At 45.1% G+C, this 72,089-nt stretch overlaps 2 protein-coding genes across 2 annotated transcripts; both read right to left on the bottom strand.

Annotated features, from left to right (window-relative positions):
- Window positions 1-9,245: 9,245 nt before the first annotated feature.
- Window positions 9,246-10,139, bottom strand: LOC123395482 (molybdopterin synthase catalytic subunit-like). The gene has a single exon (XM_045090486.1). The coding sequence runs from the start codon at window positions 10,091-10,093 to the stop codon at window positions 9,371-9,373; it is 723 nt and encodes a 240-aa protein (XP_044946421.1). The 5' UTR covers window positions 10,094-10,139; the 3' UTR covers window positions 9,246-9,370.
- Window positions 10,140-41,981: 31,842 nt separating this feature from the next.
- On the bottom strand, window positions 41,982-43,116 carry LOC123397564 (heavy metal-associated isoprenylated plant protein 23-like). The gene is made up of 2 exons (XM_045092097.1): window positions 42,668-43,116; window positions 41,982-42,498 (listed from the first exon to the last, which is right to left on the bottom strand). The coding sequence occupies exons 1-2, from the start codon at window positions 42,837-42,839 to the stop codon at window positions 42,185-42,187; spliced, it is 486 nt and encodes a 161-aa protein (XP_044948032.1). The 5' UTR covers window positions 42,840-43,116; the 3' UTR covers window positions 41,982-42,184.
- Between the last annotated feature and the right edge of the window lie 28,973 nt (window positions 43,117-72,089).

Here is a 72,089-nt window from a genome sequence, read left to right as displayed (position 1 = left end):
ACCCAGTGACAGAAGGGGTAGCGAGGCACGCATCATGTTATTGCCATCAAGGGTAAAAAGATGGGGTTTTCATCATTGGTTTGAGATTATCCCTCTACATCATGTCATCTTGCTTAAGGCGTTACTCTGTTCGTCATGAACTCAATACAATAGATGCATGTTGGATAGCGGTCGATGTGTGGGGTAATAGTAGTAGATGCAGAAAGTATCAGTCTACTTGTCTCGGACGTGATGCCTATATGTATGATCATTGCCTTAGATATCGTCATGACTTTGCACGGTTCTATCAATTGCTCGACAATAATTTGTTCACCCACCGTGATATTTGCTATTTTGAGAGAAGCCTTTAGTGAACACTATGGCCCCCAGGGTCTACTCCACACCATATTTTCAGCCTTACACTTTTTACTTCGTTGCACTTTCCGCCTTCAGATCTCACTTTGCAAACAATCTTGAAGGGATTGACAACCCCTTCGAAGTGTTGGGTGCAAGCTTGTTTGTGTTTGCGCAGGTACTCTGGACTTGACGAGACCCTCCTTCTGGATCGATACCTTGGTTCTCAAACTGAGGGAAATACTTACTGCTCCTGTGTGCATCACCCTTTTCTCTTCAAGGGAAAAACCAACGCAAGCCCAGTCTCCGTCAACATGTCAATTGCTGGCGTTGTTGTTTGACAAGTAGTAGTATGTGACTCCTCCATTGGTCCAATTAGTTTTTGCTCTAGTGCCTTATACTTCGCGTATTTTTGCTGCCTTGGTGACCATGTTCTTGAGCTTTGCATGCTAATTTTAGCTGGTCCCAAGTAGTTTTGATGCGTAATATGGCCTCTAGGCACTTGTGGGAGTAGTTGCTACGAGTTTCGTTGGGCCTTGTTCACTTTTCCTTAGAGTCACTGAAATTTTCAGAAAAGGAAGATGTTTAGGAGAAACTATCATGGTGGTTCCTCAAGCAAGAGAGGTCCCTGTCTTGCGATTCGGGAGCCCGACCCTTACCAACCAAGGAACGCACAGGTACAACCATGTGAATGGCCTTCTGATGAATTCATGACTGAGGCAGGTTTCAAAGACGAGTTTGATACACTTGTTCACAACGTCGGACTCGAAGAATTCATCTCCGATAAATGTGAACAGTATGTTACTCTCAATGCATCTTTTGTTCGTAGATTCAAATTTTAGTTGGCCGTGATACATCTGTACTGTTTGATCTCTATGACAAATCGTATACCATGGATTTTAGAGGATTTCAATAGAATTTGCAAGATACCTACTTGGGGTAGCCTCAATGATCCTCCTAAATCTTCGGTTAGAGATTTTTGCTCTGGTATTACTGTTGGAGAAACTAGAGACATTACGCAAGCTACCATGGGGAGCATTCATTTTCCTCCCTTGCATTACTTTGCCCTCTTCATAAGCAGATGCATTAATGGCAAGATTGAGCATTGTCACCTCTGCGCACCCGACCTTAGTATTCTTAAGAGCGCAGTAACGGGTGATAAAAGTTTCAACATGGGAGCTACAATAGCAAGGAGGCTGAATAATAATGCTAATGAAGGGGATTTCTTTGGTGGGATCTTTGCCACTCGCATAGCAAATTTTCTTGGAGTACCCATCCGCGAAGGAGATCCCCCGCTCCATACAGCTTTCCTTGATCGCACTGCTTTGACACGCTATCAGTTCCTTGAGAGGGATGATGAATCCCTCCTATGCCGTTTGATATTTAACCGGCAGCGTGTTTTCCATATTACCCGTCCTGCTCCTGACTTCTTTGACTTTCAGGTAAAACGGAGATATTACATAACCAGAGGAGAGGCAGAGAAGTATGAGAGGGAGGCAAAGGTTGCTCGTCTCCGTGATGCAGCTATTCAGGCAGTGGCTGCAGCGCTCCCGTATAACCCCCATTATGATTTTGGGTATTGCCCGGACCATCCATGGGAGGAGACCAACTTAGGCCAAAAGCCTAAGCTTGGGGGAGTATGTGTTTCTCACCGACTTTACATTATTGCTTATGCTTTCAGTTTGTTCGTCGGTGTTCACACTTTGCCACTGTATCATCGATGCTAGTTTATTTTCTTTTTCTCGTTTTCTTTTCGTGTGTCTGTCTAGTTTGAGAAAACCCAAAAAGATTTTCTTGTTCTTCTTTTGCTTGTTGGGAGCTTTCCCGTGTAAATAGTTTTCTTTTTCTTTGGGTCAAGGTAGAAGACCATGGTTACAATGTTTAGTGTCTCTCGCATGCATACCTTTTTACCTGTTAAAGAGCCATATTACTTTGTCTTCTCCTTTGTGTTTGCCTGCAGATTCCAGCTTAGTCCAATGCACGAGCACGCTTATTATTGTTCACATCATTCGGTCGTGCAAGTGAAAGGCAATAATGACGATATATGATGAAGTGACTGAGCCTGGAAAAGATGGTACGAACTCGATCTATTTTGTTTTTGTAATTATGACTAGCTCATCGTTCCTGATTCAGCTTTGTTGTGAGAGAAACATGTTTGCAATGTCAACTTAGAGATCATAGTTTCTGATGCCATGCTTAATTAGCTAGGAGCTTATAATGGTTTGCCTTGGATGTCAACATGAATTTTGAGATGACTGTGATGTAGTATGATAGGATGGTATCCTCCTTTGAATGATTCAAGTGGCTTGACTTGGCGCATGTTCACGGATGTAGTTGAAACAAAATCAACATAGCCTCTATGATATTCATGTTCATGGTGATTTATGTCCTACTCATGCTTGCACTCAATGTTGGTTAATCTCAATGCATTTTGATGACTGTTGTCGCTCTCTAGTTGGTCGCTTCCCAGTCTTTTGCTAGCCTTCACTTGTACTAAGCAGGAATACTGCTTGTACATCCACTTCCATAAACCCAAAGTTGTTCCATATGAGTCCACCATACCTACCTATATGCGGCATCTACCTGCCATTCCAAGTAAATTTGCATGTGCCACTCTCTAAATCTTCAAGAAATAATTTTTTTTGTATGCCCGAACTGCTCATGTGGTGACAAGGGGCGGTTAGTATCTTCCATGCTAGGCGTGTTATCCTCGATACGTGTTTATTCACTATCACTCACGAGAAAGGGGCTGGTAATTGGAATGCCCAGTTCCATGCTCAAATCGAAAAGATAATTGCAAACAAAACTCCCCCAGGATTAATGTTGGTATGGACGGCACCCGAGTATTCGGCTAGTCGTGGAGTGTGATTGATTGGTGGTGGGGGAGTCAAAACTTTACTTTTCTGTTTGGGAACCGCCTATAGCATGTGTAGCGTGGAAGATGGTGAAAACTCTTAGTCATTGCGCTGACAATGAAAGCATGCCACCCAAAATTATTATCTCTGTTTACAAAGCTTGAGCTCTGGCACATCTGCAAATCAATGCTTCCCTCTGCGAAGGGTCTCTCTATTTTTGTTCCTGTTGAGTCATCCTCCTCTTATAAAAGCACCAATTAGAGAGCACCTCTGTCATTTTTATGCTTTGCTTTTAACTGTGATTGAGTATGACTGTGACTGTATCTTCTTTGCCATGAATTACAATGTTTAGTCAACCCTTGGTCTTTGAAGGTGCTCTGCATTTATGTTTTGCGGTCTCAGAAAGAGCTAGCGGGATACCATCTGTTCGTATTGCTTCATGATTGTTTTGATTGAAGTGTTGACGTTTGAGACTTATTATTATTTGCTCGCTAGTTGATTTTGCCATTGATATGAGTTTACCGTGAGACCTAGATGTCACTTGCTTATGTGGTTTGCTTGTGATCTTGCTGAAATTCTGGATATGAGTTAGACATAGTTGCAACAACAAGATCAAACAGAGTTCGTAAAAGTTTTTCTTTTGTCTCTTTCAGTTTGTCAGCTGAATTGCTTGAGGACAAGCAAGGCTTTAAGCTTGGGGAGTTGATACGTCTCCGTCGTATCTACTTTTCTGAACTCTTTTGCCCTTGTTTTGGACTCTAATTTGCATGATTTGAATGGAACTAACCCAGACTAATGTTGTTTTCAGCAGAATTGCCATGGTGTTGTTTTTGCGTAGAAATAAAAGTTCTCGGAATGACCTGAAAATTTACGGAGAATTTTTCTGGAATATATAAAAAATACTGGCACAAGAATCAACCGGAGGGGTGGAGCGTGGAGCCCACAAGCCCACCAGGCGCCCCCCTGGCCGCGCCTGGCAGGCTTGTGGGGCCCACAAAACTCCACCGACTCCAATCTCAGCTCTATTTAGTCCGTCTCGCCCGGAAAAAATCAAGAAGAAGAGTTCATCGCATTTTACGATATGGAGGCGCCGCCACCTCCTGTTCTTCATCTGGAGGGCACATCTGGAGTCCGTTCTGGCCTCCGGAGAGGGGAAATCGTCGCCATCGTCATCATCAACCTTCTTTTATCACCAATTCCATGATGCTCTTCACCGTTCGTGAGTAATCTCATCGTAGGCTTGCTGGACGGTGATGGGTTGGATGAGATCTATCATGTAATCGAGTTAGTTTTGACGGGGATTGATCCCTAGTATCCACTATGTTCTCAGATTGATGTTGCTACTACTTTGCCATGCTTAATGCTTGTCACTAGGGCCCGAGTGCCATGATTTCATATCTGAACCTATTATGTTCTCGCCAATATATGTGTGTTCTTGATCCTATCTTGCAAGTTGTAGTCACCTACTATATGTTATGACCCAGCAACCCCGGAGTGACAATAGCCGGAACCACTCCCGGAGATGACCATAGTATGAGGAGTTCATGTATTCACCAAGTGTTAATGCGTTGGTCCGGTTCTTTATTAAAAGGAGAACCTTAATATCCCGTAGTTTCCATTAGGACCCCGCTGCCACGGGAGGGATGGACAATAGATGTCATGCAAGTTCTTTTCCCTAAGCATGTATGACTACATACGGAATACATGCCTACATTACATTGACGAACTGGAGCTAGTTACATATCTCTCTGTGTTATAGCTGTTACATGATGAATAGCATCCGGCATAATCATCCATCACCAATCCAATGCCTACGAGTCTTTTACTACTGGTCCTTGCTACGTTACTTTGTTGCTACTGTTGTCACTTCTGCTACTGTTACTCTGTTGCTACTGATGTTACTCTGTTGCTACTGCTGTTACTTTGCTGCTACTGGTTACTGTTGCTACTGTTGCTATTATACTACCTTGCTACTGATACTTTGCTGCAGATACTAAGTCTTTCAGGTGTGGTTGAATTAACAACTCAACTGCTAATACTTGAGAATAATCTTTGGCTTCCCCTTGAGTCGAATTAGTAAATTTGGGTTGAATACTCTACCCTCGAAAACTGTTGTGATCCCCTATACTTGTGGGTTATCAGAAACCGCTCCCCCCTCGCGATCCGAATGGACTTCGCGTCCACGACGTGTGACGAGGTTGGTCGAGCACTGGTAACCCACAAGTATAGGGGATCGCAACAGTTTTCGAGGGTAGAGTATTCAACCCAAATTTGTTGATTTGACACAAGGGGAAGCCAAAGAATATTCTCGAGTATGAGCAGTTGAGTTGTCAATTCAACAACACCTGAAAGACTTAGTATCTGCAGCAAAGTTTTAGTAACAGAGTAGTGTGATAGTAATGGTAGCAGCGGTAACAGTAGCAGCAGTGACAGCAGTAGCGGTAACAGTAGCAGCAGTGACAGTAGTAGCAACAAAGTAACGTAGCAAGGACCAGAAGGAAAAACTCGTAGGCATTGGATCGGTGATGGATAATTATGCCGGATGACATTCATCATGTGACAGTTATAACACAGGGTGATGTGTAACTAGCTCCAGTTCGTCAATGTAATGTAGGCATGTATTCCGTATTTAGTCATACGTGCTTATGGAAAAGAACTTGCATGACATCTATTGTCCATCCCTCCCGTGGCAGCGGAGTCCTAATGGAAACTTAGGGATATTAAGGTCTCCTTTTAATAGAGAACCGGAGCAAAGCATTAGCACATAGTGAATACATGAACTCCTCATACTATGGTCATCTCCGGGAATGGTTCCGGCTATTGTCACTCCGGGGTTTCCGGGTCATAACACATAGTAGGTGACGACGACTTGCAAGACAGGATCAAGAACACACATATATTGATGGAAACATAATAGGTTCAGATATGAAATCATGGCACTCGGGCCCTACTGACAAGCATTAAGCATAGCAAAGTAGTAGCAACATCAATCTCAGAACATAGTGGATACTAGGGATCAAACCCCATCAAAACTAACTCGATTACATGATAGATCTCATCCAACCCATCACCGTCCAGCAAGCCTACGATGAGATTACTCATGAACGGTGAAGAGCATCATGGAATTAGCGATGAAGGATGGTTGATGATGACGACGACGTCGATCTCCCCTCTCCGGAGCCCAGAACGGACTCCAGATCTGCCCTCCAGAGGAAGAACAGGTGGTGGAGGCGGCTCCGTATCGTAAAACACGATGAACTCTTCTCTCTTATTTTTTTTCTGGGCAAAATAGACTATATAGAGCTGGAGTTGGAGGCGGCAGAGCCACGAGGGCCTCACAAGCCTGCCAGGCGCGGCCACGGGGGGCGCCTCCTGGGCTTGTGGGCTCCTGGCTCCGTCCCTCCAGGTAATTCTTGCGCCAGTATTTTTTATATATTCCACAAAAAATCCTCGTAAATTTCCACGTCATTCCGAGAACTTTTATTTCTGCACAAAAACAACACCATGGCAATTCTGCTGAAAACAGCGTGAGCCGGGTTAGTTCAATTCAAATCATGCAAATTAGAGTCCAAAACAAGGGCAAAAGAGTTTGGAAAAGTAGATACGATGGAGACGTATCAAGCACTCTTCCCGCCAGTCCCTCCGCGGGACCCCGATCATTCGGGCAACACAAAAAGACAATCATGTCACCACTATGCTGGTACGAGTGGATCCGTTTCAGCTTGCCGACTGGATACATGGAGCTCTGGGCCCATGATCATCCGAATCATCGAACAAATCTCCGCGAAAGGTATTCGATCTTACCGAATGTGAACTTACCAGCACGCTCGGACATTCAGGATTTGTTCCTCTTGAATCTGTAGTGGCTATCTAAGAGTCCGAATGACGTTGCGTCTGATGACAACCCATGTGTCTCCGAAACACCAAGGGGGTCATTCACTCGGCCAGAAAACCTCTACCGATTCGGGGGCTACTGACGGGGTTATACTTAAGGGGTGGGCCTACAGACCCGTTTCCATAGGGCCCACCTAAGTACCCGTAAGGACATCGGAGTCCTACAAGTCATCGAGATAGTCTCAACCTCATTCGATCATTGTGTTCTCACTCGGTCACGTGAGGTCACTCAGTCTACTTGGCAGCAATCGGACGCTCCCAGCACTCGGTCCATAGCAAGGCAGGGACAATGAAGGGACTGCAACGTCCAAGGACTTAAACACATGTGTGAAGGCCCATGAAGACCCGCGTTACCAGTAACGCCAGGGATTAAGGCCACTATTACTTGTCACTTCCCTATTTATTATCATTTATTGCCTTATAATTGTGCTCGACCGATCATGGCAGCTACTATATAAGCCACCCCCGAGCACCTACTCAAGGTTCAACACTTGTAATCTTTTACACCCCCTATAAGCAAACACCAGCCTCCGGGCTCGAGACGTAGGGCTATTACCACCTCCGAGTGGGGCCTGAACTCGTAAATCCGAGTGCATCCACTGCGCCTAGCTAGACTTCGCCCCTTAGTTCGTACCCTTGGTACTATTGTCAGGATCATTCTCGCGACAATAACAACATCCACGGATGTCGTCTCCCTCCTTGGATGTATCGTTGTGGAGCCGTTTGCCCTTCCTACCAACTACCATGAGATCTCCGGGTGAAAACCTAAGATCAGGCGGTGCCAGATCGGGTGACGACGGTGTCCTCAACATCGTTTTCTCCTTGGGGGCGTCACCTAGGAGATCCCGACGATGGATTCCGATGGTGGGCACAATTGATGGTAGATCTTGGGTTTGTGGTGCTGTCGACGGATCATTTTTCTTTCTTTTCTTTTTTGCGCTGCCCTTTTGCGGTGCTTTCCTCCTCTAAGGATTCTTGTAACACCCTCTTCTGATTAATGAATTTGGCAGTTGAACTGCCGACATTACAAAAAAATCTGATCGAAAGCTGTGGCAGAGGGGTCCTCTCTAGTTTCTTATTGGTCCATGCATCGGACTAGAGAAACCCTTGAAATTTGGGGCTCATCCCAAATTTCAGAAGCCGAAAGTATTAAATGTTGTGTTCACCGGTTCCTGATCATTTGGGGCTGCAATAAAATGTACCGTGGCATGTGTGGATATTCGGTGGGAATGTCGGCAAATGGCGCATGGTGAGCAGATTCAAACGGCCAAGGAAACGACCATGTCCATAAATCCTGTTGTCCTGAATTTGGCCAATGGTCATGCCAAACGAGGAAATGACATTTTAGACGGATGGCGGAACTCATGTGAAAAACGTAGCTTCAAGGGCAGAAGCTCCAGCAATGCGCCATGGTCTTAAATCACACTCGATCCGAAACGATGACACGAAGATTGCTGTCAATTGGCCACGAAGTATGTCGATGTCTACTTTGAACACAATTCGAGAGAAGACGGTGACGGGCAGCGCATTCTTAGCTAGTGTGACGAGACATCAGCCTTTTTTGTCACTTTGACGATCCTCTTGATTTTCTTGTGAAATATTGGGTGGACGATGCAACAAGTATTACTGGTAGCTCGTAAAGCCCATGTTCGAGTGTAAAAACAATGTGAACGTTTCGGTCTTTTTAGCAGCATATCCTCTGTTTTTTATTTTGATCTTAAGGCAGTATAACTGTGTAGACATTCCCAGTGCCACTGATTTCTGTCTTTTCTTCAGACGAGGCAACATCCCCCTGATCTGTTATAATCCTACGTTAATCTCGCTCTATCTACGGGGCGCACAGTAGGCTGGTCGGCGGTTCTGATTGCTTAGGCGATCCGAATGATTAAACAGTGACATTCTTGGTGTCCGATGATAGCAGTCTATGAAGATTGCTATCAACCGGCCAATGTGTCTGTCAAGATCTCTTTTGATCACAATCTGAGAGGGACTGACGGGCGCCAAATTCCCAGCCACAGCGACGAAGCATCAGCCTTTTATGTTGATCTGAACGGTGAACGCTCTTAAATTTCATACTGCTGCCACACCACATGATTTGCTGAAACGTGATACGTATTCGAACTTCGCACATTATTTTCCTAACAGGATTTGCACCGAGCAGCGTAACACAATGTGCGTATGTATTCGAACTGCACGTTTCTCTTGCTCGCAAATTTTTCAAAATTACAAGGGAGAAGGGAATAGAAAAGAACTCCATGTTCGCGCGATCGCGATCCGGCGGCTGCTACTCATGAGCTGACCCTCACCTTGCTGCCGCAGCAGCCGCCGCCGGAGCCGCCGTGGCCGGCCGGCCTGCCCTTCTTGTCGGCGTCGGTGCGGTCGAGAAACTCGCGGTTCTCCTTCCACACCTCGCCGTCGTCGTACACCTCCTTCTTCCAGATGGGCACGGAGGCCTTGATCTCGTCGATCACGTAGCGGCACGCGTCCATGGCGTCCGCGCGGTGCACCGCCGAGGCCGCCACGAACACGCTGGCCTCGCCGGCGGGGACCGTCCCGAGGCGGTGCGCCACGGCCAGCCGGCACAGCGCGTGGGCCGCGCGGGCCTCGCGGAGGATGGCCTCGAGCCGGCGCCGCGCCATGGACCCGTACGCCTCGTACCGCAGCTCCACCACGCGCCTCCCGTCGAAGTGGTCCCGCGTGGTGCCCTCGAAGGTGGCGATGGCGCCCGCCGACAGGTCGCGGACGTGGTCCACGTACCGGCCCATGTCCAGCCGGCCCGATCCCTCGTCCAGGATCTCCACCAGGTCCTGGCACGCCGCCTCCGTCGTCGGGGCCTCGTCGCCGGCCATCGAGGGGAGCTTGTGCGCCCGCGCTGCTGGTGCTTGGATCACGGAGCTCGGGCGCTCGAAGTCGTCGGTGGCGCAGCGAGATAAGGTTTGGTGGAGGAGAGGAGAGGAGAGGAGAGGAACCACGGAAGTGCCCTGCGGCTTTCTTATTTTATATTTTATCATCCTGCTCCCAGCATCGGAGACTTTTTTTTTAATTCGATTTCGGCCTCAAGCGGCACAGTATTTCCAGATACTGCCTATTTGGGACTTCTCTAATTCATATAAAATACAGTTCCGTTTCATTAAATTCATTTTAAAACGGTTTCACACGGAAATTGTAACTCTCTTAAAAAAATTGTTTGGCTTTCATCCAGCTATAATTTTAAAAATGAAAATTTTGATTAAAAAATATATCTGACTGAATGAGTAAGAAAAAAATTGAAGAAGTATCCATTTACTGATGATAGCAGTGGGTAATTTTCTGCCAGCTTCAGTTTTTATATTTTTTTCAAAACATCTTTTAAAAAACTTCATAAAAGATATGAAGTTGTGTCTTAGATTTTAGTTTTTATACGAAGCGACAAGTAATGAAGATATCTTGTTTGACTTGTGTTTTTAGAGCTGAACTAAATTTTAAGAAACGGAATAGTTTCAAACAGGCCTAACTATGTAGCAGTGTAAGTCAGATTTGTCGCTCAATGAACACAGCGGAAGAAAAAGAAAGTAGTCCTACGAGCGAGCATGTCAGATATAGCAAAGTTCGTCCTGATTACTTGCGATCATGTGCACTCCCGTCCCGTGCGATTGAGATCGAATGGCTCTGCCTGCGGTGAGCAATCAATGGGTTGACTCAGTCCAAACCTGCTACAAATGTCTGCCTCGAAGAATTGAACCAGCTACTCCAGTACACAGGGAGTATTTCATTGCTCTACTTTAATAGAACTTGTTGCACGGATAGAAATATAGAACACATCGCAGATGTTTTAACATTCAAAGCTGAGGAAAACTTAGTACCATAATTGCAAACGATGCTCGCGCTCCATTAAATTCATTTTAAATTCATTTTCAAACGGTTTCACACGGAAATTGTAACTCTCTTAAAAAAATTGTTTGGCTTTCATCCAGCTATAATTTTAAAAATGAAAATTTTGATTAAAAAATATATCTGACTGAATGAGTAAGAAAAAAATTGAAGAAGTATCCATTTACTGATGATAGCAGTGGGTAATTTTCTGCCAGCTTCAGTTTTTATATTTTTTTCAAAACATCTTTTAAAAAACTTCACAAAAGATATGAAGTTGTGTCTTAGATTTTAGTTTTTATACGAAGCGACAAGTAATGAAGATATCTTGTTTGACTTGTGTTTTTAGAGCGGAACTGAATTTTAAGAAACGGAATAGTTTCAAACAGGCCTAACTATGTAGCAGTGTAAGTCAGATTTGTCGCTCAATGAACACAGCGGAAGAAAAAGAAAGTAGTCCTACAAGCGAGCATGTCAGATATAGCAAAGTTCGTCCTGATTACTTGCGATCATGTGCACTCCCGTCCCGTGCGATTGAGATCGAATGGCTCTGCCTGCGGTGAGCAATCAATGGGTTGACTCAGTCCAAACCTGCTACAAATGTCTGCCTCGAAGAATTGAACCAGCTACTCCAGTACACACGGAGTATTTCATTGCTCTACTTCAATAGAACTTGTTGCACGGATAGAAATATAGAACACATCGCAGATGTTTTAACATTCAAAGCTGAGGAAAACTTAATACCATAATTGCAAACGATGCTCGCGCTCCAACTTAGCACCTTTCTCTTGTTCTTAGTTTTTGGAGGACTCCAAACACCTTCTCGTTTATGCAATCTGGATTTCAAAATCCCAGCCCACTGCATAATATGTCTTGATCGGTCTAGCCTCACGTGCATCGAATATTTTTCGGCATTCCCTATTTAGGGCTGCAGGCGTCCGTTACATTGCTAACGGGCTAAGATGATATGCTTGGGGATCGAACACAAGACCTAATGGTTCGCTGAGACCGCAGTAACCACTAGGCCATCAGATATATGCGACTACGTTTTTTCCTGTCGTCCATTTAATTCTCTTTTTTCTCTTTTTTCCTGTTTGCTACTGTGTTCGACGTTTTATTTATTTATTTATTTTCTCAAATGTGTGGATTATTTTTCTAAAATTATTGAAGATTTTTTCAGTTTAATGAACTTTTTTAAAATTCGATGAATTGTTTTCGAAATTGATGAACTTTTTCTCATATTCGATGAACTTTTTTTTCAAAATCGATTTTTTTTTAAATTCGATAAACTTTTTTTTAAGTTGATGAATGTTTTCAAATTCGATGAACTTTTTTCTAAATTCGGTGAACTTTTTTCAAAACCGGTGAACTCTTTTCAAATTCGATGACCTTTTTTCTAAAATTGGTGAATTTTTTTTGGAAATCGATGAACATTTTTAAAAAACTGTGAACTTTTTTAATTTATATATTTTTTATGATTTTTTCTTCTTCTATAATATTAAAGTCAATGGTTGATCAGTCAATTGGTCAATCGTGACCGTATAAAACAGTTGTGGCCCGAACGAGCGATCGATTAGGCGGGGCGAGTGGAGCGCTCGCCACATGAGCCTACCCACTTGGCGTTCCAGCAGGTGTCGGTTGGCTTCTGTGGCGCCGAACACGCGGAATAGAAGCTCCCTTATGTTTCGCCTTAAACGACACTGTCGGGATCGATCACGTAAGGTTTCATCGACATGCATTGTATTGGGCTGGCCAGCTCGTGCGAGCTAGTGATTAAGAGGGTGTTTGGTTGGGCTTCCAGCCAGCTTTCGTCTACCGGCTTCTAAGCCAAAAGCTCCTATTTAGGGGCTTCCGGCTGCAGCTGTGGCTTTCGGCCTTGTCACAGCCGGAGCCGAAAGCCACAGCTGCAGCCGGAAGCCCCTAAATAGGAGCTTTTGGTTTCGAAGCCGGAAGCCGGAAGCTGGCTGGGAGCCCAACCAAACACCCCCTAAATATAGAGGCAAAATAAAAATCGAAGAACCAAGGTTCAATCCATAGTTTCAAGTTAGATTTCGGCTGCTGCTAGCCACTCTACCTAGGGCCATCTGGTGATTAATTGTTGGGTGCGTCGTACTTGAGGCTATTCTAACCGGGGTTTTTCTTTCTGTTTTTCTTATTTATTTATTTTTTCTTCTCCATTTTATTTTAATTCTTTCTTCCATTTTCTTTCTTCTTTTCTGTTTTCTTGCATTTTATTTCTTATCTTTTTTGTTTGTTTTTTCTTGTCCATTTTTTTTCCTTATATTTGTTTCTGTTTTTACTCAAAAAATTTATATACGTCATTTTTTTAATAAGTGATTAACATTTTTGGTATATACGTTTAACATTTTTCAAGCTCTTATTCAATACTCTTAAATAATTATTAAACATTTTAATACCTATTTAATATTTTTCAAATACATGTTTAAGATTTTTAAAATACGTATTCCTCATTTTATAATACTTGTTAAATATTTTAAAAAGCTTGTTTAACATTTTGAATATTTATGCAACATTTTCAAGTAGTTGTTCAACATTTTCAAATACCTTCTAATAACTATTTAAATACTTTTTCAACATTTTCTATACATGATCAACTTTATTTCAATACCTGTTTAGCATTTTAAAAATAATTTTCATATTTTTTAGAAACTTGAGTTTCGTTATTAAAATGGTTGATTAATATTTTTATATGTATGATCAATTTTTTTTAAAATACTTCTTCAACAATTTTCAAATACCTATTCAACAATTTTCAAAAAATTATTTTATATTTGTAAATATATTTTCAGCATTTTTAAATGTATAAATAGATAATTTTTTATAATATATACATTTATAATATTTAAAAGTATAAAGAAAATTAGAAAAACAAAAAAGACATAAAGAACAGAAAAATAAGACTGTGGGCTCCCGGGCTGGTGAACTGGCCCATCTAGGTCTCTCCGTTCAGCGATGGCTCGCCGTTCGCTTGCGTAACATATGGCACCTAATTTTCACGACGCCCATATCAAAACTTTCCTTTTTCGTTTTACAAGTCTCATTTGTATTGTTTTCCATCACACATTCATATATCGAGGCACAATAAATCACTACATGCAAGGATTAAAAACTCATCAATACATGTAGAAGTTCTTAATTAATTATTGGTCATGCATGCATGCATTATACTCCCTCCGTTCCTAAATATAAGTCTTTTTAGAAATTCCACTATGAACTACATACAGATGTATATAGACATACTTTAAAGCCTAGATTCACTCATTTTGCTTTGTATGTAGTCTGTAGTGGAATCTCTAAAAAAACTTATATTTAGGAACAAAGGGAGTAATTAATATATTGGTAAACACAATTGCTTGAGAAAAAAGAGTGCATTAGTTGAGAACTTTTGAAAACTCTGAAAATTATTCCATCGCTCATGATCTATCTTGGTTGGTGAGTTTTTGTGTTGAGCCATATAAACCGAAACGAAGGGACAATCACACGTATTGATTTCCTTTCTCAGGCAAGCCCTTACTGATTTCTAACATCTGCACTACACCAAGACGTTATTGGGCGGCCCAATAACGGAGCTACACGAAGATTTATTTTTTATGCGGTTTCTTTATTGGTTTTTTCACTCTCTTATATGTTTTTTTTCCAGTTTTTCCTTTTCTTTTTCTTCAGATATATTTTTTCTTACTTCAGTTCTTTAGTTTTCTCAATACATGTCGAATTTTTTATGTACATTACACTTTTTTTGTATACACCAGGATAACTTTTATATACATGTTAACATTTAACAAATACGTGTCCAATATTTATAAATATAAATTTAGATGTTTAATTTTTTCATACATACTGTATGTTTTCAGTATACATGTAAAACATATTACATACGTTTAATATTTTCCAACTACATGATTAACATTTTACAAACACTTTTTGTGAACATGTTTTCAAATATGTGTGAAACCATCTCTTAAATACACGTCGAAGCATTTTTAATAGTATATGAAACTTTTATTTACATTGTATAAACATTTTTTATAAATTTCACCAACATATTTTTGAAATGCATGAACATTTTAATAAAATTAACATGATTTTTTTAATGGTATGAAACATTTTTCTAAAATACATGAAAACATTTTTGCAAGGTATACTTTTTTAGAGTAGCACATGCATTAATTAGAATGCGTGAACATTTCCTGAATGTCACAAAGTTTTTTTATGAAAGCCCATTTAAAAAATTGACGCTAAAATATTTTTACACTACATTAACAAGTTACAAATTTACCGTTTACAATTTATTTTTAAGTCAAGTAAGTTTTTAAATATATGTATTTAGAGTTTGTATAGTATGAACAGAAGTAAAAAACAAACAAAAAATAACGAATGAAGAAACATAAAAGAAAAACAAACTAACTAGGGAGTTGGGTCGGCCTAATATTACCACCTGGCAGGGCGCTCCTTGACGCGAGACCTTGTTCGGTCTTGAATGAATCGGTACATAGCCGCACACTTCAATTAGGGCTTTTACAAAATGGGCCTTCTTGGTTTTCTATCTTTTTTTTAAAGTGGGCGGTTCCATCACTTTAGGGAACACAATCATGACTAGTCTTATTAGCTGCAAATAACAATTACATATTCCGTGAGAAATTTCAAAAGAACATAAAAGGTTCATTGACCCCATTACAAGCAACTATATTAAGATAACATTAGTTATCTATTTCATAAGCCACATAATTCCTCTCCTTCTCGTAATACCTACCGTTAGACCTTAAGGTTGCACGGCCGGCTCGCCTACATGTCGTATTTTATAGACAACATTGGCACTTATATTTAGGGAAGAGGTCACCCAAAAGGTTTTCCAAGTTCTAAATTCAGGTATTATTCTGGAGGAATGGAATGATACTACCGTTGTTCTCATCCCCAAAGTTGATGCTCCTAAACCTGTTACTCGATTTTGAAATATCAGTCTCTGCAGTATTACAAGACTATCTCAAAAATGCTTGTTTGTCGATTGAAGTACATCCTGCCTGAAATAATATCACATATTCAAAGTGCCTTTGTTTCAGGTGTTGGGTAACGTAACATAAATTCGAAATTTTCCTACGCATATTCAGATCTTCCTATGGAGAGACCAACAACGAGAGAGGGGTAAGAGCATCTTCATACCTTTGAAGATCGCTAAGCGGAAGCGTTACTAGAACGCGGTTGATGGAGTCGTACTCGCAGCGATTCGGATCGCGGTGTGATTCCGATCTAGTGCTGAACTACGGCACCTCCTCGTTCAACACCCGTGCAGCCCGGTGACGTCTCCCGCACCTTGATCCAGCAAGGAGGAGGGAGAGGTTGGGGAAGAACTCCAGTAGCACGACGGTGTGGTGTCGATGGAAAGACGAGGTCTACCGGCAGGGCTTCGCCAAGCACCGGCAGAGAGGAGGAGGAAGAAGGGCAGGGCTGCGCCGAGAGAGAGAAAACCGTGTGCAAAACAGCCCCGAAACCTCAACTATATATATAGGGGGAGGGGGAGGGGGCGCAACCCTTAGGGTTCCCACCCCCAAGGGGTGCGACATCCCCAGATGGGAGAGGGGGCGGCGGCCAGGGCAGGGAGGAGGGGTGGCGCGCACCCCTGGTGGGTCTTAGGCCCACCTCGCTTAGGGTTTGCCCCTCCCTCTCCCCTGCGCATTGGGCTGAGTGGGGAGGCGCACTAGCCCACCTAGGGGCTGGTTCCCTTCCCCACTTGGCCCATCTTACCTCCCGGGGTCGTTGCCCCCCTTCGGTGGACCCCCGGGGCCACCTCCGGTGGTCCCGGTGGTCCCGGTACGTTACGGGTGATGCCCGAAACACTTCCGGTGTCCGAAATTATCCGTCCTATATATCAATCTTTACCTCCGGACCATTCCGGAGCTCCTCGTGACGTACGGGATCTCATCCGGGACTCCGAACAACTTTCGGTAACCTCGTATAACAATTCCCTATAACCCTAGCGTCACCGAACCTTAAGTGTGTAGACCCTACGGGTTCGGGAGACAGGCAGACATGACCGAGACACCTCTCCGGCCAATAACCATCAGCGGGGTCTGGATACCCATGGTGGCCCCCACTTGCTCCACGATGATCTCATCGGATGAACCACAATGTCAAGGATTAAATCAATCCCGTATACGATTCCCTTTGTCTGTCGGTATAGAACTTGCCCGAGATTCGATCGTCGGTATACCTATACCTTGTTCAATCTCGTTACCGGTAAGTCTCTTTACTCGTTCCGTAGCACGTCATCGTGTGACTAACTCCTTAGTCACATTGAGCTCATGATGATGTTCTACCGAGTGGGCCCAGAGATACCTCTCCGTCACACGGAGTGACAAATCCCGATCTCGATTCGTACCAACCCAACAAACACTTTCAGAGGTACCCGTAGTGCACCTTTATAGTCACCCAGTTACGTTGTGACGTTTGATACACCCAAAGCACTCCTACGGTATCCGGGAGTTGCACAATCTCACGGTCGAAGGAAAAGATACTTGACATTAGAAAAGCTTTAGCATACGAACAATACGATCTAGTGCTATGCTTAGGATTGGGTTTTGTCCATCACATCATTCCCCCAATGATGTGATCCCATTATCAATGACATCTAATGCCCATGATCAGGAAACCATGATCATCTATTGACTAACGAGCTAGCCCACTAGAGGCTTGCTAGGGACACATTGTGATCTATTTATTCACACATGTATTACTGTTTCCTGTTAATACAATAGATGATTATCATGAACAAGGAAATATGATAATAACTATTTTATTATTGCCTCTAGGGCATATTTCCAAGAGTCACCCACTTGCACTAGAGTCAATAATCTAGTTACATTGTGATGTACCAAACACCCATAGCATTATGGTGTTGATCATGTTTTGCTCGTGGAAGAGGTTTAGTCAATGGCCTGCAATATTCAGATCCATGTGTACTTTACAAATATCTATCACTCCACTCTAGACATGGTCCTGGATGGAGTTGTAGCGGCGTTTGATGTGCTTCGTCTTCCGGTGAAACCTGGGCTCCTTGGTTGTGGCAATGGCCCGAGTGTTATCACAAAAGAGTGTCATTGGACCCGACGCGCTTGGAACCACTCCAAGGTCGGTGATGAGCTCCTTCATCCAAATTCCTTCATGAGCCGCTTCTGAAGCAGCTATGTACTCCGCTTCACATGTAGATGCTGCCACGACTTCTTGCTTGCTGCTGCACCAGCTCACTGCCCCACCATTCAACACATATACGTATCCGGTCTGTGAGTTAGAGTCATCCGGATCTGTGTCGAAGCTAGCGTCGATTTAACCCTTTACGACGAGCTCTTCGTCACCTCCATAAACGAGAAACATTTCCTTAATCCTTTTCAGGTACTTAAGGATATTCTTGATCGTTGTCCAGTGTTCCATACCGGGATCACTTTGGTACCTCCCTACCAAGCTTATGGCAAGGTTTATATCAGGTCTGGTACACAACATGTCATACATTAGAGAGCCCACGGCTGATGCGTAGGGGACATAACTCATCTTCTCTCTATCTGCTGCCGTGGTCGGCGACTGAGTCTTACTCAATCTCACACCTTGCAAAACTGGCAAGAACCCTTTCTTTGAGTTTTCCATATTGAACTTCTTCAATATCTTGTCAAGGTATGTACTTTGCGAAAGACCTATGAGGCGTCTTGATCTATCTCTATAGATCTTGATGCCTAATATGTATGCAGCTTCTCCAAGGTCCTTCATTGAAAAACTTTTGTTCAAATATGCCTTTATGCTCTCCAACATCTCTATATTATTCCCCATCAATAATATGTCATCCACATACAGTATGAGGAAAGCTACAGAGCTCCCACTCACTTTCTTGTACAGACAGGCTTCTTCGTAAACCTGTATGAACCCAAACGCTTTAATCACCTCATTAAGGCGAATGTTCCAACTCCGAGATGCTTGCACCAGCACATAGATGGAGCGCTGGAGCTTGCACACTTTGTTAGCACCCTTAGGGTCGACAAAACCTTCTGGTTGCATCATATACAACTCTTCCTTAAGGTTCCCGTTCAGGAACGCTGTTTTGACGTCCATTTGCCAAATTTCATAATCATAAAAGGCGGCAATTGCTAACATGATTCGGACTGATTTCAGCTTCGCTACGGGAGAGAAAGTCTCTTCGTAGTCAACTCCTTGAATTTGTCGAAAACCCTTTGCGACAAGTCGAGCTTTGTAAACGGTTACATTACCGTTTGCATCAGTCTTCTTCTTGAAGATCCATTTATTTTCTATGGATCACGGGTCATCGGGCAAGTCCACCAAAGTCCATACTTTGTTCTCATACATGGATCCTATCTCAGATTTCATAGCCTCAAGCCATTTGTTGGAATCCGGGCCCGCCATTGCTTCTTCATAGTTCAAAGGTTCACCGTTGTCTAACAACATGATTTCCATCACAGGGTTGCCGTACCACTCTGGTGCGGAGCGTGCCCTTGTGGACCTTCGTGGTTCAGTAGTAACTTGATCCGAAGCTTCATCATCATCATCATTAACTTCCTCTTCAGTTGGTGTAGGCGCCATAGGAACAACTTCCCGCGCTGCACTACTATCCTGTTCGAGAGGGGGTGTAATTACCTCATCAAGTTCTACCTTCCTCCCACTTACTTCTTTCGAGAGAAACTCTTTCTCTAGAAAGGATCCGTTCTTGGTAACAAAGGTGTTACCTTCGGATCTAAGATAGAAGGTATACCCAATAGTTTCCTTAGGGTATCTTATAAATACGCATTTCTCCGCTTTGGGTTCGAGCTTTTCTGGTTGAAGTTTCTTCACATAAGCATCGCAGCCCCAAACTTTAAGAAACGACAACTTAGGTGTCTTGCCAAACCATAGTTCATACGGTGTCGTCTCAACGGATTTAGACGGTGCCCTATTTAAAGTGAATGCTGCAGTTTCTAATGCGTATCCCCAAAATGATAGCGGTAAGTTGGTAAGAGACATCATAGATCGTATCATATCTAATAAAGTGCGATTACGATGTTCAGACACTCCGTTGCGTTGCGGTGTAACAGGCGGCGTCAGTTGTGAAACGATTCCACACTTCCTTAGGTGTGTGCCAAACTCGTGACTCCAATATTCCCCTCCACGATCAGATCGCAGACATTTAATTTTTCTGTCACGTTGATTCTCAACCTCACTCTGAAATTCCTTGAACTTTTCAAACGTCTCAGATTTGTGCTTCATTAAGTAGATATACCCATACCTACTCAAGTCATCGGCGAGAGTGAGAACATAACGATAGCCACCGCGAGCTTCAACGTTCATTGGACCACACACATCAGTATGTATTATTTCCAATAAGTCGGTTGCTCTCTCCATTATTCCTGAGAATGGAGTCTTAGTCATCTTGCCCATGAGGCACGGTTCGCATGTGTCAAATGATTCAAAGTCAAGAGACTCTAATAGTCCATCAGTATGGAGCTTCTTCATGCGCTTAACGTCAATATGACCAAGGCGGTAGTGCCACAAGTATGTGGGACTATCATTATCAACTTTACATCTTTTGGTACTCACACTATGAATATGCGTAACATCACGATCGAGATTCATCAAGAATAAACCATTCACCAGCGGAGCATGACCATAAAACATATCACTCATATAAATAGAACAACCATTATTCTCTGACTTAAATGAGTAGCCGTCTCGCATTAAGCAAGACCCTGATACAATATTCATGCTCAAAGCTGGTACTAAATAACAATTATTAAGGTTTAAAACTAATCCCGATGGTAGATGTAGAGGTAGTGTGCCGACGGCGATCACATCGACTTTGGAACCATTCCCCACGCGCATCGTCACCTCGTCCTTGGCCAGTCTCCGCTTATTCCGCAGTTCCTGCTTTGAGTTGCAAATGTGAGCAACATCACCGGTATCAAATACCGAGGAGCTACTACGAGTGCTGGTAAGGTACACATCAATAACATGTATATCACATATACCTTTAACGTTGTCGGCCTTCTTGTCCGCTAAGTATTTGGGGCAGTTCCGCTTCCAGTGACCTTTTCCCTTGCAATAGAAGCACTAAATCTCAGGCTTGGGTCCATTCTTTTTCTTCTTCCCGGCATCTGGCTTATCGGGCGCGGCAACAACTTTGCCGTCTTTCTTGAAGTTCTTCTTACCCTTGCCCTTCTTGAAACTAGTGGTCTTGTTGACCATCAACACTTGATGCTCTTTCTTGATTTCTACTTCCGTAGACTTGAGCATCGAGTACAACTCGGGAATGGTCTTCTCCATCCCTTGCATGTTGTAGTTAAGCACAAAGCCTTTGTAGCTTGGTGGGAGAGACTGGAGGATTCTGTCAATTATAGCATCATCCGGAAGTTCGACTCCAAGTGAAGTCAGACGACCGTGTAACCCAGACATTTTGAGTATGTGCTAACTGACAGAACTGTTCTCCTCCATCTTACAACTCAAGAACTTGTCGGAGACTTCATATCTCTCGACACGGGCATGAGCTTGAAAAACTAGCTTCAGCTCCTGGAACATCTCATATGCTCCGTGTTACTCAAAACGCCTTTGGAGCCCCGTTTCTAAACTGTATAACATGCCACACCTAACCAGAGAGTAGTCATCACTCCGCGTTTGCCAGATGTTCAGAATTTCCTGGGATGCTGCGGGAGCGGGAGGGTCACCTAGCGGCGCATCAAGGACATAAGCCTTTTTAGTTGCCTGAAGGATGAGCTTCAAGTTGCAAACCCAGTCCGCATAGTTGCTACCATCATCTTTCAGCTTGTTTTTCTCTAGGAATGCGTTGAAATTGAGGTTGACGTTGGCCATCTACAATATTTATAAAGACAACTTTTAGACTAAGTTCATGACAATTAAGTTCATTTAATCAAATTAAGTATGAACTCCCACTTAAATCGACATCCCTCTAGTCATCTAAGTGATACATGATCCATGTTGACTAACCCGTGTCCGATCATCACGTGAGACGGACTAGTCACCATGGTGAGCAACTTCATGCTGATCGTATTCAACCATACGACTCATGTTCGACCTTTCGGTCTCTTGTATTCGAGGTCATGTATGTACATGCTAAGCTCGTCGAGTCAACCTAGGTGTTTCGCGTGTGTAAATCTGGCTTACACCCGTTGTATGCGAACGTTAGAATCTATCACACCCGATCATCACGTGGTGCTTCGAGACAACGGACCTTCGCAACAGTGCACACTTAGGGGAATACGTTCTCGAAATTTTAAGAGGGATCATCTTATTATGTTACCGTTATTCTAAGCAATAAGATGTAAAACATGATAAACATCACAATGCAATCATATAGTGACATGATATGGCCATTATCATCTTTGCTCTTTCGATCTCCATCTTCAGGCATCGCATGATCATCATCGTCACCGGCGTGAGACCATGATCTCCATCATCATGATCTCCATCATCGTGTCTCCGTGAAGTCGTCACGCCAACTACTACTATCACTACTACTATAGCTAACCGTTAGCAATGAAGTAAAAGTAGTAAGCACATGGCGTTGCGTCTCATACAATAAATTAAGACAACTCCAATGGCTCCTGCCGGTTGTCATACTCATCGACATGCAAGTCGTGAAACCTATTACAATAACATGATCATCTCATACATCATACATGCAACATCACAACTTTGGCCATATCACATCACATGTCAAACCGTGCAAAAACAAGTTAGACGTCCTCTAATTGTTGTTGCAAGTTTTACGTGGCTAACTTGGGTTTCTAGCCAGAACGTCTTCTTACCTACGTGACAGCCACAACGATGATATACCAAAGCTATTTACCCTTCATAATGACCCTTTTCATCAAATCCAATCCGACTAGAGTAGGAGAGACAGACACCCGCTAGCCACCTTTATGCACGGTGTGCATGTCTGTCGGTGGAACCAGTCTCACGTAAGTGTACGTGTAAAGTCGGTCCGGGCCGCTTCTGTTGGAAATATGCCCTAGAGGCAATAATAAATTAGTTATTATTATATTTCTTTGTTCATGATAATCGTTTATTATCCATGCTATAATTGTATTGATTGGAAACAAAATACTTGTGTGGATACATAGACAAAACACTGTCCCTAGTAAGCCTCTAGTTGACTAGCTCGTTGATCAAAGATGGCCAAGGTTTCCTGGCCATAGGCAAGTGTTGTTACTTGATAACGGGATCACATCATTAGGAGAATCATGTGATGGACTAGACCCAAACTAATAGACGTAGCATGCTGATCGTGTCATTTTGTTGCTACTGTTTTCTGCGTGTCAAGTATTTGTTCCTATGACCATGAGATCATATAACTCACTGACACCGGAGGAATGCTTTGTGTGTATCAAATGTCGCAACGTAACTGGGTGACTATAAAGATGCTCTACAGGTATCTCCGAAGGTGTTAGTTGAGTTAGTATGGATCGAGACTGGGATTTGTCACTCCGTGTAACGGAGAGGTATCTCGGGGCCCACTCGGTAATACAACATCACACACAAGCCTTGCAAGCAATGTGACTTAGTGTAAGTTACGGGATCTTGTATTACGGAACGAGTAAAGAGACTTGCCGGTAAACGAGATTGAAATAGGTATGCGGATACTGACGATCAAATCTCGGGCAAGTAACATACCGAAGGACAAAGGGAATGACATACGGGATTATATGAATCCTTGGCATTGAGGTTCAAACGATAAGATCTTCGTAGAATATGTAGGATCCAATATGGGCATCCAGGTCCCGCTATTGGATATTGACCGAGGAGTCTCTCGGGTCATGTCTACATAGCTCTCGAACCCGCATGGTCTGCACACTTAAGGTTCGACGTTGTTTTATGCGTATTTGAGTTATATGGTTGGTTACCGAATGTTGTTCGGAGTCCCGGATGAGACCACGGATGTCACGAGGGTTTCTGGAATGGTCCAGAACCGAAGATTGATATATAGGATGACCTCATTTGATTACCGGAAGGTTTTCGGAGTTACCGGGAATGTACCGGGAATGACGAATGGGTTCCGGGAGTTCACCGGGGGGGCAACCCACCCGGGGGAAGCCCATAGGCCTTGAGGGTAGCGCACCAGCCCTTAGTGGGCTGGTGGGACATCCCAAAAGGGCCCTATGCGCATTGGAAGAAAAATCAAAGAGAAAGAAAAAAGAGGAGGAGGTGGGAAGGGAAGGAAGGACTCCCACCCACCAAACCAAGTCCAACTCGGTTTGGGGGGGAGACCTTCCCCCCTTGGCTCGGCCGACCCCCTTGGGGCTCCTTGAGACCCAAGGCAAGGTCCCCCCTCTCCCACCTATATATACGGAGGTTTTAGGGCTGATTTGAGACGACTTTTCCACGGCAGCCCGACCACATACCTCCACGGTTTTTCCTCTAGATCGCGTTTCTGCGGAGCTCAGGCGGAGCCCTGCTGAGACAAGATCATCACCAACCTCCGGAGCGCCGTCACGCTGCTGGAGAACTCTTCTACCTCTCCGTCTCTCTTGCTGGATCAAGAAGGCCGAGATCATCGTCGAGCTGTACGTGTGTTGAACGCGGAGGTGTCGTCCGTTCGGTACTAGATCGTGGGACTGATCGCGGGATTGTTCGCGGGGCGGATCGAGGGACGTGAGGACGTTCCACTACATCAACCGCGTTCACTAACGCTTCTGCTGTACGGTCTACAAGGGTACGTAGATCACTCATCCCCTCTCGTAGATGGACATCACCATGATAGGTCTTCGTGCGCGTAGGAAATTTTTTGTTTCCCATGCGACGTTCCCCAACAGTGGCATCATGAGCTAGGTTCATGCGTAGATGTCTTCTCGAGTAGAACACAAAAGTTTTTTGTGGGCGGTGATGTGCGTTTTGCTGCCCTCCTTAGTCTTTTCTTGATTCCGCGGTATTGTTGGATCGAAGCGGCTCGGACCGACATTACTTGTACGCTTACGAGAGACTGGTTTCATCGCTACGAGTAACTCCGTTGCTCAAAGATGACCGGCGAGTGTCGGTTTCTCCAACTTTAGTTGAATCGGATTTGACCGAGGAGGTCCTTGGATGAGGTTAAATAGCAATTCATATATCTCCGTTGTGGTGTTTGTGTAAGTAAGATGCGATCCTACTAGATACCCATGGTCACCACGTAAAACATGCAACAACAATTAGAGGACGTCTAACTTGTTTTTGCAGGGTATGCTTGTGATGTGATATGGCCAACGATGTGATGTGATATATTGGATGTATGAGATGATCATGTTGTAATAGTTAATATCGACTTGCACGTCGATGGTACGGCAACCGGCAGGAGCCATAGGGTTGTCTTTAAACTAACGTTTGTGCTTGCAGATGCGTTTACTATATTGCTAGGAAGTAGCTTTAGTAGTAATAGCATGAGTAGCACGACAACCCCGATGGCGACACGTTGATGGAGATCATGGTGTGACGCCGGTGACAAGAAGATCGTGCCGGTGCTTTGGTGATGGAGATCAAGAAGCACATGATGATGGTCATATCATGTCACTTATGAATTGCATGTGATGTTAATCCTTTATGCACCTTATCTTGCTTAGAACGACGGTAGCATTATGAGGTAATCTCTCACTAAAATTTCAAGACGAAATTGTGTTCTCCCCGACTGTGCACCGTTGCGACAGTTCTTCGTTTCGAGACACCACGTGATGATCGGGTGTGATAGACTCAACGTTCACATACAACGGGTGCAAAACAGTTGCACACGCGGAACACTCGGGTTAAGCTTGACGAGCCTAGCATGTGCAGACATGGCCTCGGAACACATGAGACCGAAAGGTCGAGCATGAATCGTATAGTTGATATGATTAGCATAGAGATGCTTACCACTGAAACTATTCTCGACTCACGTGATGATCGGACTTGAGATAGTGGATTTGGATCATGTACCACTCAAATGACTAGAGAGATGTACTTTTTGAGTGGGAGTTCTTAAGTAATATGATTAATTGAACTAATTATCATGAACATAGTCTAATGGTCTTTGCGAATTACGATGTAGCTTGCGCTATAGCTCTACTGTTTTTATATGTTCCTAGAGAAAATTTAGTTGAAAGTTGATAGTAGCAAACTTTGCAGAGGATTGTCCTCGTTGCTACGCAGAAGGCTTATGTCCTTAATGCACCACTCGGTGTGCTGCACCTCGAGCGTCGTCTGTGGATGCTGTGAACATCCGACATACACGTCTCTGATGACTACACGATAGTTCAGTGCAAAATACTTAATGGCTTAGAAGCAAGGCGCCGAAAACATTTTGAAACGTCACGGAACATAAGTGATGTTCCAAAGAGATGAAATTGTGATTTCATGCTTGTGCCCTTGTTAAGAGGTACGAGACCTCCAACAAGATTCTTTGTCCACAGAGTAAAGGAGAAAAGCTCAATCGTTGAGCGTGTGCTCAGATTGTCTGAGTACGACAATCGCTTGAATCAAGTGGGAGTTAATCTTCCAGATGAGATAGTGATGGTTCTCCAAAGTCATTGCCACCAAGCTGTGAGAGCTTCGTGATGAACTATAACATATCAAGGATAGATACAATGATCCTTGAGCGATTCGCGATGTTTGACATTGCGAAAGTAGAAATCAAGAAGGAGCATCAATAGTTGATGGTTTGTAAAACCACTAAGTTTCAAGAAAGGCAAGGGCTAGAAGGGATACTTCGTGAAACGACAAAACAGTTGCTGCACTAATGAATAGACCCAAGATTAAACCCAAACCCGAGACTAAGTGCTTCTATAATGAGGGGAACAGTCACTGAGGCGGAGCAACTCTAGATACTTGGTAGATAAGAAGGCTGGCAAAAGTCGAAAGAAGTATATTTGATATACATGATGTTGATGTGTACTTTACTAGTACTCCTAGTAGCATGAGGGTATTGGATACCAGTTCGGTTGCTAAGTGATTAGTAACACGAAATGAAAGCTACGGCATAAACGGAGACTAGCTAAAGGCGAGGTGACGATACATGTTGGAAGTGTTTCCAAGGTTGATATGATCAAACGTCGCACGCTCCCTCTACCATCGGGATTGGTGTTAAACCTAAATAATTGTTATTTGGTGCTTGCGTTAAGCATGAACATGATTGGATCGTGTTTATTGCAATACGATTATTCATTTAAAGAGAATAATGGTTACTCTATTTTCTTGAATAATCACCTTCAATGGTTTATTGAATCTCGATCGTAGTGTTACACGTGTTCATGATATTGGTGCCAAAAGATACGAGGTAATGATGATAGTACCACTTACTTGTGGCACTGCCGCTTGAGTCATGTTGGTATAAATTGCATGAAGAGGCTCCATGCTGATGGATCTTTATACTCACTTGATTTTGAATCACTAGTGACATGCAAATCATACCACATGAGCAAGGCCTTGTTTTCATTGAGATGAAATAAGATAGTAACTTGTTGGAAGTGATACATTTTGATGTATGCGGTCCAATGGGTGCTGAGGCACGCAGTGGATATCATTATGTTCTTACTTCAATGAGGATTTGAGTGGATACAAGAGTATTTACTTAATGAATCACAAGTCTGAAATATTGAAAAGTTCAATTCTGTTTCAGAGTGAAGTTCGTCGTAACAAGAGGATAAACTGTCTACGATATGAGCATAGAAATGAATATCTGAGTTACGAGTTTTGGTACGCAGTTAAGACAATGTGGAAATTGTTTCGCAGTTCATGCCACCTGGAACATCATAGTGTGATGATGTGTCTGAACGTCATAGCCACGCACTATTTGGTATGATGCATGCTATGATGTCTCTTATCGAATTACCACTATCGTTTATGGGTTATGCATTAGAGACAACCGCATTCACTTTAAATAGGGCACCGCGTATTTCCGTTGAGATGACACAGTATAGACCGAAGTTTAGAGAAATCTAAACTGTCGTTTCTTGAAAGTTTGGGGCTTCGACACTTATGTGAAAAAGTTTCAGTCTGATAAAGCTCGAACCCAAAGCGGATAAATGCATCTTCATAGGATATCCAAAACAGTTGGGTACATCTCCTATCTCAGATCCGAAAGCAAAGTGTTTGTTTCTAGAAACAGATCCTTTCTCGAGGAAAGGTTTCTCTCGAAAGAATTGAGTGGGAGGGTGGTAGAACTTGATGAGGTTATTGAACCATCACTTCAACCAGTGTGTAGCAGGGCGCAGGAAGTTGTTCCTATGGCGCCTACACCAATTGAAGTGAAGGCTGATGATGGTGATCATCGAGCATCGAATCAAGTTACTACAAATCTCGTAGGTTGACAAGGTCGCGTACTACTGTAGAGTGGTACGGTAACCCTGTCTTGGAGGTCATGTTGTTGAGCAACAATGAACCTACGAGTTATGAAGAAAGCAATGGCGGGCCCGGATTTCGACAAATGGCTGGAGGCCATGAAATCCAAGAGAGGATCCATGTATGAAAACAAAGTGTAGACTTTGGAAGAACTACTTGATGGTCATAGGACTATTGAGTAAAGATGGATCTTTAAAAGGAAGACAGACGATGATGGTGATAAGTCACTATTAAGAAAAGCTCGACTTGTCGCAAAGATGTTTCCGACAAAGATCAAACAGTTGACTATGATGAGACTTTCTCACTCATAGCGATGCTAAAAGTCTGTTAGAATTATGTTAGTAGTTGATGCATTATTTATGAAATATTGCACATAGGATGTCAAAACATTGTTTCCTCGACGGTTTCCTTGAGCAAACATTGTATGTGATACAACTAGGAGGTTTTGTCGATCCTAAAGATACTAGCAAGTATGCAAGCTCCAGCGATCCTTCAATGGACTGGTGCAAGCATCTCGGAGTTGGAATATACACTTTGATGAGATGATCAAAGATTTTGGGTTTGTACAAGGTTTATGAGAAACTTGTATTTACAAAGAAGTGAGTGGGAGCACTATAGAATTTCTGATAAGTATATGTGGTTGACATATTGTGGATCAGAAGTAATGTAGAATTTCTGTAAAGCATACAAGGTTGTTTGAAAGGAGTTTTCAAAGGAATACCTGGATTGCGCTACTTGAACGTTGAGCATCAAAGATCTATGGAAATAGATTGAAAGCGCTTGATAGAAGTTTCAACAAGATGCATGCCTTGACAAGTTTTTGAAGGAGTTCAAAATAGATCAGCAAAGAAGGAGTTCTTGGTTGCGTTGTAAGGTGTGAATTTGAGTAAGACTCAACACCCGACCCCGGCAGAATAAAGAGAATAGACGAAGGTCGTCTTCTATGCCTTTGCCGTAGAATGTGAAGTATGCCATGCTGGGTACCGCACCTGATGTGTGCCTTGACTCAAAGTCTGTTGAGAGGTACAGAGAGTGATCCATGATTGAATCACTAGCAGCGGTCAAAATTTATCCTTAGTAACTGATGGACTAAGGATTTTTTTCTCAATTATGGAGGTGGTTAAAGAGTTCGTCGTAAAGGGTTACGTCGATGCAAGCTTTGACACTAATCCAAATAACTATGAGTAGTGAAACAGATTCGTATAGTAGAGTAGATATTTGGAGCATTTCCGAATAGCACGTAGTAGCAGCATCTATAAGATGACATAAAGATTTGTAAAGAACGCACGGATCTAAAAGTTTCAGAACCGTTGACTAAAACCTCTCTCAGGAGCAAGACGTGATCAGACCCCAGAACTATATGGGTGTTGGATTCGTTGAAATCACATGGTGATGTGAACAAGATTATTGACTCTAGTGCAAGTGGGAGACCGTTGGAAATATGCCCTAGAGGCAATAATAAATTAGTTATTATTATATTTCTTAGTTCATGATAATCGTTTATTATCCATGCTATAATTGTATTGATTGGAAACACAGTGCATGTGTGGATACATAGACAAAACAGTGTCCCTAGTAAGCCTCTAGTTGACTAGCTCGTTGATCAAAGATGGTCAAGGTTTCCTGACCATAGGCAAGTGTTGTCACTTGATAACGGGATCACATCATTCGGAGAATCATGTGATGGACTAGACCCAAACTAATAGACGTAGCATGCTGATCGTGTCATTTTGTTGCTACTGTTTTCTGCGTGTCAAGTATTTGTTCCTATGACCATGAGATCATATAACTCACTGACACCGGAGGAATGCTTTGTGTGTATCAAACGTCGCAACGTAACTGGTGACTATAAAGATGCTCTACAGGTATCTCCGAAGGTGTTAGTTGAGTTAGTATGGATCGAGACTGGGATTTGTCACTCCGTGTAACGGAGAGGTATCTCGGGGCCCACTCGGTAATACAACATCACACACAAGCCTTGCAAGCAATGTGACTTAGTGTAAGTTACGGGATCTTGTATTACGGAACGAGTAAAGAGACTTGCCGGTAAACGAGATTGAAACAGGTATACGGATAGTGACGATCAAATCTCGGGCAAGTAACATACCGAAGGACAAAGGGAATGACATACGGGATTATATGAATCCTTGGCACTGAGGTTCAAACGATAAGATCTTCGTAGAATATGTAGGATCCAATATGGGCATCCAGGTCCCGCTATTGGATATTGACCGAGGAGTCTCTCGGGTCATGTCTACATAGTTCTCGAACCCGCAGGGTGTGCACACTTAAGGTTCGACGTTGTTTTATGCGTATTTGAGTTATATGGTTGGTTACTGAATGTTGTTCCGAGTCCCGGATGAGATCACAGACGTCACGAGGGTTTCCGGAATGGTCCGGAAACGAAGATTGATATATAAGATGACCTCATTTGATTACCGGAAGGTTTTCGGAGTTACCGGGAATGTACCGAGAATGACGAATGGGTTCCGGGAGTTCACCGGGGGGGGCAACCCACCCCGGGGAAGCCCATAGGCCTTGAGGGTGGCGCACCAGCCCTTAGTGGGCTGGTGGGACAGCCCAAAAGGGCCCTATGCGCATTGGAAGAAAAATCAAAGAGAAAGAAAAAAAAGGAGGAGGTAGGAAGGGAAGGAAGGACTCCCACCCACCAAACCAAGTCCAACTCGGTTTGGGGGGGAGACCTTCCCCCCTTGGCTCGGCCGACCCCCTTGGGGCTCCTTGAGCCCCAAGGCAAGGTCCCCCCTCTCCCACCTATATATACGGAGGTTTTAGGGCTGATTTGAGACGACTTTTCCACGGCAGCCCGACCACATACCTCCACGGTTTTTCCTCTAGATCGCGTTTCTGCGGAGCTCGGGCGGAGCCCTGCTGAGACAAGATCATCACCAACCTCCGGAGCGCCGTCACGCTGCCGGAGAACTCTTCTACCTCTCCGTCTCTCTTGCTGGATCAAGAAGGCCGAGATCATCGTCGAGTTGTACGTGTGCTGAACGCGGAGGTGCCGTCCGTTCGGTACTAGATCGTGGTACTGATCGCGGGATTGTTCGCGGGGCGGATAGAGGGACGTGAGGACGTTCCACTACATCAACCGCATTCACTAACGCTTCTGGTGTACGTCTAGAAGGGTACGTAGATCACTCATCCCCTCTCGTAGATGGACATCACCATGATAGGTCTTCGTGCGCGTAGGAAATTTTTTGTTTCCCATGCGACGTTCCCCAACAGCTTCATCCCACAATAACGCCGGAAAAGAATAAGACTAGTAGCGGCAAGCAAATTGACAAATCATCGCCCACAACTTTTGTGTTCTACTCGTGCATAGAATCTACGCATAGAAAACCTGGCTCTGATACCACTGTTGGGTAACGTAGCATAAATTCGAAATTTTCCTACGCATATTCAGATCTTCCTATGGAGAGACCAGCAACAAGAGAGGGGTAAGAGCATCTTCATACCTTTGAAGATCGCTAAGCGGAAGCGTTACTAGAACGCAGTTGATGGAGTCGTACTCGCAGCGATTCGGATCGCGATGTGATTCCGATCTAGTGCCGAACTACGGCACCTCCGCGTTCAACACACGTGCAGCCCGGTGACGTCTCCCGCACCTTGATCCAGCAAGGAGGAGGGAGAGGTTGGGGAAGAACTCCAGCAGCACGACGGCATGGTGTCGATGGAGAGACGAGGTCTCCCGGCAGGGCTTCGCCAAGCACCGGCAGAGAGGAGGAGGAAGAAGGGCAGGGCTGCGCCGAGAGAGAGAGAGAGAGAAAACCGTGTGCAAAACAGCCCCGAAACCTCAACTATATATATAGGGGGAGGGGGAGGGGGCGCAGCCCTTAGGGTTCCCACCCCCAAGGGGTGCGGCAACCCCAGATGGGAGAGGGGGCGGCGGCCAGGGCAGGGAGGAAGTGTTGTGCGCACCCCTGGTGGGCCTTAGGCCCACCTGGCTTAGGGTTTGCCCCCCTCCCTCTCCCCTGCGCATTGGGCTGAGTGCGGAGGCACACCAGCCCACCTAAGGGCTGGTTCCCTTCCCCAATTGGCCCATCTTACCTCCCGGGGTCGTTGCCCCCCTTCGGTGGACCCCCGGGGCCACCTCCGGTGGTCCCGGTACGTTACCGGTGATGCCCGAAACACTTCCGGTGTCCGAAACCATCCGTCCTATATATCAATCTTTACCTCCGGACCATTCCGGAGCTCCTCGTGACATCCGGGACATCATCCGGGACTCCTAACAACTTTCGGTAACCTCGTATAACAATTCCCTATAACCCTAGCGTCACCGAACCTTAAGTGTGTAGACCCTACGGGTTCGGGAGACAGGCAGACATGACCGAGACACCTCTTCGGCCAATAACCATCAGCGGGGTCTGGATACCCATAGTGGCTCCCACTTGCTTCACTATGATCTCATCGGATGAACACGATGTCAAGGATTCAATCAATCCCGTATACGATTCCCTTTGTCTGTCGGTATAGAACTTGCCCGAGATTCGATCGTCGGTATACCTATACCTTGTTCAATCTCGTTACCGGTAAGTCTCTTTACTCGTTCCGTAGCACGTCATCGTGTGACTAACTCCTTAATCACATTGAGCTCATGATGATGTTCTACCGAGTGGGCCCATAGATACCTCTCCGTCACACGGAGTGACAAATCCCGATCTCGATTCGTACCAACCCAACAAACACTTTCAGAGGTACCCGTAGTGCACCTTTATAGTCACCCAGTTACGTTGTGACGTTTGATACACCCAAAGCACTCCTACGGTATCCGGGAGTTGCACAATCTCACGGTCGAAGGAAAAGATACTTGACATTAGAAAAGCTTTAGCATACGAACAATACGATCTAGTGCTATGCTTAGGATTGGGTCTTGTCCATCACATCATTCTCCCAATGATGTGATCCCGTTATCAATGACATCTAATGCCCATGATCAGGAAACCATGATCATCTATTGACTAACGAGCTAGCCAACTAGAGGCTTGCTAGGGACACATTGTGATCTATTTATTCACACATGTATTACCGTTTCCTGTTAATATAATAGATGATTATCATGAACAAGGAAATATGATAATAACTATTTTATTATTGCCTCTAGGGCATATTTCCAACATCAGGGAGCCTGATTATCTAGTTTATACAGTATGAAGAAGAACAAGATGGCATTGATAGGATTAGGTTGTGTAGAAATGCATCGTGAGACACATACTATTTGTTGATGATTCCCATCCTTTTTAAAGGTGGATGTTAAATACAAGTTCCTTACAATAGGTTCTAGATACTTATTGTAAAAACTCTAGTCAATTAGTGAGCAGAGCATAATCAAGTATATTCTTTGGACATAATACAATTGTTACTAAAAAGATGAAATATGTCAAGAACTACACATTGATAATGTTGAAATAGCACCTCTAGGCGTGTACTTGGCCCATCTAGATTGTTGGTATCAGTGTCAAAACCGGGAGACCTTGAATAGGGGGACCTGAGCTGTTAGATCGGATTGATGGGTAATTGGATTCAGGAGACACGATGTTTTTATCCAGGTTCATGCCCTTTTGAAGGAGGTAAAACCCCACTTCCTGCTCTTGCTTCTATTATGGGTGCATCAAAGTACAAAGTCGATCTACTTCGATATCATAAGTTGTGGTCTAAACCCTAAGGACGACGATGAATGAATCACGTTGCATAATGATCTACCGAGTAGCCTAGCCTCGACTTATATAATGCACTTGAGGCCTAGGATAACAAGAGTCCTAGTCGGCTACGTCGATGAAGAAGAGTCTTTGTCTTGATCACCAAGTCTTGTGAAATCATCCTCGCATACGTCTTGGGCTGCCCGAAGTGGCTCAATAGTGAACTGCCATGGGGTCCTCGGCCCGTCCCTCTGGACGGCAGATGACGTGGTGAGCCCCTTTATTCCAGGACATCGTCAGTAGCCCCTGAACTAGTCTTCAAGTTGGGATGCTCCTCGGTTCTTCCGAACTGCTCTTCATCTTCAGCTCTCGGTCTTAAAAGTTGGCTCAACAAATTCTTCATGCCCCTAATCTTGAGAATCGCCGAAGTGTATCCTGAGAATTCACACGTCGGGACCCGAGGGGCCCTTTAAGTTCTCGTCCTTTATTAATGCATTGTTATGTTTTATGCGACACTGTGGGTTCAAAGTTTTCCCGTGCAGTGGTGTCCTCTTGCAGGCAAAATCCAACACCGGACTGCATCCAATGCCAAAAATGCCCTCTATGGAGCCAACCACTTGCATCCAAGCTTTACGCCGAACAACTTCCGAGATGGTGCACCACCTCGGCTGTGGGTTGATTTTTTGTGGATTTTTTGACTAGTGCAATTTATTCTCCGCCGAGATGTATAACCAGTAACCCTCAAGGTGTGTGTCGGCCAAAAATTTGGGATGCACCTGAAGGATAACATAAAATAGCTAATCCTAGTAGCCCGTGAGACTCAGGCCAATTTGCGAAATCGAACTGAGGATCGACTCCTTATTCAGCAGCATACTTTAGGATTAGAAATATGGTGTGCAATAGCCCCCGAGACTCAGGTTGGGTGCGTCCGACCAACCTCAGGATCGTAATCTCCTCAGAAACTGTATTGCACTTTTAAATTTTCTGCATTGAATCATCAATCCAGTAGCCCCCGATACTTGGGTTGGGGAACATGAACGACCCTAAGATCGTATCTCCTTGGGAACTAGTTCAACTATCGTGTATGTTTTGTCAACGTGCGGGTGCAGCTCGGCAGGAAAGATGCTGAACTACGGTCGCAAAATATTTCTCGAGCAGGACCACCACGGAGAACACCTCGAACAAGAGGATGTCCTGTCTCCTGAAAGAAAAACATAAAAATGGGTTAGCAATGTCAAAAGCTCGCAAAACAAAACAAAAACTGATGTAAAAACACTATGTTTACATTGAATCAAGTCTTTTGGCGTGCTTTGGTCATGCTTTAACATGATATATTCGATCTCCAGACTTCAAGTGGGTCAGCCTTCGGCTTCAACCTCCTATCCCGAAGGCAGAGTGTTTCTCAAGCCAGTTTAGCAAAGTAAACTCGAGCGGCTTTAGAGAGAACTCAGGCTATATGGCTATTGACCACACACTCGCATTGTAAAAAGGAGTAGTAGAAAAAGACTTTACAACGACTAAGAAGAAAACACATTTATTATAAAATGACTCGTATAAATTTAAGAGCCCCTAGTTGACATGGGAAAAGGAAGTTGTTTTCAACAAACGATTTTTTTTGTTTAACACAAAACAATGCTTGGTTGAACCACATAGAAATGAAAATTTGAAAAAAGTTGAGCATGAAAGCGACTTAGCTGGTTAATGTGCTCGATTTTGATGACGTGGGCCGAGCTTGCGGCAGTCCAAGGTCGCAACCACCAAGCCGGTCCCGAGGTGCCCGGGTTAAGAGACCTATTTGATGAAGTGACATCACAACACTGTCGTTATGTCGAGGCGAAGCCCCCGGTCCAGCTATCATGATGAAGCTGATCAGCTGGTGACGCAGAAGTCCCCGAAGTAGATTGATGAAGAGTTGGCAAAGCCCCCATGTCAACCGAAATGTCGAAGGAGGTTGGTGTGTTGGATGTTGGCTTGAAGAAGAGGTGGCACGACGATGTTGATGCGGGTAAAAATTTGTGATGCCGTCGATGCCTAGCTTGATGAAGTGACCGCGCTGCGATGCCGGTGTGCCAACCCCATGCAATCCGTGGGGCGATCATGTTCTCTTGATGATTATTTGGACCTTGCGAGGTTGAACTCTTTGTTGGACCTCCGAGGTGATGATCCGATGAGGTTAACCTCGGCACGACAAAGCGATGATGTGTCTAGCGCCGGTCGGCGACCATGGAGCCATGTTGTCGGGCTGGATTCACACAAACGTGACAATTAATGTTACCTTGCAAAAGTTTATAAAATTTCTAGGCACATTCTTGAGAACAAAACACAATACTCTAAAGAAAATTTCCTTAAAAAGGATGTCCCGTAACCAGTTCATGAAAAAGATGAACTTGGGTCGGATTCGTTTCCGCGCAGAAAACAGATCCAAAAAATTGATGCATTCCTGAAGTTTGAATGGTCTGATCAAGTTGAAATTTTGAGGGGTTGTCGACATAAGAATTCTGCAGCCGATCAATAGTTGGATCTTCCAAAGGACGTCCGAGCCGACTACTAGAATTCCCGCCCAAAACTCGTCCAGATTCGACAGGGCTCCGGTATATCGGAGATTGCCGAAGATTCCTCCATTGGGACACAATGAAATTCTACAGGGTCATTCTAGACTCAATTCCACATAATTCCACCAAAGCAATCATTAAAGCGACGCTTGAGGAGGCGGTGACGGTGAAAACGACTCCGTTGTCTAGAAAACCCTTGTCAATTTATAGACGAGCCACCAATCCTTGGCAATCCAACATCGAGCTCTGAGTGAAAGTACCAATGTCGGTGTCTAAATTGGCATACCTCGGGTAGCGGGCCTGAGCTATTAGATCAGATCGATGGGTAACAAGAGATAGGAGACACAGTGCAAACACATAACACATACTAGTTTGGCCTTAACTGTACCTCCTCCATTGCCCATGGTAGTATGCCCACTCGCATAGCGCCTTTCGTTAAGTCGGGCATCACCCTCTTATCTTCAAATTCATCACCTTCGACAACACAACATGTGCCTATTTATGAAGTGTAGTTGATTTTCTACATACGTCCATTGATGTTGTTCATATATGTATTACATTTTGTCCCTCCATTCACCTCTTACTCATATGTTTGATGCAGAACGACTACGCTGCTTCGAGGTACTCCTTCAAGGACAAGAAGCTTGTGTTCGACAAGAAGGACAAGATGGTGGTGGAGCTTGGCAGCGCCCGAAGAGGTATAACAACTATGACAATTTCTATGACGTTGCCGACCAGACCGCTTATGCAAAGTCATCCATGATGTTTCTGCTCAGCTTAGAGCATGGCTTGTTAACTGTTCTCATTTAACATGGCTGAATGGGGCCACATATGTAAAGCACCCAAATTCCATGCATGTAAAACCAAACACGCCTTCAGGACCGGAAGGAGTACGACTACTTCACTTAGGAAAACAATAGTTTTGTTGCGCTTTAAATATCCATGGAAGTTTCTGATATGACATTTGCTTTGTGGATCAAAAGCTATTGTGGACGCCAAAATTCTTTCCATAAAGGAAGTAGAAGTAAGAAAATGTTGTGCTCGAAATCCTGCGATGTTGATGCGAATGCACCGGCGCACCAGCGCACTAGTAAGGTACATGCATACAACTCCAATCATAGTCATAGGTAAGTTTGCGGGTTATGTTTAGTTTCCGCGCAAGTTGTTTCTGGTAATTATCTTCAAAGCACTGTTTCGTTTAATTGTTGATTGTAAATTATGGTCTAATAAAACCTCTGATGGTTAAAGTTCTGCTAGATTACCGTATAAGTAATCAGCAAAGGTATGCATGCATCTCCGTATAAGTAACCGCCCTTACACAATCATGTCTGATAGACAAAAGGTATGCATGCATCTCTGTGTTTATACTTGTATGCAATCAATTATAGTAGCTTAGTATGTTATATTATTTGAACATGGGCTACTAAATGCACTAAATCAAGTCTTTCCAAACTACCATCAATTTTTTCCCCTTAGATACCTATATGCAAATTTCCAGAATGTTGGGTTTAGGGTGGAAGATCTTAAGAAATGTATGGATAATGCTAGCTATGCTTATAACCAACACAAGTATAACATTGCAATGAATGATCTGAAAAATGGGAGTGAGTAAGCCTCGAAGTGGCTAAGTGGAATACCAAAACACACATGGGCTAGACATGCTTTTGACAGTAATTGCAAGATAGACTTGGTTGTTAACAACCTGTCAGAGGTGATCAACAATTACATCTTAGATTTTAGGAAAAAACCTATTAGAACTATGATTGATGGTATTAAGGACAAGCAGATGGTGAGGTGGCATAGGAATAGAGAGAAAGGAAAAGAAACTATGTGGGAGATCACACCTCATTATGCTGAGGAACTGAAGGAAAAAAAAAGGAAAGGGCCAGATTTTGCAAACCAATTCAAGCTGGTGTTAATCTATGGCAAGTGACCAGTGGGCATCACACACATGCAGTTAACCTTAAACAACAAAAATGTGGTTGCAGAAAGTGGGACCTGTCTGGCATACCATGCAACCATGCTATATCAACAATTAACAAGGCAAGAAGGTTTCTAGAGGACTATGTTTCCAAATTCTTCGAAAAAACTATGTACCTGGCATCATATGAACCTATGATATATCTTGTTCGTAGTGAACATGACTGGACAAAGACTCCTCCACCAGACATAGATCCACCTGACTTCCATGTCAAGAGAGTAAGGAAGAAGCAAAATAGGATAAAGGGCAGGTTTGAAGTTCCAATGCCAAAGGACACTTCTAGAATGGGCACTAGAACATGCAGTAATTGTGGGCTCCAAGGGCATCGGTACACCAACTGCAAGAAACCTTTGAAACCAGATTTGGCTATGAGGAAAAATAAACATGTGGTAATCCACTTCACACCCTCTAGTTTCATTTTTTGTATTTATGTATTTCTTAGTTAATAATTTTTACTTAAACTTTCTGCAAGGCACCTGCAAGATCACAACCCCCAACTCAATGTTCAGAGCCCCAAGCTGCAACATCACAACAACCAGGTGCAAGATCACAACCCCCAGCTGCAATTTCACAACCACAAGCTGCGAGATCACAACAACCAGGTGCAAGATCACAGCAACCAGCTGCAAGACCACAACAACCAGGTGTAAGATCACAGCAACCAGTTGCAAGATCACATCAAGCAGCTGCAAGACCATTCTCTGCCCCAAGAGCATCAACTTCCGGTGCATCAACTGCTGGTGGCCCAACAAACCATACTGGCTGGATGACTTATTTTACTGCTAGTGGAAACACATGAGTTATGTGGGTTATGTGATGTGTGTAATGAGTTCTTTTTATGGTTTTGAACCATGCTGATGTTGGCTACTGAGTTATGTGAACATCTATGTTATGTGAACATCTATATTATGTGAACATCCATGTTATGTGAACATCTATGTCATCTGATGCTTTTGAAACCTACTGCTTCATCTATGTTCAACACAAGTCATCAGATGATGTAACATAGGTCATAATAGATAGCTTCAAACAACATACTTACTAGATTCTTACACAACATACTTAATAGATTCTTACACAACATACTTAATAGATTCTTACGCATCATAGTACATAGTCATAACATAGGCCATATTAGGTCACAAGTACACAATCATAGTCCACATTTACTACTTCCAAAGAACAACACACTTCCCAAAAGTTCAGCTAAGCATGCTTCATCTTGATCTTACTCTACAGCTTCTTCATTCTGCTAAGATGTCTTAGATCCCCTTCAATTTCTGCCTGGTCCTCTCCTCTGACCTTACCAAATCAGCAATGTGAAGCTTCAGTTCAGCCTTCCCTAAAGTGAGCTTCTCATGTCACTTCTTGAGATCACCCATGTGAAGCTTCAGATTTGAGTTCTCCACTGTCAGCTTTTCCTGAGACTTGTTGAGTTCATCAATCTTCAACTACAAGTTCTTACTAGCTTCACTCATTTGTTCCTTCTCTTGCAAATGTTTGGCCTTCAGGTTCGTGATGACAGTGGCTTGAGCTGTTGACAGATTCATGAGCACTTTATACTTCTCCTGCATCTTGAAGATCTCTGCACCTTTCTTCTCCATCTTTGTCTTCATATCAGAGACGACAGAGTTGGTAACATCAACACCCTTCATCCTATCATTCAAATAGCTGAAATCCATCATCCCATCCTCTTGGAAATTGAATAATTCATGCACATCTTGAACCAATTTGTCATAGTTGCCATCTATTTTGTTTTTCTCCTCTGTCAAATTGTGAATAGTGAGTGAACTCTCAAGGTTATCCTTCTCCTACCACTCCTATTGTCTTCATACATCTCCCATAGCTTCAACAAAGCATTCTGGAGTGTAGGAGGCCACTCTGGGTCAACCCATTTCATAAAACTATAGTTGTCAGCTTCCTGCAATATAAACAACACAGTTTAATGAAAGCATGAGACACGATCAATAAGCTGCCCAACTAAGGAATAAACATAACATAAGTGAGCTGCCCAACTAAGGAATCGTTTGGTTGGAATTTAAATAATCAGGTACATTAAACAATGAACATGTACACAACAACCCAAGCTTATTGACATGATATAAAATAAACATCCACTGTCCACATTAAATATACATGGAAAACATCACCAACTACCTAAACAAGCACACAATCACATGGTGCATACTTAAACAATGCCAAAATCTGCATCATCACATGGATATGGTAAGAAATGACCATCAGATGTGTCAACATACAAAAATGTAGCATCTGACTTTATTAGCACACACTAAAAACCTCCTACCCGTGTCAAATCCTTCAAAGGCCACACGCCTCCCAGCTGCAAGATCATGGTGCTTGCAAGAAACCAGTGGTGTTGTCTGAACGCCCATGTAGTCCTCGTCGTAGTGCTAGCAGGCACCTAAAGGGGCAAAATAAACCAAAGATCCCCCAAATCAAATCAGAAATAGACCAAGAACGCAAACCCTAACCCTAACCCTAGTTCTGCAAATCACCTGGTATTGCATGCCGTGGGAGGAGGAGATGATGTATAGGAGGCTGGAGTAGTCGTTGCTGCTCTCGTCCTGGTACACCATGGCGCGATAGCGACAGCGGTGAGGGCTGTTGCGGCGGTCGGAGGAGGGAGGAACAAAGCTCGCGGCGGTCGACGAAGTGAACGGAGTGGTGCTCGGGCTCAGGCTCTGTTCGACCGAGACCAGTAAGACCGACCATGTCATAGTCTGCGCACCGGCACACGCCGATTCGCCGGCGTGGCGCTTGATAGGTGGGTCAAGAGTGTCAGATATAGCGTCAATACGAGGTTACACGGTGATCAGTTCGTTTTGTAACAATTAGGACCAATGCTGGTACTGAACTTTGAGCAAAACTACTAGGGGTACTGATTCATAAGATGGAGTTCCATACAATTATCTCTCTGCAAACTCATCCATGGTGTTTCTGCTCAGCTTAGAACATGGTTTGTTGCCTGTTCTCATTCAACTTGACTGAATCGGGCCAGATATGTAAAGCGCCCAAATTCCATGCATGTAAAACCAAACAAACCCTTCAAAACCGGAAGGAGAGTACCCCTTCTTCACTTAGGAAAACAATGGTTTTGTTGTGCTTTAAATATCTGATATGACATTTGCTTTGTGGATCAAAAGCTATTGTGGACGCCAACATTCTTTCTATAAAGGAAGTAGAAGTAAGAAAATGTCGTGCTCAAAATCCTGCGACGTTGACGCGAATGCATGGGCGCACTAGTAAGGTACATGCATGCAACTCCAATCATAATCATAGGAAAGTTTGCGGGTTATGTTTAGTTTCCGCGCAAGTTATTTCTGGTAATTATCTTCGAAGCACTGTTTCGTTTAAATGTTAATTGTAAATTATGGTATGGTCTGGTAAAATCACTGATGGTTAAAGTTCTGCTAGATTACCGTATATAAGTAATCAACGACCTAATTGTGTGATCCCCAGAAAGAAAGATCTAACAGTGCAAAAGATGGATAACGATTAAGATTCGAGCACACATGCAGGAGTCAGAAACCTGAAAAAGAAAAGACTAATCCCATATATACGCTCTTTTCTCTCCTTTCTTATAATTTACAATCTAAACAACACACGCATGCCATACACTCTGTTCGATGTCACCGCCACCAAGAACACATGAGTACATGACCTCGAGCTCGATCGACGTCTCTTGCTTCACGGAGGTTCTCACATGACGGAGCAGGCGTTGGGGTTGTCGTCGCTGAACATGGTGGTGAGGCGCTCCTCCTGCGCGGCTCCGGGGCCGGCGCCGTAGCTGGCGACGGGCATGACGGCGTCCACCTTGCGCACGTAGCCCGGGGGCGCCTTCTTGTCGTAGGTCTGCGCGGCGTAGGGGTGCGCCACGAGGTTGTAGGGGATGTAGGGCCAGATCTCGGCCTTCTTCCCGGTGGCCTGCACCCGCTTCACCACCTTGTGCGGCTCCACGAACCCCTGCACCGTCACCTTGTACTGCTTCCGGTTGATCTCCACCGACTGCACCCCTGCAACACAACAACAGTAAAAAAATGCCTCTTAGTTTTCCAGCATTTTCTCTTGGCCATAATTCGTTTTGAAGGAAAGATGATCAAGAGTTTCATCATCAAATTCACAGCATTTTTCAAACCATGATTCCTTGATCTGCTGAAAGCATATATATGTATGTATGCATACCTTTCATGCTGGAGAGGGCGTTCCTGACTTTGAGCTCGCAGCCGTCGCAGTCCATCCTGACCTTGAGCTCCACCGTCTGGAACTGCTTCCTCTTCTGCTTGTAGCTCCGGCGCCGGCCGCCACCACCGCCGAGAAGCTCGGACAAGTAGTCCAGAGTGCCGCCCACACCCATCCTCTCAATCCAATTCGTCCTCTCGAGGAAAGCAACAAGAAACAGAGTCAAGAACCCAGTTTGTTCTCTTCCTGAATGAATTGGTCGCTGGCACTGACAGCACCACTTGAGCAAAGCTAGCTAGAGATGAGATGGCTGGAGACTTGATGGGCACAAGATGGGTTGTGTTGTGTCTCCGTCTGCGTGTTTATATATAGGCCCTTGGCAGTTGTTGGCGGCCTGGGTTTGTGGCAAGGCGGTACTCTACCTAGCAAAGCTTTACCAAGCTGCCCGCTTTCCGGAATCTGTTTGCTTTGTTTTGTTGCACAGCTAGCAGCGGGCCGGCCGGCCGCCTGCCTGCCCGCCTCCGTATTTTTCTGATGTTTTCAAGAAGCTTCCCAAGATACCTTGCCCCTCGCTGTGCCTGCCTGCCTGCGTGCGTGCTCGCACTGCACCTTTTGCTGAATCCCTTCGGTCGACCTCAACCGACTTCAGAAATAAATAGGGGCTTGCAAAAGGTAGGGGATAAAGCTAGGCCGGGAGGCCGGAAACCGGCCATCGTTAGTACTAACGTTTATCCACCGCGCTAAGCAAGTGCGAAGGCTACGTGCGTTGGGCGCCTCTTGATTCATTTCTTCTTGCGTGCATGTGCATGGCTACTTGTTTCTTCATGCATGGGATGAAATGTACAGACACTACTCGTCTTCTGCTTAAACATTTGTCAGCAGCTTTACGTGGCGGCGAACGCCGCGAGGATTGCGCGGTGGTGTGTTCCTCATGATTGCACAGCTGGTTTCGGTTTCGGAAGGGCCATGCATACATACACAGACAGCCTGGGCGTGGGTCTGCACAACAGAAATGCTGGTCATGCGTTTGCTGTGCGCCGGTGTGAACGATGGTGCCGTATCACTCGAAAGAGTAAGCCAGCAGGGTGGTGCATGCGCAATGGGGATCCACATAGGTCATCCTAGGACCAATCCGGGGCTGCCAGCTGCCGCGTCTTGCTGGCTGAGCTGCGGCTCTGTTCCCTGATTGGGTAGCTGGGCCCCACTTTACAGGCGCTACAATGCTCTGTGATGGTTGTTCGTGGCCAGGGGCTCCTTCACCAGCATTCCTGTTGCTTCAGCCCCTCTTGCATCTGTCCCTCGGTTCACTTAAACCTTCGCAAAAAGAAACTCATGCATGTTGGGTTGGCAATTCTCTATGTGCAGCCAGAAGTGTTTCACTCATTGCTGATAGAGTAGATTACACTCTCATTATTGGTTACAAAGTTTAAGATAACCATAGTCTTTATTTGCACTTCAGGCCTTGGCTTCTCTAATGGCAGTTCTGCTTGAATAAGATACTCATTGTGTTTCTTCATTTGAGAGTAGCTTTCACCGTTTTGTAATTTTGTTGGAAAAACTTGAGATGCTTTCATTTGTCCTTTAAATTAAATCATGGCCATAAAACAGTCCTCAGGTGGGCGACCAGGGGAACGAACCCTAGCCATCGCCGGCGGAGGTCGACGGGTGCATCCCGGCGGTGGCGGGGCGCTTTCCTTCTCCAGTCTGGGCTCGGACAGAGCGAGCTGTTCGTCCACGGGGTTCCTCGATGTAGCTCCCGCGCCGGTGCATGCACTGGCTGGGGACCGCAGTCAGGCATGGGGAGGCGCGCCCAGGGCGGCGCAGCACGGCTGCGTCAAGGTGTCCATGGATCCGGTGTTGGGGAAGGCGAGGTGGCTCGCGGTGGCCGCGTCGGGCAGGCGTGGTCGTGCAAGGTGGCCCTGCGGGTGCGCGTGGCGCGGGGGTCGCGGCCAGGGTTGCGCACGGGGCAATGGTGTCGTTGAGTGTGTCGCAGATCTGGAGCAAGGGCGGGGCTGCGTCGCTGCGGCTAGCAAGGGGAGGAGCAGGGCGCTCAAGGGCCTAGGGAGGGCGGCGTTGCGCTGGTGGCTGCGTGCTGGGCGTAGCACGTGTGAGTTCAGCGGATCTGGTGCCTAGGCGAGGTTGATGTCTTGACGAACTTCATGGTGAAGGGGCTTGAGCGGTATGTACGGCGCTCGAGCGGCGGCTTCGGCCACGAGGGCCGCGGCCGATGAGTGTGTGCGCGGTCTGGCATCATGGACGCTTTTTAGGGGTGCGTGGATCGGAGACCCATGGCGGGGAGGAGGTGCGCTCCAGCGACATGTGATGCGGATCTGGTCTTCGGCTATCAGTTGTCTCCATGAGGTGCGATTGGCTACGACGGATTTTGGTGCTTCTTCGTCGATGGGCAGCTTCGATGGTGGTAATGTTTGGTGGGCTTGCCGACACCAATGCGGGATGATGTGCGGCTAAGGTGGTGTGGAGCTTGGTGAAAATCATGTCTTGGCCTCGTGTCATGACTAGCGATGGCGGCAGCTGTGGTCGTCGTTGACCTTCTTGTAGGCATCGTCACTTGTTCTCCCACCCCTCCTGCGCGGATCTGGTCATTTCGGCATCTCCGGGGGAAACCTTGATCTGTGATCGGACGATGACGACGCCTTGGTGTCGTATTCCCTCTTGGGGGCTTCGTCTTGGGAGCTTGGCACGGGTGAGCGGGACCGGTGGATGGCGGTTGGTGGTGGATGTGGCGTCTAAATTTCTGTGGCAACGATGATAGTGGGAGCGATGTCGGCGGTGCGGCAATGGTTGCGGTAGTCGGATCTTCTTCAGTGTGTCCACGGTTTTACCTCAGTTTGTTTGTTGCTATGGAGTCAAAGCTGCGGCGAAGGGGCTATGCGGTATACGATGACTGGCTACAGATAGCCCTTTCGGCGATCTCCCATGGCGTCAACCGTGCCTAGTTTTAAACTATACAGTTCTCCGTCATAGTCGGAGTTGCGTTGTCTGGCTGGGTCGACGTATCGTCGATAAGGGTGGGCTTTGACCTGAGTGTTTCAGTCTATGAGAGTGGTCTTGGCACTTGTTATAACTTTTTTCTGCCTAATTTTTTGTAATTAATTGAACGATTCTCTTCTACTTATTTAATAGATGAGGTGATCTTCGTCTCCGTTCCAAAAAAAAATCATGGACATTATTCACAAGAAATATGGTGGACGACAAAACTGCAAAAGGCTTGGGATTGAACTCTTGTGCTATTGTATCGACATAATGTGACGATAATATAGAGTTTTTAATAACCAATAAAAATGAACCAGGTGGCTAGTTGGAATGCTCACGTAAACAACAAATGCATATCACCGCGTTCTCACGGCGGATATGTTGGAAGCTACATGTTGGACTTGTGGTGCGATTGCCCTATGTGTGGCTTCCACGATAAAACCACGGATCACCCCATCTTGAGTTGTAGCTTTGTGAGACAACTCTACTTTATGAGGAACGCCTATAGAACGGTCGCCTCCTAGGAAAAATTAGCAGCTCCCTATGCACCACCAAGAGTTTATCATGCTCTGACTCCGTTCACCAGCCCCTTGCACAGTCAGACTCCGTTGACATCTCAATTGATAACCAGCGTTTGTCACCAGGGGTGGCTATGTGGGCCACATGATCAGGCCGGTCGAATGTAACGGGTGTCTTTATCCAATTAAGGTATTTGATGACAGTCGGAAATGTCATGTTAACCTCTCAATTGATAACCTTCAATCGGCTCTTGCTCTCAACGTAAGCGAAGATCATGAGGACCTTTTCGACATTCGGATACCCAGAGGCATCTTCACCTTCTTCGTCATTGTCCTTTTCCCCAGAGGGCTCTCCACCCATCTCTTGCCGGAGCATGCGACAATCACGAGCGGTGTGTTCGGGGTAGACGGGGTTGGCATCGTCATCCCTCTTGGTGTGGATTTTGCACGGCTGATCCAAGAGGTCATTCTTGGGTTCAGTCATCTTTTTGACCACCCAGTCCTTCTTTTTCTTCTGCTTGTACTTGCCTTGGCCTTGCCCAAGGACAGCAGCGACTTCAGCCTTGCCCGATGCATCGGCCTTTTGAATCTGCCTTTTCCCTGTCCCCCCCCCCCGAGTGGGGGGCATCGCTTGCTCGGTCCTTGCCGCAACGGAGGTGATCTTCTTCCTTGCCATCCGCGTACCGATTGGATAACTCCATGACCCGACTGAAGGACAGATCCCCACACTACTAGGGAAAAGCCTAGTAGTAGCGCGGCTTTAGTGCCTACTAGTAGCGCGGGTTACCGCGCTACTAGCAAGGCGCTACAACTATTACTTACCAGTAACGCGTGTAAGACGCGCTACTGCTAAGACATATAGCTGTAGCGTGTATCATACTAGCGTTATTTATAAGACAACTATTAGTAGCGTTTTTGCAAACCCGCGCTACTAGTAATCTGTTTTTCATTATTTTTTATTTTTAGTGTATTTATACGCCGTTATACAAATTTTGATATAGTACCAATTAAGAGGTTGCTATATCATTATGTTCATGAAGAATTATTATATCATTGTGAGGAAGAAACATGGATTTTATTCATCCAAATGAATCAAATGTGATCAAAAGTTGAATTAGTAGGACGACGATCCTAATAATTCAACTTTGTTCACTTTTGATCCATCCACATGAATCTAATCCGCTTTCCTTCCCCCAATGATATAATAACCAATCATGATCATAATAACAAATCATCATGATAATCATGATCAACATCATCATCATATTAATATAAAAACTCTTGCATCATATCATCACCAACAACACTATAGCTAATAATCATCATAGTCATTACCACCAACACTATTTAATCATCATTTTCTTCAATGAGACATCATATAACAAGTTGGTCACTAGTCATAATCACAACTCCTCCTCCTCATCATCATCAACTCTAACACATTGTAGCACATAATAACACATTGTACCTAGGACCTACTCCTCTCTCATAGGACCTACTCTACCCTCTCTTAGGTACAATATCATAAAATAAGATAGGTCCTGACTCTCCATTATGGAGAATGGAGATCATCCTGTCTCCAATTCTTGGCCTACACACAATGTTGCTTCCAAGTAGATCTCTATGATTGACCATACATTTTTTCTAATCTTTGATTGTCATGTCTTCATCGGTTTTAGAAATCTGGTATGGACAGGAGTGATGCGTAGGCTGACCTGGCCGTGCTGCCCGTAAGCTCATAACATCAACGCGACCTCTCGGAAACATCATATAAGTCACACAATCCTTCGGGATTTTCTGTTGAAAAACACAGTAATAACTTTGTAGTTAGCAATGTAGTTTAGTTTTAGAAGAATTTATGCAAAAGATGCACGGATGCCGTAATAGTAGAAAATCTTACCATGCAATTTTCATGGATGTTACCGTAGATCACCACGTGCACTAGTGGCACGTATTGACCATAATGTGGAGGAGTTTGATAATAGCTATTGTAATTCTGAAGATCATTAATAAATGCGGTAAGATGATCTTTCTCCTTATAAGTTAATTCTGCTTCATCATTGTAGTAGTAGGTTCTGTCTACCATCTTCCATACATTTTTTGAAGAACGAAAATAAGCTGTCAATGGAAATAAGTTGTCAACTATTTTTAAATAAATAATGTAAATTACTTAATAAATATGGTTGAGAAACTCACATAGTGGTAGAACTGGAGGCGTCTGCACATCGACCCAGATGTCGATATTACCTTCAATTTCATCTTTCAGACGAATATCAAAGGTGATAAGCATATTAGGCTCAAATGCATAAGGCTTGCATAGTGCTCTCCAACTTTTGCATTCAAAATAGGAGTATGTGTCTGCATGTAGAATTTTACGACAAAAGTATAACCATGCTCGGTCCTCAAGTGAACTCTCTTTACCTCCATACTTTTTTTAGTATTGAAACCAATCTTATCCAAGTCTTAAATTCTTGCATGGCAGGGGATACGCTAGTAGAATAGTAAAAAAATTAAAATTATAAATTGAAGCAAAAGGAGTAGAAGTGATGCTTAATTATGACAAAAGACTTGTCGTTGTGACTTACTGTATCCACTTCGAAGGTCTCATCCAGCATGATGCTGAAGCGCCTACAATCAACTAGGTAAGACTTGTCGCACAGGCCGCGCTCGTCTTCGCAGCATTCGCACATAACGAATTTTCTTTCATCGTGAGACATTTCCTTCCTAAAACTGATCAACAAACAATCACTATTACTCAATATGCAACGGGTTGACTTTAGGTCTGTCGAGCCTTTCCTTCCTAAACTCTCATCTCATGTATATGGTGGGCACTCCCTCTGATATTGTGACCGTCGGTGATGGTGGCTCCTCCATTCGTTCCCGAGTGCATCACACCAAAATGTCAAGCACAGGGGAACGAAGGAGAAGCGACCCCCACGACAGCAGTCGGGATTCTTCCTCTCTCATATTTTGACCATCGGTGATGGTCGCTACTCCTCCTTTCCCTAGTGCATTACAAATATCTAGCACAAGGAAAAGAAGGAGAAGCAACCCCCACGACAACAGTCGGGATTTTTCCTCTATCTAGCACACAAGGAAAAGTAGGAGAAGCGACCCCCACGACACCTAAAGCCAACCCGTTCCATATATCGAGCAATGGCATAGAAAAATGCCCTATGTTTTGTCGGAATATCATTAAATTCCCGTTCTGGCAAATCACAAGCACTCGATATGTCCTACATTGTAGGACAAGTCATGCTAAAATTCATGAAAAAAATCGGCATGACCTTTACTAAAAACAGGACATATGGAGCGCCTGAAATTTGCCGGAACGAAAACGAATCAACATTCCGGCAAAACATAGGCCACTCGGAGGTACATTGCAAACAAGAACACCAAGACATCCTCTATATTTAGAATGCATCATCATCGACATCAATGACATGGCGACTAGCACTAGCATTTTCATCATCGATATTTACAACACATTATCATCTATATCAACAACATGGGGATTTGGCTATTCTCACTCAGAGGTCTTAGGGGGTCGGCGATGGGGACGACTGCGGGGATGAGGCAGGGGCAAATACTTGATTTCTGCATAAACAAAATATATTCTATCAACATGTATCTGAGTAGTATTAACAAATATGACATGTTCATTCTAGCAAATGAGTAAATAGTTTCAGGATCACTAGAAACTATCAACCATGTCTAAAAATAATATACTAAAACCCTAGTAATAATTCAGTTAACTAGAAATTATCAACTAAACCCTAGAAATTATCCTAAATCAAAGTGTTATATATGAACAAAGGCTTATATCAACTAAAAACTATGAACCATGTCTAATTTTTTACTAATCAGTTAATCATACTAAATCAAAATTGTTATATATCAACTACAAACTATTAAGTAAATCAAAATGTTGCACATCAACAAGAAAATATCAACTAGCTTGCTAAATCAAAATGTAGTAGGGAGGAGAGGTTGTGGATGAAGGAGGGAGGAGGGAGAAGGAGGGGCGACTGAAGGAGGGAGGAGGAAGGAGGACGGAGGAGGAAGGCGGGGTGAGGAGGGGCCAGTCGGTGGCGAATGGAAGAGTGGAGGGAGGATGGAGGAGGTGGGGCGGGGAGGAGGGAGGAGGGAGAAGGAGGGGCGACTGAAGGAGGGAGGAGGAAGGCGGACGGAGGAGGAAGGCGGAGCGAGGAGGGGCCGATCGGCGACGAATGAAGGAGTGGAGGGAGGACGGAGGATGTGGGGCGGGGAGGAGGGAGGAGGGGAGGATTACCGAGTCCAGGGAGGAGGGGGAGGTGTCGGCGGTAGAGAGAGGAGGGGTAGGCGACAACGGCAGCGAGCTGCGGGGGGCAGAGAGGGAGCGACAGTGTGAGGGGAGTGAGGGGTCGGGAGTGAGGAAGAGAGAGGGAGCGGACGGGGTGGATAAGGTGGGCATAGGAGCAGCGCAGGTTGGTGCCAAGCGCTACAGCTAAGTAGAATAGCAGCAACGCTGGTTTAGGAAGGGCACTACTACTATACCTAGCCTGTCGGGAATGGTGTGGCAATTATAGTAGTAGCGCGTTTTATAAATGCCACGCTACTCATATGAGTTTATTAGTAGCGTTGTTTTTTACACGCGCTACTGCTAAGTAGCAGCAGCCCCTCCTTTTAAAAAGCGCTACTGGTAAGCTTTTGTGTATAATGTTTTCCCTAGTAGTGCTAGCCGGGCCGAACTTGAAGATGAGCTCTCTGTACTGAGTGCTTGCCTTGAAGGCACACACGTCTTAGTGCTCAGTCACATTTTCCACTGTTTTGTGCATCGTGGTCCATTGCTGGATGTACTCGCGGAGAGTTTCATTGCTCTTCTAGACGGAGTGTTGCAACTCACTCAGACTACTCGAGTGCTTGTAAGTGCCCTCGAAAGTTTTGACAAACACTCAGGCTAAGTCATCCCAACCGTGGATACTGCTGGTGGGCAGCTGGTTCAACCATGCCCTCGTCGACCCCGCCAGCATGAGGGGAAGGTGCTTCATTGTGACGAAGTCATCGTCGTCGCCGATCTAGACGGCCACTCAATAATCCTCGAGCCAGGTCTCTAGCTTGGACTCGTCATTGAACTTGCCGATTACCGTAGCTAACCTGTAGTTGGTGGGTATTTCCGACTCACGGATGTGCGTGCTGAATCACTCGAGTCCAGAGACTCCTCGTCTATCTGGGCGCTCCCTGCCAGCTCGTGCTCGGTCAACCATGCCTTGGGAGATGATGGACCATGCATTGAGTGGGGGAGCGCGGTGGTCATCTTCTCTGTATCCCCTGCACTGATTGGGGCTTGGCCTGTCGCTGTAGGATCGGTGTCCAAGTGAACCACTCCTGGGAGTAGGTGTCCGACAGCGAATCCGATTATCGCGCCTCTGATCCCCATACCGACCTCTCGAAGGAGGAGAGGTTCTTCGGTGCCTTGCGAGTGCATGAGGGATATGAGCCGACTGCACTGTGTCCGCCCGGACGGACCTGCTGTATATGCGGTGGTGCGACTGGGACATCACGGAGTTTTGACTAGCCACAGAGCCAGTCGGTTGAATAGAATCAACAATCAGAGTTGCCGCGACCAAGTTCTACAGCGGTGTGTGCATCAAGTGGATGTTACGTTGGCGGACATTCGGAAACAACTGCCAGCAGTTGTGACTGGAGCTGGCCTGATCTCTTGCCGCGTTGTCATCGAGTGACTTCTGGAGTCGCTCGAGCCACTCGTGCTCAGCCAGAGTGGCTTGACGCACATTCTCGAGGGCCATCTCCTCCGGGGTATTCCCGGTGATGGGGGTGAGCAGGGCGTGCGCTTTCCTCTGCCTGAGCTCCTCCTCGTTCTCCCGAGTGAGCGGCTGGGGGTCATAGAAGCCAAAGTTGATGTCGTGGCGATCGCCCCCGTAACGTCCGCGGAAGTTACCTGCGGAGTATCTAGGAGGTCCTTCCTTGATCGTGTCGGCCATCAGGACCTCTGCGGCGTCTCCGCTGCTCTCGCAATCGGACTCGTTGAGAGGGTCGTCGCCCGAGGAAGGGAACAGGCTAAGGATGGGCTCCTCAAAGTCGAGCATGGTCACCTGTCCTGTCGTGGCTTGAAGAGACACATCATGCTTGATCTAGCACTATAGCATGAGCGTCTGGAGCACTTGAGACGGACCGCAGCGAGATGAGAGGGTGCCGAAAGGTACGGAACCGACGACTGCCGAAGAAAGACTTTGTGCATTGATCTGCTGAAGTGCGAAGTACCGTGGGCGGGAAGCGTATTCGTGTCCAGCGGCGCATCCTGCAGCCACACCGAATCATCGGTGATGAAGCTGAGGGAACCAAAGAGGATCTCGCCGCCAAGTGTCATCATATTGACCAGAAAAGTTAAATCTCCGCCTGCGCCAGAATTTCCAAGACGTGCATCGCCACGGTGGGCGCCAACTGTCGAGGGAACGAGCCTGCCAATAGTACCCAGGGTACGAATGAATGGGCGGAGCCTAGCTACGGCGCAAGTGTAACACTTTGACGTACGAGTTCAGGCCCCATTCGGGAGTGGTAAAGACTCTACGTCTTGAGCCCAGAGGCTTAGTGTTGCTTATGGGAGGTGTGAATACACGGGGTGCTTAATCCTTATTCAGGAGCATCACGACAGCTTATATAGAGTTTGCTAGGCCCACGGCCTGCCATAACAAGGGCATTAAATGACTTTAACTATGGAAGTTACTAGTAACAACATCTCTAACTATGGCATTGATGGTAACGTCGTACTTCATTGTGCTTTATGTGAGATGTTAAGTGCCTTGGCCATTGCAGTCCTTTCGTCGTCCACGCCTTGTCCTGGTTTGAGTGCTGGTGCACACCCGACTGACTAGAGGTTGTCCAAGTGACTCAGTACATCCGAGTGAGACTTCAACTGCATCGGTAGCCCTCAGACTTCAGTGATTGTGTGGGGCCCTAGGTGGGCCCCGGATAGCAGGTCCATGGCCCTACCCATAGTAGGTAACCCCATCAGGGGGTGTTTATACCCTCAGCAAGTCAAACAAACTGAGAGAGGATATGGATGCTTGATGGAGGAGAGGTATAAGCTCGAGGAGGAGAGAAAACTACTCAAGACAGAGAGGACTGAGCTAAAAATGGGAGTTTCTCATTTCAAAAATGATGGAGAGAGCCATCGAAAGAAGATTCGCCAGCTGAGCCTAAACCTTGATGAAGAGTAGTTTAATTATTTCAGTACCTTTTGTGAAATTTTAAACTCTTAAGTTTATGAGTATATTTAGTTGATCGGTACCTTTTGTAAAGTTATAAAGTCTTATGTTTATGAGTATGTTTAGTCGATCAGTACCTTTTTTGAAGTTTTAAACTCTTAAGTTTATGAGTATGTTTGATTGATCAGTAACTTTATGAAGTTTAAACTCTTAGTTTCTGAAATAGTATTTTTTATTATCCAAAAAACAAATTGTTGGCAATGGACAACAACGCACGACAAAGGTAGTATAAATGTATAGGTGACATTGGCCTCTATCAACAAATCGGAGGGTATACTAGTACCTTAGATGGTCTTCTAACTTCAAACTCTCATAAAGTCTCAACTCTGAATGTTTATCGAGTGCCCGAGAATGTTTATTGAACATATGGAAATTCTATTTGAAAGAGGGATTATAGATGACCCGGATTAAAGCAAAACAAACCAAAGAAGACAAGTTCAGTACCTGGATATAGCAGAATTTTTAATTGAATTTATGTTTGATAGAACTCGTATTGGCTAATGGGATTGGAGCTTCTCTTTTGTACTTCTTTTGATTATGAATGGAAACTACCATAGAACAATTGTTCTACGGTTCGACTAAAAAAATAGCAAGACAAAGAATTAAAGTTAAAACTTACTGTTCACTCGCGAGACATCCAACTACTTTGCGAATCACGAGGTAATCGGGTGGCCGGGAAGGGCGGGGAAGATGCGCGCCCCTGTGAATTTCTGCTTCATACCTAAGTGAAACGACGTGGATGTCGCCTAGAGAGGGAGGGTGAATAGGCGCTTTAAAATAATTACGGTTTAGGATTGAACAATGCAAAATAAAACTAACATTTAATTAGTCAAGCACAAAACCTAAAACAACTAGGCTCACCTATGTGCACCACCAACTTATGCTAAGCAAGATAAACAACTAAATGATAGCAAGATATATAACAAAAAACAATATGGCTATCACAAAGTAAAGTGCACAAGTAAAGAGCTCGGGTAAGATAATCGAGGCACGAGGAGACGATGATGTATCCCAAGTTCACACCCTTGCGGATGCTAATCTCCGTTCGGAGCTGTGTGGAGGCACAATTCTCCCCAAGAAGCCACTAAGGCCACCGTAATCTTCTCACGTCCTCGCACAATGCAAGATGTCGTGATTACACTAAGGGACCCTTGAGGGTGGTCACTGAATTCGTACAAACAAGGTTGGGGCAATCTCCATAACTTAATTGGAGGCTCCCAACAATACCACGAAGCTTCACGACAATGAACCGTGGCTCCGAGATGACCTCAAATGCTCGGGGCGATCTCCACAATCTAATTGGTGACCCCGACGCTTGCCCGGAGCTTTACACCATAATGATTGAGCTTCGAGGCACCACCAAGCTTCTAGGATGCCAAAGTACTCAAGAAGAACAAGCTTTAGGGTACCAAGCACCCAAGAGTAATAAGCTTCTCAAACTTCACTTCCACGTATCATCGTGGAGAACACAAACCTATGCACCAAATGCAATGGCAAGGCCACACGGAATGCCCAAGTCCTTCTCTCCCAAATCCCTCCACAACAACTAATGCTATGGAAGAAAATGAGAGGAAGAACGAAGAAGAACACGGAGAACTCCATGATCTAGATCCAATGGATTCCCCTCACAAAGAGGAGAAAGTGATTGGTGGAAATGTGGATCTAGATCTCCTCTCTCTTTTCTCGCAAGAAATAGCAAGAATCATTGGAGGGATTGAGGGTTAGCAAGCTCAAAGAAGGTCAACAATGGGGGAAAAATAAGAGCTCAAGAGTTAGGAAGCAATGGGGAAGAAGACCTTATTATATAGTGCTTTCCAAATCCAACCGTTATGTGCACTGGTCGTGCACAAGCGGTACTACCCCTGGGCTAAGTGGTACTACCGTTGGAGCGGTAGTTTCAGGGAAAACGAGCAAAACGACATAAACCTCGAGAGCGGTAGTACCGCTAAGAACCGCCACTCAAAAATCCACTCAAAACAGAATAGAAAAAACGGAAAAAGGTAAGCGGAAGTACCAGTGGTAGTACACAGTGGAAGTACCGCCCAAGCGGTACTACCGTGGTACCGAGCGGTACTACCGCCTGTTTAGAGGAAAACAACTCTAGCACTAAAACTGCCATAACTTTCGCATACGAGCTCCGAATTGAGCAAACTCAAGCTTGTTGGATTCAGGACGACAAGGGATATCCAACAGTGAAACCTTAATATGAGGAAATATGGAAACTCCAATGATATAGAGATGTGAAACATCCATGAATGAAGAACCGACAAAACTCCAACATCAAAACATCATAGAAGATGCATATGGACTCCGTTTTCGATGAACTCGAGCTTGTCATGAAGATGACCATAAGCTCTACAACTCGCAAATAGAACCACCAAACAAGAACCAGGAAATATGATGCAAGGATGCAAATGGTTTGAACTCTCAACTAACGATACAATCAAGCTACTCACTTGAGAGCCCCCCTTGATAGTACGACAACCTATCATAAAATAGAAAACCTATCATGGACAAACGTTTGCCTTGCGCATTGTCCACCTGAGCTAGATGATGACTATGTTTTCCTTCTCAAGATGGACCACATTTCTTGATTGCGCTGGCTCGATGAAGACTTCTGAATTTCTCCCCATACTCCACTATGGGTGAGCCACTCTTCAGCACATCTTCACAAGTCCATTGCCACCACAATGGATGACAAGCTTCAAGCATGATATCTTCATGATGCTCCACTTGAACTTGCACACCACAATCTTCCATGGGTTGAATGAGATCTTCCTCTTGATGCAAGCCCATGGAAACACACCTAACCCCACATGGAACTCTCACGAAGACCATGGGTTAGTACACAAAGCATAATGGACAATGCTTACCATAACATGGGATCACTTGATCCCTCTCGGTACATCTTGTACGCTTTGTGTGTTAATCAACTTGATTCACTCTTTGACTTAGTCTTGATCAACCTTGTGTATTTATGACCAATCTTTGGATAAAGCCGTGAATACCACTTTGGTCATCATATAAACTCCTTGAAACCAACAGATGGACTTTAAGAAGTGCCTATGAAAAAATACTTTGAATATAACTTAAGGCAACCATTAGTCCATAGGGATTGTCAAAACCACATATGGAGAAATATGCTCTAACACTAAGAAGAAAAAACCATTTGTGTGATGCACCATAATAAATGTCTGGATCATTAGTATTGAAGCATCATATTAGCTGATACACAATGAGAATGTATATGCACTTCTGCAAAAAAAATCCATATTTAAAACAATAAATAGTTGCATTTTATCTATCTCATTAAATAAGGGATCCAAATGACCCTCGTTCATTTTATGTTTTTGTATGGCACCAACCTACATTTGTGGAGGGGTTGGCATGATAAAGGAGCCATGATTATTAATACATTTATAAGTAAAATAAAGATGAACCGAAAGTTGCAAACACAATTCATCTTTCGAGTTAGTGATAGAGTGAAAGCTACTCTCTTTTACCCCATATTGAAAAGTAAAGTAATATGATTGTGACACCGACTTGGAATCTAAGGTGGAAATGTGAAAATGCCCTAGCTACTCATCTGAAGCATGGTAGTTTATTTTGATGGTGATGCCTAACCTCTTTAATCCCCAACCGGCCGCCCCTCTTTTGACCAATTCTGTTCTCACTTCCTTTGAAGAAATCTTGGCATTTGATCATGTTGTTGTGACACCTACCCATAGCAATTAGCGTTAAGTATAAGGTGCATGCAACTACAAGTTATTTGCAATTACATAAAGCTAGCAGAAGTGAGCTTAAATACAATATCTTTTTCATAACGACCATGACTATTGAAACAAAGCAATTAGCACTATATTTGCAAGACAACGACCAATTAATAATTGGACAATTGGTCAAAGAGATCGCATGTCTCTATTGATTCGGAGTAGCTATAGTTGCTAGTGGTAGTCAATTCTCATGACTCATGTGAATACTAACCTTATTTAGAATAAATTCCTTGGATCCAGAAAGAGCAATATTCCGCTATGTTGAATGACAAAAAATGAACAAACATCTAGCCAACAAATGGAATTTGGAATATTAATCAATGCTATTCTCCGGCATGACAGACCTCCACTGATCAACATAAAAATGAGATTAAATAACATACCATACTAGCAACATCTAGCTAAGTGATATGGATATCATTTGCACCACCAATACTCTCAAAAGTACATTGTGAATATTGACGGCACTGGCATAAATCCCAAGCTAGTTGTGTAGCATAGCTATACATATATCTATGTCACTAAATTGTTAAATACCATCTCCAAACTTCCATGACGATGTCAAGGGAGATGCCAAATCTCATACCAAATTAAATACATGCCGCTTCTTTCGAGAGAACACCAAGCGAACACTAATAAGAACCATGTGATAAATATGTTTGGAAGCTTTGAAAAAACAATCTAAAACACACACACAGACGCACGTGGGGGCACACACACAAACATGTGTGGGTACACACACATGCAGGCACACACACGCGCGCAGACACACAAAATATGTTAAGGTGACACTTTATTAGCATGTGAAATTTCAAGTTCAAAACAAATCCTTTTTAGAGATACGAAAATAACAAACTCAACTATAAATAGTGCAAAACATGAAACATCGGTATTCATTGCTGAAATATTATTTAGTACCTCGTAAAAGAACTTTTGCTTGAACTTGGAGTTTCACAAGCTAATAGAACATCAACCTTTGAACATATTGTTTTGTTTTTAGAATTATTGAAAACTTTTAAACTTGGTTTGTACAAAGTTTTTCTTACCAATAATTTTTTGATCAATCATTTAGATTGTAACTTAGTTTTAACATGCTCATAAAGTGTCACCTTCTTAACATAGTTTGCATTTTAGATTTTTTTTTAACTTCAAAACATAGTTTTCACAAGTATGCACAGGAAACTTGGTTTTCATTCCTATTCTCGCAAACTTATACACATGAGAGTTGAACAATGTTAACATGTGTTGGGTGCAAACCCCGCGGTGAGTAATCTGCTGATAGAATTCCTGAGGGTTGTTCTTAAACATAATCCCGACATAGATACATATGTTTGAGCGTCAATTAGTATGAGAAGGATGGAGTATAAACCTCTAATGACACGCCCTTAAACATATTCATTTCGGTCTCATTTGATTCGTAGGATTAGAATATTATAAAAATCGGAAAATCATAGAAAGTAAAATGACATGCATCTCAATTCCTACACACAAAAAAGAGACATGTCATTTGATGCATAGGTTAGAAATATGAAGGATTGGTTTCTATCCAACATAGAAATATGAATCCATTCCTCCAAACCAAAAGGTTCCATAAGAATTTTTCCTTTGAGAATCCTATCCTATGACATTTCTACAACATTCCTATAAACCATATAAACCAAAGGAGGCCGGTGCAATCACACTCAGCTTGAGAAGATTTTTGCGAGAGCTCAGCTCAGAGCTCTCCGGGCACGAAAGGTGTCCCGGCAGCCGGGCATATCAAAGCGACAGCGGCGTCACATCGGTACTGGCTCAAGAGTCAAGAATAATCATGCCGCGGGAATGAGCTAGTAGATCGCCATCTTTTTGCTTTGGGAGTCGGTACTCCACATACGCATACGTGCAATTTAAATATACTTGCCACAGATTCCGCGCGCATTTCTCCAAACTTTGCACGCCTAGATGGTCGAATATTTCTTTCTTCTTTCCTTGACGCACTGCGCCGCCGCGTAAGCTTAGGCCATAAGGAATGGACCATGCACAAGTGAGTATATAGTACTCTCTCCGTCCCAGAATAACTGTCTCAAGCTTAATACAATTTTGTATTAGAGTTAGTGTAAAGTTGAGACACTTATTTTAAAACGGAGGGAGTACGTGATACGTGCAGTGTTGAGCATATATAATTGGAAATGTCCAAAGTTTGCACGTGCGGGAACATGTACGTGTTGATCGATCGCGCGAGTACTACTCCTATACCAGCCAAAGCAAAGCACTGATTAGCATGCCATGCACGTACGTGTAGCCGGTGTAGGCTAATACATACGTGCATTCTTTAATTTGGAACGAACTACTAGTTCTTGCTGTGCATGCACGCACGCCCGGCGCTAGTGGTTTCCATTGGGGACGGAGATCAGGATCCACGATGCAAAATGGGTAGGGTAGGTGCATGTACAAGACGTTCACTGCTGCGGCACGTTGGGCGCGCACTCGACATGCAGTACCCTTGGTCTCTTGCACATGCCACGATCAGCCAATAATTGGCATCCAAAGCGACATGGACCTTTCTCTATTTCCGAAAACGGAAATGAAAAGGGGCGAGGCACGAGGAACCTATGCCCATTTGCACAGATGTCCAAAGTGAGATTAGGATTCGGCAACACGCAGGCACGCGGCCGCTACGTTTGTCGGCTCACAGTTCACACACACATAGGCGCCACGCGGCGATGCCCAGTTTCGGTCGTGTACGTGCATCGCCTCGTACGTACTGCCTGGTCGTATCACACTCGCATACAATGAAGACGACGACTGCAGTGTTTCCTTTTTCTTTTTCTTTTTTTAACACAAGTAAGCGCCAACAAACGCCAAATTTCTATGAAAAAAGTTTAAAATTCACCAGATGGTTTCTCATCTCCGTAAGCCGCCTAGATGGTTGACACACGTCCCATCACACTGCTCATCTTACATCTTATCCTATTTGCACACGAGTAGTCCTCATACTTTACTCGATCCCCTTTCTTTCTCGCCCCTTGCTGTGTAGTTTTTCTCTCTCTGCGCGAGCTTCCCATTCCCGTCAGGGGAGCTGTTACTGCTATGAAGGGCCATCGGTGCGCAGCCGTCGATGATGGCACAGGGAGGTGCCGCACATACTTATTCTCATGGTGTGGAGGGCGATGCAAGGAGGTCCCGTTGGGTGCTGCAGCGTCGACGGTGTCGCAAGGCGTCGTGGCTCACCACATAGGCTGCAATCGGGATGCTAGGGAGAGGAGCTGAGCAACATCAACCAGTTCAACAGTGCGATGACACGGTGTTGCAGGATGGCCGGCAGGCTGGAGCGGTCCTGTGAAATAGAGGGGGCTCGCCCGCATTGCAATGAAGCATCGCACTGGGAGGGGGGGGGGGGTCAGAGTTGCAATGAAGTGTGTGGGGGGAGGGAGGTCATTGGAGCGCCGTCGGCGCTGCTATGGTGCGTCGCCGGAGCTCCAATGAAGCGTGGAGGGGTCGTTGGAGCACCGCCGGAGCTGCAATGAAGCATGGGAGGATCATTGGAGCATGATACGTCCATTTTGCATCATGTTTTCTACTGTTATTTATATTGTTTTTATGCATTATACCATTTTATGGAGTAATTCTAATGCATTTTCTCTCATAATATGCAAGCTTTGCACCAAGAGGGAAAATGTCGGCAGATAGAATTATGGACCTGAAAAAGTAATGTCATAGATACCTATTCTGCATATCCCCAAATGGGCTGAAACTTCACGAGGAATTTTTATGGGATAATAAAAAATATTGGAGGAAAGAAGTACCACAGGGGGCTGCCAGGTGGCCACTAGGCACCAAGGCACGCGAGCCTCCCCCTCCCCCCCTGGCGCGGCGTGGTGGGTAGTGGGCCACCCAGCCCACTTATGGCGACAACCTTCTGGTATATATTCACTCTTGACCTGAAAAAAATAAGGAGAGGACTTTTCGGACGAAGCGCCGTCGTCTCGGGGCGGAACCTGGGTGTCGGTATCAAAACTGACATATCTCGGCTAGGGGATCCCGAACTGTGGACCTTAGATCGATGGGTTGCAGGAGAGAGAGGGGGGCAATGTTTACCCAGGTTCAGGCCCTCGTGAGGAGGTAAAACCGCACGTCCTGCTTGATTGTATTGATGTGGATGATGATTACAGAGTCTACCTCGAGATCGTGTATACTAAACCCTAGGTGGAATAATGCCCCTACATGGACGAGGATCCCCCAGTTTATATAGTCAGCGGGAGGACCTAGGATTACATGCAACCGACCTAATCTACTTTACTTTGTCGCCACACTAGTCTTTGGGGTTCTCCTTTCTTGAATATGAGACAATTGCGCAGCCCAACCCATGACAGGCACAACCCATTAGGCCGACCTCTTAGTATTAAGCCGACTACCTGAGGACCCGTTAATCCCGGACTCACTTAGTAGCCCCCGAACTAGCCTTCAATGCCAATGTGCAGGGTCTTCGGATGATTACACCCAAAGTGTTCAGCTTGCAAGGCGAGTTCCTTCATCTCCTCCGAGCAAGAAATGATGGTCTTGGTCTTCGGCTGGTTCACGATTACCAAATCGTTGCGGGGCCCACGACTTTTAATTCTGCACAAAGATTAAGAACATTCCTCGATTCTCACGTGCTTTTGTAGAGGAAAACACCTCTGGCAATCCTTGACGAAACCGTTCCTTATAGCAAGCGGGGGTAGCGCTCTTTATAAACAGATCAAAATCGTCTTGAGGCCCCCATCACATCTTGACCTCACCAAGAAACCCTAGGGCTCTTAACACTCCTGGAATCATGGCGGGTTCTTCTTCGCGCCCCCTCGGTCCCCTTCCAGGGGACTAGGCCAGTTGCTCTGTCTCTCTCCTCCGCCTAAGCAAGCTCGAAACGCAGGGATATCTGCCCCAATCGGATCTCGCACCCACTCGCTGGTCTGACCTTCATTGATGGGAATGCCTTTGCGGAGAACTTCCCTTCCTTGAACGGGGGAGAGCGGGTGTACCTCGTTCCCTTACTGTTGCGAGGGGTGGGATTCCCCATTCACCCCTTCTTAAGGGGTTTACTGGAATTTTACGAGTTGTAGCTCCACAATCTCACTCCCGGTTCCATCCTCCATATCTCAGGCTTCGTGGCCTTATGTGAGATGTTCTTGGGTTGCAAACCCCATTTTGATCTCTGGAGAAGGTATTTCTGCATCGTTCCTCAAACTAGAGCAACATCAATCCGGGAAGTGGGCGGAGCCAAAGTGTGGCGCATAACCGCCATAGGATATCCAATTGGGACACTAAAGAAGGAACTTGACTAGTGGACCTCGGAGTGGTTTTATATCGAGGATGTTCCCCTATTCAATCCAATTCAGAGGGGCCTTCCCGAGTACTCCGCGGATCGTTTCAAGAAGCAATTTATCTAGAGGCCGAAGAGTCTCTCCCAAGAGGAGAGTTCCGAAGTAAAATGTCTATCTGATAAGGTCAAGGTGCTCGCTCATTGCGGACTAACCATCATTGATGTAATGGCCGCGATTATTACCGTTGCGTCTAGTCGCTCCAACATCGTACACATCCCTTGTGGGGTAACAACGGGACGAGCCATTCCACTCGATCGAGAAGGCAAGGACCAAAAGACCAGGAAGCTTTAGCGGCCATCCTAGTCGACCTCTTCAAAGGGGAGAAAGAGAATTTTACTTGCCTCATCACCAAGGATGGCTATTTGGCTTACAACCCCATCGAATGCATAAGTTTGCTAATGTTCATAGTTTCGGGCGTTCACGCCCTTTATTGTTCGATTTATAACTTCTACTCCTTCCTTGCATCCTTGGAAGCGCTGGGTCGAGACAGTAAAATGTCATGCGCCTCAGCCCGAGGACTATGCCCGTGACGACGATCCTCGGTTTCATGAAGACCCGGAGCTTTCTATCATTTTTGAGGACGGGGTGTTTTACCAAGATGGAGTTGACGAACAAAGGGTAGCCCTTGTAGCCGACAACCCCAGTCCCCTTCCTTCTTCGGGGAGTAAGAGGAAAACGGCGGCCCGACAAGGGGTTGCGCCTAGGGGTCGTTGGAGTGCTTGCTGGACCACTCCCCGGACAAGACCGGCACAGGTTCTGTCAAATGAGGACAGAATTCCCAAACAAAAGGTGGCGGGAAAAAACTCATATGCTGCTCCATCAGCAAAAAGGTATACGGACCGACTAATATTCTTTACAATGATATTTGTCCTTCTTATACTTTCATGACCCTCGACTGGCCAATATAGGAGACGTGCGCAACCCTCCCCGCCTGAGGAAGGCGTCGAGGTATTGAGTAGTCAACTAAACCCCAAAGCATCGGTGGACGCCGGAGTACCAAACATGGAACCACCCCCAGAGTGTTCAGACGGACTGTCGGTGACTAACTCCGAATACGAGGGTGCAATGAACCTTCGGGAGCGGAAGGAGGCATTACGTCATCTTGTATTTTTCGAACAAGAGTTTAATGCTCTTAATTCGGCCGATGCGTACCTCGGAGCCGCGTGAGCTGGCCTTAAAGAAGTGGACATGCAAGTGTCTCCCACCTGCAAGTAAGTTATCGACTTTATAATATCCGAACAAAAGTTCGGACCCAGTAGCCTCTAAGCCTTAATTTGATCGGGACGGCCGAATTAAGGGTCAATTATAAGTACTATTTAAATCTACAGGCTTTGAAGCAGGAAAACGAGAGTTTATCCAAAGACCACCATCAGAGCCAGGCCGATTTAAAGGCCGGTAGGGTCGAGCTGGAAGATGTGAAGAAATTTACTAGAGAAGCCAATGGTAAGGGAGTTGATTTGTAGTATGCATAATTTGCTTTAATATATATATATATTAATAGCCAGAATTTGCTATAGGAGGTGAATCAATAGGCCAAATGCAAAAAGATTTGGACGCCACTCGAGAAGCTCAGCGATATGCCGAATCACAGCTTGAAGCCGGCCAGCTCGTACTGAGGCGATGCAATGAAGAAAACAACAATCTCAAGGAAGAGAACAAAAACAAGCTCAGGAAGTTGAGAGTTTGAAAACCCAATTGGCGCACACTCGAGAAGAGAACGAGAAACTGAAAGGTGGCATGTTTTGTAAGAAAAATCTCTGACCTGGAACTGATTCAGTTTTTACTGTGTTGATCATGAAAATTTGTTCCTCCTTTGGATTAGGTCTTTTGACTGGGCGTCCTGAAGAGGAGGCCACTTCCTTTGGGGGGACCTATTGAAGGAACTGTCCATTGTGCATGAGCGTGTGCGGAAGGCTATGCAGAGTATGATATGAGCTTTATGGCCGAACCTAAACCCTCCACAAGGGATGGCCTATCTAGCCGAGCAATTTACAAGAGCCCGCGGTCGCTTCAAATTGTGTAAGACCTCGGCCTGCCGAGAAGAAGGTCGGGAGGCGTGGGCTATGGTGAAGACATGCTTTACCCTCCTAGATCCCGAGCACATGGCCCGAGTTGGACTAATGGGACCAAATGGGAAGGAGATTCCTCTACATCTGGTGTACGATCAGGTGATTCCCGCTGCATGCTTGTGTAGGAGGACTGCACGTTAGATGCTATAATAGATCAACTAGATCAATCACCAAGCGTGTAATCGCGTGTAATGATATTTATGTGTTAAGGCACTTCCCTCCATATTTTGAAAATTTCGTCTTTAACCGGCCATCGACCTCTACCTCCCCTGTTAGAAATTGGGCAGTGTTCCGTACTTTGTATCATGCAAAGGTAGGAATCAAATTTCCGATAACTAGGCTATTCTGCAATGTGGTACTAATAGACAAAAGTTATACGGGTGGATTATGCTATATTACAACTAGGCGTAAGAAATATCTTCTGGAAAAAATAGTTCCTCAATGGGTTCCTTTTTTCGGGGCTGCTACATAGGTTGTAGTCGGTATGGTTGTTTGTCCGCTCAACATGGCCAGTAGTTTTATGATGCGTAATTGCCGAATAGGTGGGCATTGTCCTAACCGATTGATGACGAGGTGATGTATATGCTTCTCGCCCCTCCTTGGACCCCAAGTGGAAGGTGGAGATGTAGTCAGTAGCAAATTTCCCTTACACGAAGATTGGAAGGTTTATCGAACCAGGAGGACTCCTAGGCTCAACAAGTAGGTGTCTTCCAGCCTGGCGCTAGCAGAAGACGTGGACCTGCACACACAACAAATAACTTTGCTCCCAACGAGTACAGAGAGGTTGTCAATCTCTCCGGCCTTGTAGTTTGCAAAGGATCAAAACACAAGCGGGAAGGTAATGGTGATAGCAAAGGAAAAGTAAATAAAGCGGTAAATGACGGAGGTGTAAGCAATGATGGTGATATGGACCGGAGTCACATGACGTTCACTAGTGATGTCTCTCTCCCAAAAGACGATAAACAACTATGCTAGGGTAAACAAATCACAGTTGGGAAATTGACAGAATTATGATCGCACCGCAATGCTAATTATGCTCCTTGATAGTTAGAGGTTCAATAGTAATGGGCAATACACCGAGACAAGTAGACCGTTTATTCATCAGCATCTACTTACTAATCATCCACCTTGAGATATCTATCCAGAACATCTCTCCGGTATTAAGTTGCGAGCCCCACCCAAAGTCAAAACTCAAAGCAACGGACAATTGCATTAACGAACTATGCGTAAGGTAAAAAATCCTTGCAACCTTGGTCACAAGCACTGTTGTTTTCTCCCTGGTGTCAACAAGCACATCCCCTAGTCTCATGTTTCTGTCACTCAAGGTAGACATCGAGGGGACCGAACCCACAATCATGCATAACGCTCCCTCTTGGAGTTACGATCTACTACATGGCCAAAGCAATAAAAAGCAACAGAGAACATGCAAGAATCACTAAGGAACATAATATAAAAGGATAATCAAATGTATAACTCATAACAATATGAACATAATCTCATAATCCATCGGATCCCAACAAACCTAGCATAGAAATAACAAGGGAATTACATAGATGCCTTGATCATGTAGGGCAGCTCACAGGGACTAACCATTGAAGCACAAAATTGGAGAGAAGACATCACATAGCTACTGGTCATGGACTCATGGTCCAAGGGAAACTACTCACGGCACATCCGAGAGGCGTCCATGGCGGTGAAGAAGCTCCCGGAGGTCAATCCTCCCTCCGTCAGGGTGCCGGGAAGAGGTCTCCTGACTCTCCCGATCTCGGAAGTGCTGCGGCGGCGGAATGATGGAGAAATTCTTGATTGCAGATAGTCTGTGAGGGTTTCCTCACGGAACACTAAGTATAGGCCAAAGGAGGGCATCGGACGAGGTGGGGACCACCCAGGCGACCTCCTGGTGCGGCCTGGGAGGCCCCTGGCCCTCCTTCGGTGATCTTGAAGCTTCTGTTTCGCTGATTTATATATATATTTTTCTGGATTTTTTTGGGCTTCGGAAAATTGGGTAAAGCCCCTGCAAAAAAGACATCAGCACACAGAAACTGGCACTGGGTGCACTAAGTTAGTAGGTTAGTCCAAATATGTGTAAAATGATATAAAAGTGTAGCAAAACATATAACAATGTGACCCAAAAGATTATGGAACAAGCACAAATTATAGATACGTTTGGGACGTATCACCGATCAAGTTGTATCTCAAGAAGCGCTAGCTTTTGGCTTTACTCGTTTGAGGTACGTGTCCTGGTGAACTGGTCGTAACAATCGTAGCAGTGCTCCCTTTACCCTCTAGCCGAATACATCGGGAATGTAGAGAGTAAGCACAGGAGCAAGGCAACCCAGCATTGCTAAAATCTTAAGTCCAATTGATGCATAAAATGGCAAGAATCAATGTTTTTGTTTCAAGATGTATACATGAACAAGTAGGTATGACAAATATATTGAACAACTTCCTTAGGAAGCCCGAGGTGCTACTTGATCATTCTGTTTAACATGGATAATTTGGTGAATGTCTCACGGTGTTCGGTTAAGCCGAACATGCCTCGAGAACAGATAATTATGCCTATAGGAAAAGATAAAAATGTGGGTGATATGGGAAAAATAAAGTGACGGAAAAGAGAGGATAATAGAGGTCTAGCCGTAAAAATTCCGAAGGTGAGCTGCATTCCACGGTTTCGGCTCGAGGTGGTTGTTTTCGGATTTGCGCACGTGATAAGCTCCTCCTGTTAAGATTTCATCGGTTATAAAAGGGCCCTCCCACTTAGGGTGAATTTTATGCTTCTGCGTCTCGGGGAGGCGTAGGACAAGTTCTCACACGTTATATGCCTTTGTCTAGACTTCCCTGGTCTGATAGCGTCGAGCTTGTTGTTGATAGAAAGCTGATCGGGCCAGAGCTATATCGCGCTCGCCTTCCAATGCATCTAAGTCGTGTTGCCAATCTAACTCGGCTTCTTTTTCCACGTACATACGCACCCGAGGTGCGTAGTCTATAATGTCCTAGGGGAGGACTGCTTCAGCCTCGTACATCATAAAGAAGGGTATGTACCCTGTGGATCGATTCGGGGTGGTGCGCAGGCCCCATAGCACGGAGTCGAGCTCCTCCACTCATTGGCAATCAGAATCTTGAAGGGAGGAGACCAACCTGGGTTTAATACCGCTCATAATGAGTTCATTGTCTCTTTCGACTTGTCTCTTGGTCTGCAGGTGGTATATGGAAGAATAATCGAGTTTTATGCCCAAGTTTGCACACCAATCTTTTACCTCCTAGGCGGTGAAATTGGATCTGTTGTCTATTATTATGATGTGCGGAACACCATAACGGTGTACGACACTAGAGATAAATACGATTACTGATTTAGCCTTGGCCGAGGTGATCAGCTTTGCTTCGATCCATTTGGTAAAATTTTCAACCATAACTAGGAGGTATTTCTTTTTCGTGGTTGCCCCTTTAAGTGGGCCGACCATATCCAAACCCCAGACCACAAAAGTCCAAGTGATCGGAATAGTTCGAAGAGCTGTTGGGGGCATGTGGCTTTGGTTTGCAAGGAGTTGGCACCCCGTACAACGTTGAAGGAGTGTGTGGGCGTCCTCTCGGGCCATCGGCCAGAAGAAGCCGGCTCGAAAAGCCTTGCTGACCAGGGTCCGTGCTGCTGCGTGGTGACCACCCATACCGGCGTGTACCTCGGCCAAAAGCTGCCTTCCTTCCTCCTTGGATGTGCACCGCTGGAGTACTCATGTGGTGCTCTTCTTATATAGCTCGCCCTCGTGGACCTTATAGGCCTTTGATCCGCAGATGATATGTCACACCTTGGTTCGGTCATCAGGCAGCTCCTTGCATAATAGATAAGCAAGGAAGGGTTAGGCTCATGGTGCGATTGTGGCCATGACCTCATCGGCCGAAGGTGTTCCTTCAATTGAGTACCCGTCGATGACTTGATAGTCATGTTCGGTCGCTGGGGGTACCACCTGCTCTTCACCGTCAACCCCTGTGCGGACCGTCTCATCTTGCCATACTACGGATGGCTTGAACAACCACTCTAGAAAGATGTCGCTAGGGACGGGGTAACGCTTTGTGCCTAAGCGGGTGAGAACATCCGCTGCTTGGTTGTTGTCTCTTGACACATGGTGGAGCTCTAATCCTTCAAATTGTGATGATATTTTGAGGACGGCGTTCATATAAGCCGCCATTTTTGGATTCTTTGCATTGAATTCACCGTTGATTTGTGAAATGGCAAGATTAGAGTCTCCTCGCACCTCGAGCCGCTGAATGGCCATTGAGGCTTCCATCCGGAGACCGTGTAATAGGGCTTCGTATTCGGCTGTGTTGTCCGAATCGGCGTACATGATCTGTAGCACGTACCGAACATTATCGCTTGTGGGGGATGTGAGAATCACTCGGCCCCCAGTCCGGCGATAGTTTTGGACCCATCGAAGTACATGGTCCAATGAGCATAAGTGTTATACTCTCTGGGGAGTTCGGCCTTGGTCCATACAGCCACGAAGTCAGCCAGGACCTGGGATTTGATGAACTGTCGTGGTTTGTAGGTGATCTCAAAAGGCAGGTGCTCGATGGCCCATTTTGCTATTCGGCGAGTGGCATCCTTATTGTTGATAATATTGTTCAGCAGAACTTCCGAAGTCACAGTGACTGCACACTCCTGGAAATAGTGACGAAGGTTCTGTGATGCCATGAACACTGTATATGCGATCTTTTGGTAATGTGGTACCTGGTTTTGCATGGAGTGAGAACTTCGGATACGTAGTAGAACGACCTTGAATCCATAGTTGTTGGCCCTCAGCTTCTCGTTCTACGATGAGTACCGCGCTGACGACTTGATTAGTGGCCGAGATGTATAACAACATCGACTCCCCTATGAAGGGTGCTGCTAGTATGGGGTTGCTTGGTAATATCGCCTTGATGTCCTCCAGAGTTGCCGTGGCCTCATAGGTCCACTTGAAGTCTTTGGTTTTCTTCAACAGCCGACATAGTGACAGGGCCTTCTCGCCTAGACGGGATATAAATCGGCTTAGGGCCGCCACGCAACATGCCAGCTTTTGAACGTGATGTAGCTCCATTGGTATCGCGAGCTATGACAATGCTCGTATTTTGGCTGAATTAGCTTTGATTCCTATTTGTGATACAATAAATCTAAGGAGTTTGCCGGCAAGGACTCCGAAGACGCATTTATCCGGATTAAGCCGAATATCGTATGGCCGTAGGCTGGCAAAGGTCTCCCTAAGGTCGTCCACCAGCTGGTTGACGTGTCTGGTCTTGATGACCACATCGTCTACGTCTGCCTCTACTATTTTTAAATTTGTTTCCCCAAACAAGTCTGAATCATGCACTGGTAAGTAGCGCCCACGTTTTTCAGTCCGGACGACATTACGTTAAAACAGAAAGGCCCATAGGGTGTTATGAATGCGGTTGCTGCATGGTCGGATTCCTTCATTTTGATCTGATGGTATCCGGAGTAGGCATCGAGGAAGCATAGGTAATCATGACCGACTGTGGCGTCGATAATCTGATCTATTAGGGGCAACAAAAAGGGATCCTTGGGGCAGGCTTTCTTTAGGTCTTTAAAATCGACACATAGCTGCCGGGATTTATCTTTCTTTGGTACCATGATCAGGTTTGCCAACCAGTCGGGGTGTTTAATGTCCGTGATGAAACCGGCTTCCAATAGCTTGGCGAGCTCTTCGCCCATGGGTTGGCATTTGGGTTCGGAAAATCGGTGCAAGGCCTGTTTGACGAGTTTGAAACCGGCGCTTATGTTCAGGTTGTGCTCTGCCAACCCCCGAGGGATTCCTCGCATGTGTGATGGGTGCCAGGAAAATATGTCCCAATTTCACGTAGAAAAGTGTGTAGTGCTTCATCGATTTCGGGCCCCAGTTGTGCCCCGATAGATGCTGTTTTATTGGGATCCGTCGGGCGTACCTCAAATTTGACGATTTCGTCGGCCGGTTTGAAGGATCTGGACTTGTGCCGCTTACCGAGGATTACATTATTTTTGGCTACCACGACACGTAGTGCCATGAGTTCTTCTGCGGCAAGGGTCTCTGCCAACACTTCCAGGGAAGGGATGTTGTTTTGTTTTCGGCTCGGAGTGCTCTTTTGGGATCACTGTTTACCGTGATCACTCTGTTTCGTCCTGGCATTTTGAGTTTCATGTATCCGTAATGTGGTATGGCCTAGAACCATGTGAAGGCTTCGCAACCTAGCAGTATGTGGTAACCGTTGTGGAAAGGGACGATATGAAAGGGTAGCTCTTCGGATATGTAATTTTTGGGTGTGCCGAACACCATGCCGAGCACTACTCGTCGTGTGCAGCGGGCCTCTCGTCCGGGGACAATACCCCGGAAGGTGGTTGTGCTCAGCTTGATTCTAGATCAGTCGAACTTCATTTTTCAAGCGTGTCCTCATAAATGAGGTTGAGGCCGCTGCCCCCGTCCATCATTACCTTGTTGAGTCTGAAGCCGACGACTATGGGGTTTAGGACTAGGGCGGCAGGTGCCCGGCGTGTGGTGGTCATCGTCGGGTCGCCCTGGTCAAATGTGATAGGTGTGTTCGACCATGGGCTTGCTGATGCTACGTGATGGATTTGATGGAGCTCCCAAAAGGATCTCTTTCTCTGATTTTGTGATGTTAACGTCTTGTAGATCGTTAAGATCTCTTTGGTTGTATCTGGCAGTGCCATTGGCCGGCCCTCTGAGGGTGTTGCATTGAGGATGGTTTCCCCACTCTTTGCGACCTGCCTGAGGACCCAACATGCCCGAACGCTATGGATGGAGCTTGATTCAGGTGGGGCGGAGTGTATGGGACATGGCTTGTCTAGTAGAATGTCAAGGACCGATTTAGCCCATGTCCGAGTTCTTTTTGCCGAGTTTCCGGATGCGGCCGTCCCCGTAACCAAGGGTGTGTGTCTTGTCCGGATTGCTCTCGCGAGGCTAGGGTCGTTGCACATTTGCTGAATTTGCAAAGTACTTTGCCTGGCGCAGTATTTAAGCACTATGTTCGACAACTTGGTGAAGGATTGAATCCGGCGGAGGGAGAGTGTATTGAGGTTACCCTCATTGCGACATTGTTAATCAAAAGTGTGAACAAGTTCCCGCTTGTTGCGGCCTCTCATCCTGTTGCAGAGAAGGAATCTGGCCCAAAAGTGTTGTACTGATTCCCTCGGATTCTGTGTGACTTCATGCATGGGCGAGGAGCCGTACTCTTCCGTCTTATGCTTGGTATGGGTGGTGGGTGGGGAAAGATTTTGTATTCCCATGATTTGTAGGAAGGATACCTCGATGGTCGCGTCTATGACTAGGTCGCGTGTTGGGTATGCCGCTAGCCCTCACGCGTTGTCAGGGCGAGATAGATTTTCCAGACTGTCGGATGAGTCCGGAAGATCGCTGATCAGAACGTAGAGTGTCCTCATCTAAGGTGATTGGTGCGGGGAGCCCATGCCCGGGCACTCAACGA

The sequence above is a fragment of the Hordeum vulgare genome, chromosome 5H, assembly GCF_904849725.1.
Source record: "Hordeum vulgare subsp. vulgare chromosome 5H, MorexV3_pseudomolecules_assembly, whole genome shotgun sequence".
NCBI classification, from domain to species: Eukaryota; Viridiplantae; Streptophyta; class Magnoliopsida; order Poales; family Poaceae; genus Hordeum; species Hordeum vulgare.
Note: the sequence above shows the minus strand (reverse complement) of the source record. Positions and strands in the feature narration are given on the sequence as shown.

Bases quoted from the DNA above. Each gene is read 5' to 3' on its own strand.
- LOC123395482 (XM_045090486.1), bottom strand. From the start codon at position 10,093: ATGATAAAATATAAAATAAGAAAGCCGCAGGGCACTTCCGTGGTTCCT.
- LOC123397564 (XM_045092097.1), bottom strand. From the start codon at position 42,839: ATGGGTGTGGGCGGCACTCTGGACTACTTGTCCGAGCTTCTCGGCGGT. The intron at 42,499-42,667 runs GTATGCATACAT...GTTGTGTTGCAG, and splicing joins CGCCCTCTCCAGCATGAAAG to GGGTGCAGTCGGTGGAGATC.